The sequence below is a fragment of the Amphiura filiformis genome, chromosome 17, assembly GCF_039555335.1.
Source record: "Amphiura filiformis chromosome 17, Afil_fr2py, whole genome shotgun sequence".
NCBI lineage: Eukaryota > Metazoa > Echinodermata > Ophiuroidea > Amphilepidida > Amphiuridae > Amphiura > Amphiura filiformis.
Genome location: NC_092644.1, coordinates 24,587,860 through 24,659,948, shown reverse-complemented (window position 1 = coordinate 24,659,948; position 72,089 = coordinate 24,587,860). Strand labels below are relative to the sequence as shown.

The 72,089-nt window shown below is 37.4% G+C and overlaps 2 protein-coding genes across 2 annotated transcripts in view; one reads left to right on the top strand and one right to left on the bottom strand.

Annotated features, from left to right (window-relative positions):
* The window catches only part of LOC140137083 (NLR family CARD domain-containing protein 4-like), a 6,362-nt gene extending 2,591 nt beyond the window's left edge, over positions 1–3,771 (bottom strand). Inside the window, exons 1-3 of the mRNA XM_072158741.1 lie at positions 3,669–3,771; positions 865–1,239; positions 1–91 (exon numbers count right to left, since the gene is read on the bottom strand). The exon at positions 1–91 is cut by the window's left edge and continues 2,591 nt beyond it. Coding sequence (XP_072014842.1) covers positions 1–91; positions 865–1,239; positions 3,669–3,771 — 569 coding nt within the window. The remainder of the gene's footprint in view (positions 92–864; positions 1,240–3,668) is intronic.
* Positions 3,772–20,391: 16,620 nt separating this feature from the next.
* Positions 20,392–54,555, top strand: LOC140138349 (probable tubulin polyglutamylase ttll-15). The gene is made up of 12 exons (XM_072160255.1): positions 20,392–20,694; positions 30,136–30,321; positions 31,712–31,837; positions 34,638–34,719; positions 37,759–38,003; positions 38,240–38,318; positions 38,692–38,797; positions 39,582–39,651; positions 40,815–40,948; positions 51,996–52,080; positions 52,694–52,807; positions 53,940–54,555. The coding sequence occupies exons 1-12, from the start codon at positions 20,497–20,499 to the stop codon at positions 54,063–54,065; spliced, it is 1,551 nt and encodes a 516-aa protein (XP_072016356.1). The 5' UTR covers positions 20,392–20,496; the 3' UTR covers positions 54,066–54,555.
* Positions 54,556–72,089: the final 17,534 nt, after the last annotated feature.

Here is a 72,089-nt window from a genome sequence, read left to right as displayed (position 1 = left end):
AATCGTTCACGCCATGGAAATAGCACAAGATCTTCAAATCTGTCCATATATGATACACTCAAATCCTTTTTAAATCTGTCCACGTCAAACTCTGTTTCATCAAAAATATCATGATATTAAAATTATTATTATTATATTATTAGTGTACTATCATTTTTATTATTATTATTATTATTATTATTATTATTATTATTATTATTATTATTAATTATTATTAATTGTATTATTATAACAGTACTAGTCGTGAACTGTATTAGTCTCCTTCGCAGCCAGTTTGGTTACGCTCCCTCCACACAAACAGTCTGCCGATGGCCACTTATAACGCCGTTTCTGATTGGCTACACGTATGTAGCCGTAAAGCTGTACATACGGGAACTTGATTGACCTCAGTCAGCTATTTGAATTGAAGTGTTTAAGAATGAGAATAAAGGTATTGTTTTTAGTCGCTGTCGTGCATCTTTCGTCTCATATAACACGGGCGACATGTTATTTTTGGCGTATAACAACTCGGCTTCGCCTCGTTGTTTTACTTAAAATAATGATGTTGCTCGTGTTATGAGACGATAGATGCACTCCAATGGCTAAAACCAATACCTTTATTCCCTAATTTTTCATAAGACTTCTGTTCAAAGTATTAACGAGGAAATACAAAAGGACCTTGGTCTTCAGTAATATATAAATTGAATTTTTCATTGCTTCTGATCCGAATGGTCCTTTGCGCAAGATTAACCCTTCAGACCTTTTTATCACGATAACTACTTTTTTGATCTTTTTTCTCCGACACCATGGATGAATTAGGTCATTCAGATAATGTATTTGGTAAAGAAGTTGCTAGTTTTATATTATAATCAAATAAAGACATACCTCGTTCAACAGGAATCTGACATTGTGTGTTGTACCTTCCATCTGATGCTGTAGCTGTAAGGATGCCTTGCCATGTGTTGTCAATTCCTTCTAAGGTGTGTGGACGTTGTGAGTAAGGTTTGGTTATCTGAAGTGGGATCGATCTACCATTTTGGTTTTCGACGTCAGCATCAGTTTTGTCGCCTCCTAAAAGTGGTGTACGTCCTTTTTTATTTTCGATGTCAGCTTGGTCTGTGTTACTTTCTTGTCGTTTCCCGGATGTGTTGGTATTGTACGAATAGATAATGTTCACCTCGTTTAAGTCATCAAATTGTTGGACTTCAGGAGTTACAGATAAACCATCTGATGTCCATTTTGTTGTTAATGTGATGGAAACTTGGGTTTGAAGAAACAAAATATAATGATAACATTTATAATCAAAGGCGGAAAGCCGAGATTCGTCAATTTAACTGATAATAAGTCTATAATAGAAGGGCCGTCTTATCCCTTGATAATATAGTAATTTAAAACAAAGTCAATTGCTATTATTTTTAGAACACTATCAGTAATCTGCTAGGACCACTTTCTGTGCACCCCCACAGGACCAAACCAAACCAATTTTTTAGGTTCCTGAGATGACCCCAAAACATAATCAGGATGTTCCCAAGAATATAAACTGACCCCAAGGGGGGGGGGGGGCAAAGGTCATCAAACTTTGCATAGGGTCACAATTTTAAACTTGCTCAAATTGTGATAAAAACCATTCCAATGTATTCCCCTAGTCACAAGGATTCAGACAATGTATAGTTGGACGTATCTAGGACGTATTGTTCTTGAGTTATAACCAAAAAGGTCAAAGCTTACATTTTTGCCTTTATAGGGGTCGAAAACAACAAAGTGCTCCGATTTTTGCCAAAAGAGGTGTCAAATTGTTCGTTTTAGTTAAACAAATCAAATAAGGATAGGATTGTAATATCTTGGATGCTTCGTTACCTAGGTAACACAAGAAAATAGGTCAAGTAGGCCCTACCATTGAGGCCTATTGACCTTGACCTATTTTGCTGTGTTACCTAAGTAACGAAACATCCAAGATGGTGCAATCCTATCCTTATTTGATTTGTTTCATCAAAACGAACATTTTGACACCTCTTTTGGCAAAATCGGAGCACTTTGATGTTTTCGACCCCCATAGAGGCAAAAACGTGACCTTTGACCTTTTTGGTTATAACTCAAGAACGGTACATCCTAGATAGGTCAAACTATACATTTTCTGAATCCTTGTGACTAGGGAAATACATTGGAATGGTTTTCAACACAATTTGAGCAAGTTCGAAATTTTGACCCTATGCAAAGTTCGGTGACCTTTACCCCGCTTGGAGCCAGTTTATATTTTTGGGAACATCCTGATTATGTTTTAGGGTCATCTTAGAACCTAAAAAATTGGTTTGGTTTAGTTCCTGTGGGTACAGAAAGTGGTCCTAGCTTCTCCGAGTATTACTCGTCTGATGACAAGGATTAAAAATTTGTATAGTTTGTATTATTTACGATGTAAATTTATACTCGATCGCCGAGCGATTGCGATGAAACGCTTTTGGAAAGCGATGGGCAATCACCGAATTTTGCGATGCATCGCCCGGCGCTTTTGCATTTATACTTATCACGGCGATAGCGATTGTAGACGTTTATTAACATATTCTAAATATATTCTTAAAAACATCAGTTGCTGTGAAGAATTATTGTTTTGAATTAATTCATCACCAAAAGTTAATAATCGAGAAAGGTAAATTAATTAATTAGCAGAATAATAGATCCAGTTGGTTGTATTATGATTGGTTGACGCATTTACGTGTCAAGCGATATCGCTGGGAAGTTGAGATTTCTTCAACTTTCAACTTGGAAAAGCGACGTCGTTTTGCCTCAGCGATTTGAATCGATTGATCGGCTCGACGCTCTTGAAATGTAAGTAAACACTGAGCATGTGTGAGAATCGCTTTTCTGCAAAAGCGATCGAGTATACATTCAGCTTTATTGTTTTATTCTACAAAAACCTATTTTTTAAGCTAAATGACACGTTTTTGGTTTTACATGGATCGAAAACTAACTCCGATTTGGGCCTACCCTATCTACTGTGTGCACCTACTGAGATGGGGTGCAAACAAGGTCAAACGGTGGCTATTGGCCACTGTTGATCTCTGACTTCTTTTGAACATAACAAGTAAAGTAAACAGTTTAGAAGGTAAGTTCTATATCGTTGATTCTTATAATAATAAGCAATTTGCCACCATTTGTTGGCCTTAAAATGACGTTTTTGTAGGATAACTCAATAACGATAGGTCGTAGATAGCACAAACTATACATTTTGTTAATCCTTGAGTTTTTCCCCCTGTGTGGTGACCTTTCGTGACCTCTAGCGAAAAACGTATTTGAGTCCACTACCCACTAGCAGTGATCTAGAGGGTCTATCCTAAACCTAATGATATTAAACATTGGTTGATATGGGTGTTGAACTCAATCCTTAACTAAGGCCCGTATGAGATTTAGCTCCTAGACTACAGGAAAACTAAGACCCCACAGGACTATACAAAAGTAAATCTCTGATATTTAAATTTGTCTACACACTCGCTATGAAATGATCAATGCTCCAGTTCATTCTACAAATCATATACTACCATTCACAAGATACTGTTAACCACCAAATTGCAACAGTTTAAAATATATAGTTGCTAACCTTAAGTGATAGTCAAGATGCAATGCAAGAAAGTATTTTAATGTGTAGGCCTAAGTGTCATTTTGATTGAAATGTTTGTTTCGTGTGATCTACTCACTTGGATGCAGAAGAGCTCCAATACACCGCAGAAATCTGAGACATCGCCAACATCTTCTTTGTTTGAGATGATTTGAAACAAAAGATGATAAACACCAGCGCATCACGCTCCACAGAAAAACCAATATTGCAATAAATGCTGTAAATGTAGCAAGAAGGAAAGAGAATAAAACGTATAGTTTTATCTAAATTATAAACTTAAAAAAAAACTTACAATTCTAAGACTGGCCTGGAAGGGGTCTGCATAAACCGCACGGGCTAAAAATTCTTTGGAGTGTATGCCGGGAGATGCTGTAAAATAATTGTTTGATAGAAAATGTGCTTTCCATGAGTTTACATTATGGCGCTGATAATGTAGTGAATTAGCTTAAAATGGCGGATTTAAGGAGACTGAATTTAAGTTTTGTGGGGGTAAAATTTCCGAATTTTAGCAAAATTATTCTGATAATTTATTATCAAATTTATTGAGGTTTGAGATGATATTTACTGAACCTTAACACCAATAAGTGTTCGTCAGAAATGAAATGCACTTGTAATCTAACAGTTTTGAAAACGGGAGGAGCTTTAAAAATGTAAATTTGATAATAACAGAACAATGTTGCATAAAGTCTGAAATTGTGTCCCCCACAAATCTCAAATCCGCCATTTTAGGTAAATCACTACATAAATGAGCACCATAATATTATGCAAAATAATATTCGCAAAACAAAATCGTACCTGATATGGTTGCTACCACAGATCTCACTTGTGGAAGAGCTAGCAGAGAGCGTTGTTGAATACCTGGGGTTGTTAGCTCTGTAAATTAATTGAATTAATAATTATTAAGGGGGTTAAAAGAGTTTAAGTGGAGAGATTTATATGATGATGTATGATGATACTACTATTACTACTACTACTACTACTACTACTACTACTACTACTACTACTACTACTACTACTACTACTACTACTACTAACTACTACTACTACTACTACTACTACTACAACTACTACTACTACTACTACTACTACTACTACTACACTCCCAAATTTGGGACATGTGTAAAAATTACCAATATGGCAACAAATAAGATTTGAAAAAAAAAGTAACCAAGTTCATATTAAAAGATCGTATATTATGGCTTTAATGTACAAACCACATACAAACCTGGTGGTGTTTCCCCGCTAGAAATGGGATATCCTGATGATTCCATTGCATGTCCACCTAGTACTCTAGTTAGAAAGCACACAAATGTAGTTAGATAATATGCATAAAGTTTGTGCTTTGCATATTCTTTTTGTAGCCCATTGTTTCAATTAAGGTTTAACTCTACCATCCACAATCCTGTAATAGGGGAGGGGCTGTCGTTTTTCTGAGGGGGGGGGGGCGTGGAGTCGTGAATAGACTGGGGGTCATATTTTTACACCAAAAACAAAGGGGTTCATAATTTGTTTACACCAAAATAAGGAGACAATGAAGGGAATGTGATTATTAAAGTGTGGCTAAATTGCAGTTGTAATCAAAATTTCCGCTCACTATGGGTACATTTTTTTCTAAATAAACTAAGAAACAAGTCTATAGCACAATTAAAATGCTCGTTGTAGTTTCATGCCAAATAAACTAGGAAACAATATATATAACACTTCTTTGAACTTATGAGAATAATTTCTTTTGGGCCTATGAATGCGGATAGTCTAAGAGCTGAATCTCATACGGGCCTTAATTAAGGATTGAGTTCAACACCCATGTAAATCAATGTTTAATGCCAAAATGTGTTAGGATAAACCTTCTAGATCACTGCTAGGGGGGCAGTGGACTTAGCTGTCAGGTACGCTTTTCGCTAGTGGTCACAAAGGGGTAAAAAATGGAAAATGCTTTGATCTTGTTTCAAGATATATCAAATTACTCGTCTGATGATAAGGATTAAAAAGAATATTTTGCTTGCGATATGACCTATCGTTATTGGGTTATTCTACAAATAAGCCATTTTTAAGCCAAATTACATGTTTTTGGTTGAATGGGAGTCCAAATTTCAACCTTACTCCGATTTGGCAAAAATGGTGGCAAATTGCTCATCTTGATATATCAAGAAACTCTATAGACCTTACCTTCTAAACCGTTTACTTTACTTGCGATGTGCAATGGAAGTCAGAGATAGATCAACAGTGGCCTATGACCACCCAATGGCCTTTGATTTGTTTGCACTTTATCTCAGTAAGTGAACACAGTAGATAGGCTAAACTATTCTTTTTCTGATTACATGGGGCTACACAAACAATTTGCTACAAAAATTGAAGTATAAGTGTGCTGAGACTTGTGGATCAACGTCTAGGCGTCGTGCCTGTGCGTAGCGCACTATAAATCACTGCGCTTTTCTTTTTTTATAACAAAAAACGTGCCATTTAGCCTAAAAATGCGGTTTTTGAAAGATAACTCAATAACGATAGGTCGTAGATAGCACAAACTATACATTTGTAACCTTGTCATCGAACGAGGAATTTGATATATTTTTCAACAAGATCGAAGCATTTTCGTGTTGGACCTCTAGCGAAAAACGTACCCTATAATTGGATTGCACTACTACCCCTAGCAGTGATCTAGAGGGCATATACTAACACCCCATGGTATCATAGATTGGTTGATATGGGTGTTGAATTCGACCATTTCAAACCCCTTGCTCCTACACTAGGAAGGTAGCTCATAACAAATGTAACATAAGATAGGGGGTCATAAAATGTGTTTGACACGTGATAGGCGTTCATACAAAATGGACTTTGGTCACTGACATATTCCTGACCCTCTTCCAAAGAAAATGACAGTCCTTTCTGATTATCCATATTTCCATGATGTATATTTGATTATATAAACATATTTTCCTGTAGGTTGTATTATATTTACAGATATACAATGATCAGGTTGCTGAATGAAAATGATCGAGATAAAACAAATACATTTCACGTTATTTTTTTCATTTGATTTTATTGGGAATAGTAATTACGAGTATGTTATGAAGAATGACCGTGCACGACCTTTTGAGGAAATGTTTGGGTTAACAATCCTGTTTTGTATTTTGTTGTAACAGTCAATGTTTAGGAAAAATGATGGTTAAAATCATGGGCATGGGTGTTATGAACAAACAAAACATTTCCCCTGTGCTTCCGTGAGATTTGGAGAAGTTACCACAATTCGAACAATCCGGTATGTTATTTAAATTGCTACGTCACCACGGATTTAATATGTGGAATTTCAGCAGGGTTAATTTGGCCGTAACAAACAAGACTTGTGTACGGCATATATTACTGCTGTGTTACCTTGATAACGAGTAGGTAGTAGGAACTAGTTTTTATCCCGTTTGACTTGGTATGACAGATCGTGTAAACAAATTACAGGCGTGTTCAGAGGGCCTCCGCAGTGTAAAACTGTGTCATTTTTAAATCAAGTTGAATAATGATGGCGCTATTAATCTTGAATCTTGTTTGCATCTTTACAAGGGGTAGACACTTGTATAATGGTATTAGAGCATCAGTAAAAATACCAACAAATGGCAAGGAACTTTTGTAAAAAACTTTTACATGAAATGTAAGGAATAAGTCATGTTATTTTGCTAATTTAGATTTAAAATATATGTAAATAGCGCCCTTAAGCGCCACAAATGGACAGTTTATAGAATACAAATTACCACATAAAATAACTTGTGTAATTGTGTGATTAATGTGATAGCTGTTGGTATTGTCCTGGTCTAGAATTGATCAATATATATAATATTTTTTGTTAGAAAAATTAACAAATAGCCACATCAAACAACCGTGTAGGGTTGCTGGTTGTCAGTTTTATCACCATGATCATGGGTGAGGCATAACGGCACCATGTCGGCTTCTCCCTTTGTTTGGCCAAACCCTGGGGGAGGGGGTTCTTCGAAAAAAATTACGGGGATGTGCCACGCAGACTTTCGGATGCTGACTTTCTCTATACCTACTTTTTGCTGTTTTTGCCACCTATCAGTATACCAATTTGTCCCAAAAAGCATTGCTCTCCACTTAAAACCCACCCATCGATACACCAAAATTGCTGAAAAGGTACCCCAAAACCGTGGCACATCCCCGTATACCTTCAAACAGGGAGAACCCTTCCGGGGGCCAAACGGCTGTTGGTCACTTTATGACCGTATGCTGCGCTATAAATCCTAACGCCCTGAACGGGGTTGGTCAGAGGTGACCCATTGTATTACCCACGGCACCCCAACCAACCATTCAGAAATATCTTATGTTTTGTTTGTTGTTACTATAAATTCTATGGAAATATGTGTCAAAATAAAACCAGGACAGAAGTTAATGTTCCTGTGTTTCCTGATTTACTCGTGCAAAAGATCCTGTTTTGAAATTTCTTTATCAATTATAATACAGACTTGATATTTAATATGGAATATTTTTCGCAAAATTTCAAGACTGGTCTGGACGGAGTCTGCATAGACCGTACGGGCTAAATATTAATTGGGGGGTGTCGGGAGATGGTGTAAAATAATTGTTTGATAGAAAAAGTGCTTTCCATATATTTACATTATAATGGTGCTCATAATGTAGCGAATTTGCCTAAATTGGTGGATTTAGGGAGTCTGATTTTGAGCTTTGTGGTGGACACAATTTCGGACTTTATGCAACATGGTTCTGTTATTATCAAATTTATAGGAGTTTGAGGTGCTATTTCTTAAACTTCGTCAGCAACTGGCATTCATCACAGCTGAAATACACTTACAATGTACCAAATTGTTGAACATGGGAGGAGCTTAGAAATAGGGCTCTTAAAAGCTGTACGTACTCAGAAAGTTTGAATGGCCCCGTGGGGTCAAAAAATTAATGTTATAAACTTACAGTACAAAAACAATTGTGCGGATTCCTGGTTGTCCAATGAATTCACTGTTTCTTTGTGTACTGTAAGTTTATAACATCTGGCCCCATAAGACCATTCATATTTTTCTGAGTCCGTACCACTTTTAAGAGCCGTATTTTTTAAAGCATAATATCAGAATAATGTTGCTCAAATTAAGAAAATGTACTCCAACAAAAATCAAATTCATTCTCCTTAAATCCGCCATTTTAGGTTAATTCACTACATTATGAGCGCCATAATGTTTTATGGAAAACACATTTTCTGTCAAACAATTATTTTACACCATATCCCTACACACCCCAATTAATATTTAGCCCGTGCCGTTTATACAGACCTCTGCCACACCAGTCTTGGAATTTCGCGAAAAAGTATTCCATATTAAATGTCAAGTCTGTACCTACTGCCCTAAAAACCGTTCGGCCACTGGGCTTCAGTACATAGCCTACACATTTACATTTTACTGATATTAATCTAAACGACACGCGGCAGCCAGATTAATGGTACAAAGAGCAAATTCAAAATCATATAAATACGCTCGTATGTCACAAGATAATTTGAACAGAAATTTAGACCTAAGGCGACGAAAAAAAACCCTGTTCTACGGGCGGACGGACCTTTCAAGTAGGGTCGGTCGGTCGGGCTTTTTTTTTTGTTTTGAAAATGACCCAAAAAATCACCAAAATCTGTAAATATTTGCAATTTGGAAAATACAAAAAAAAAAACTTGTTCCTGAATTATTTTGTCGAAATTTGGGTCGGTATTCATTTATACAGGAATTTTTTTTCCCAATTTGTTCAAAATCTGGGCCGGTCGGGCCCGTACATTTCGACTTGGATTTGGAAGATACCTTCTCTTAAATAACAGTATTGCGAACCACCAGCATACATAACTCGATGTAGAGAGTCTTTCCTATTCAGAGGAAATATTGCAATTACACACCTTATTGCCTTTTAACAATAACCATTGACACTAGCACATATCAGAGAAGATGTAAGAAAAGGAGGAGAACAGAATTATATCCTTGAGATAATCCCGTAGGTAATCCTGTTGCACCTATTCATGGTCCTTTATTCTCAAGTGGTGGGTTAACCAACAATTAACAATGAGAGGACATTCCTGAACCTCGTTCAGTTGGGGATGATTTGAAGTGACCGCCAATTATGACCATTTGATATTTAATACCAGCAATGTGAAAAAAAGAAGAAATAATGTAGTGCCAAAATAATGTACCCTTTTACGGAAGGAGCAAAGTTTAACAAGTTATAACTCCGCTTCTGCAGTACGAATGTCAGCGGCGAATGTCAGGTTATTATTTCCCAGTCTTTAAAAAATTAGGCAGAGGTGGGAATCGATCTCGGTACCTCCCGGTTAAACAGCACTGTGCAAGACCACTAAGCCAACTAAATATCTGTTGTGAAATGTGTGACATTAATCTTTGATATTGCTTAATGGAACAATCGCGGAATTAAATCAGTAATAAAAGAAGTAGATTCTTATAATGTATAGCGGTCAAATTAGATAAAAGGGGAAATATTTGGGGGACTGCTCTATAATCCGAAGGTTCTATAATCCGAAGGTTCTTTAGTCCGAAGGTTCGCTAGTCCGAACACGTGTTCATAGCATTCGTTAGTCCGAATTTTAAAAGAGGTTCTCTAGTCCGAAAAAAAATTGAAAAGAGGTTCTTTATTCCGACGATTCTTTATTTCGAAGGTTCTATAGTCCGAATTTTAAAAACGGTTCTCTAGTCCGAATATGAAAATAGTCTCTATAGTCCGAATTTTAAAAAGGGTTCTATAGTCCGAATATGAAAATAGTCTCTATAGTCCGAATTTTAAAAAGGTTTCTATAGTCCGAATATAGAAATAGGCTCTATAATCCGAATTCAAAAAGGGTTCTCTAGTCCGAAATTGTAAAACGGTTCTATAGTCCGAAACGGATACCGTGTTCTTTAGTCCGAATCAGTAAAAGGTTCTATAGTCCGAATATTTAAAACATTAACATATACTGCGCCCTCTAGCTAGATAATACTAAAGCAGAGTCTATGGCAAACGGGATATGACGCTACTGCTATTAAAAGGGCGCACACCACCAAATCACGATGTAATGACGATGTAATGTAGATGGATTCCGGTAAAAACAAAAAAACTTTTTAGAGATATTTTGGCCTTTCTGTGGAAAAAAGAGAGGCATGTTATAGCTTAAATAAATATTTGAGATTTACACATGAACTTGGATCGCCCAACAAGTTGCATAACACAATTTTTTAATAAAGTAGGCCCTCGGATTGAAAAATGGCCAGAAACGGGTATTCAGGGTCTACCCTGAACGGGTCGAAAATGAAAAACGGATAAAAATGAAGAAAATATCACCAGAATAAAGTTGAACGTTAATGTATGCTACGAAAAATATCCAGAAGAAACCAACCATGTTAAACTTCAGCGGATTTATATTTAACAAGTGATGATTTGACACTGAAACAAATGATAAAAATAAAATTCGGACTATAGAACCCGTTTACCAATTCGGACTAAAGAACACGGTATCCGTTTCGGACTATAGAACCGTTTTGCAATTTCGGACTATAGAACCTTTTTTTAAAATTCGGACTATAGAGCCTATTTCCATATTCGGACTATAGAACCCTTTTTAAAATTCGGACTATAGAGCCTATTTTCATATTCGGACTAGAGAACCGCTTTTAAAATTCGGATTAAAGAACCTCTTTTATTATTCGGATTAGAGAACCTTTTTTGAAATTCGGACTATAGAACCTTCGAAATAAAGAACCGTCGGAATAAAGAACCTTCGTAATAAAGAACCGTCGGATTAAAGAACCTTCGGACTAAAGAACCGTCGGACTAAAGAACCTTCGGACTATAGAGCTTCCACCAATACTTGTCCCTGCTCTAAAGAAAATATAGGTTAGAAAATTATCAAATAAATTTAAATTACAAATTGAGATTTTATATTTATTTCTTTCACGAGGCGGCATTATCACAGACAAACACTGTATAAGCTAAAAACTCGACCCTCATCACTAGATTCTGTCATAGCTCAATGGTAGAGCATCAGACTGCTGATATCAATATCGTTGGTTCGAGTCCTCCTGCCAGCAATGGTTAAATTTATGATTTTAATGCTACGCTAAAATTTGTTAAATTTATTTATTTATTTATTTATTTGTTTTTGTTTATTTATGTAAATAATTTGATATATTTGAAAGAGGTATTTGAGCAATTCGAAATTTTGATTTTATAATCCTATGGGGTCATTATGAACCCCACCCCCTCCCAAATTGCCAAACGCACAACACCTATGAGTTTGCATCATGCATAATGATCAGTACGTCCATGTCATCATCATTTTAAAAAAACACCATTCTATGTAGGCCTATACCTGACGCCGGCAACTAGACTACTATAAAAAAAAAATAGTATCACATCTTTCCTGCTCAATCAAAATAATACTTGCAAATAGATCATAGTTTAGTAATCTAATCCTGTATTATATAGATCTGTAATATCACCTGTAATATAGGTGATCATTGTTTACATGGTTTGTTATGGTTGGGATTAGTGTCCGATCTCTGTAATGTAATGTAAATGAAGCATATTGATATGCAGGAAGAATCGATCAGGGCGCTAGCTTCATTGTCCTATGAGATGTAGGGCCTAGTGCGAACTGTCCAAGCTGATTGTTCATTTAGTATCATAATCTATTAGGGAAAGATAAACACTATTCAAAATATCAATAGATAAGACGAAAGGGATTTAGAGATTTGTAATTGAGTCATGCATGATTTAACAGAAGGTTCTTTCCAAAACCCAAACGTAATGTAGAACAGGGTTTTCTTTTTTCGTCGTCTAATCGTCATAATTTGTTTATCACTAATCATCGTCTAGGAAAAGTGAACTTTAATTGAACATTTTCCTTTCCCTTGATTTATTTCCCAGCGTAAATGTAAAAAAATACAATTGTTTATCAATTGCTTAAAAGTGAATGATAAGTCATTCAAATTGTCATTTGGCATTTTGAAATGAACAATTTTACAAAACACAAAGAAAATATCATTATTGACGAAGTTGAAGCCCCATTCAAATATATGTAGCAAATTTATATACTGTCAGTATATAAATTACAGATTCGTGTAAATGCCTTATTTTGTCTTAAATACACAACTTTCGGCTGAACCACTAGCAGGTTATGTTAGCACATCTATGGCAATGACACAGGTATCAAAATCTGAATTTTGATGATTTTTACGATCGGCAGGATGAGCAAATCACTGAATGGGCCTTTAAGTAAAATCTAGTATAGCGTTTGAACCTGAACTAGGAAAGAAACTAGAAAGAAACTAGACTTTTTTTCAATTAGCCAAGATGTAACTGATTATCCCATATACGCCATGACCCCTTTTATTATTTTCTGAAAAGCAAATATACAATAATCAAAACAGAGATGATGAAAGCGCCAAACTGAGATGAAGAAGGCACCAATCTAAGATTGGTATCTAATCCGTCAATTTTACGCGATGCAAGCTTGATATGCGCGAAAATGTCAAAAGTGGCCCGAACTCGTAAAGAAACCAAGTCATGATTTTCTGTTGGCCAAGATGTTACCATGGTTACAGATTCCTCTACATAACATAATTCGTTGCCAGCATCGCTTTTAAATTTTGACTGTTACGGTCTGTATGATTTTAATGTAGCAGTAGATGGCCCACTCAACAAATAGGTTGTTTTGGTTTATATCAAAAAGCAAACTTGCCACCAAAAGTGCTATGAATTTTTGACAAGGTCATATATATTGCGAATGATAACTTGGCAATGAGTTCCACATTCCACTATATTATACTTATACTATGTGATCTGACTATTTTGGACCCTAAAATGCTAATGTTTGTAATCATACGTTAAAAGCAGCGCAGGTGTTATTTTTTAATTTATAATACTAATAGTTATCTCCATTTTTTAAAAACATAATGGTGCTAATACCCCCTACTAATATGTACCATAACAAAGGCTCTTGTTAATTTGCTTTCTTGTCATTCTAAAGGTAAGCAAAAACCGCTAAACTGGGAAACATAATGTTTTGTAAATAAATGAAACGCACAATTCCGAGATATGCAGGAGTTTGCTTAGCTCCATTCTTGTCTACAAAAAGGTGCTGAACCGATCAGACGCTTTCTTGTTGTGGAACGGCGCAAAACTGATGATAAAGAAGGCGCCAAACTGAGATGAAGAAGGCGGCGCGGCGTCAAACTGACATAATCTAATCTTAATTGTATCTAACCCCTCATTGCTGCGCTTCCGTAATTTTAGGAAATGTAAGGAGCTTGAACTCAATATACGGCCTAAATGAAAAAAAAATAGAAAAAGAAAGAAAAAAAAATGAGAAAAAAATACAAATCTCAATAGTACTTACCTAGTTACCTATTAAGCAACTGCCAACTGTAAACAAATAACCAACTACAGTACTCTAGATAGAACATATCGAGTAAAAAAGCTTGATGTGTCTATAGAATTATCACTGTACAACATTATTCTCCGGCATACACGAGACACATCAATACTGGAATGATCAATCTGCACCGTAACGGTGCTGATATGAAATAGGAAATACCCATGGCTATTTTCCTCTTTATCTTCCTCTATTTTGACATTAATATGTGGATATGGCTTTTGCTCACACATGTTAAAGGTGAATATCTAACTTTCGTTTTGATCACAGCATATTGCTGAATAGCATTCATTTAATACTATTATTTAAAGGACCACTTCGGCAATCACAACATTATGCCTTATACAGGGTGTCCCAATAAAAACAGAACCCTCATTGAACCCTCGTTTTCTCCTATTTCTGAAAAGTTGAGCAAATATATTTTTAGCTTTAACTCATATTGACCATAAAAACGAATAAAAACAGCCAGCTCTCGCGCGATATTCCCCGGCACCGAAATTGCCCGTGGCGATGACGTCCCAGTAACACAATGAAGGCTGACGACAATTGAGCACAAATAACCATGACGTCATTGCCATAGGCAATTCCTACGCGGGAATTTTGAATATCGCGTGTTGAGAGCTGGCTGTTTTTATTCGTTTTCATGGTCAATATAAGTTTGTTTTAAATAAAACCATGTGATTCGTGCTTGATAATTGTTTTTCTAACATATAAGGCATAATGTTGTGATTGCCGGAGTGTTCCTTTAAACCATCTATAGGGGCGACGTTTACAGTGAGAAGCAGTTTTTGCCTCGATCGATACTCATAAAGGAACGGTTTATAGCATTTTTTTTTATTCTGCATTATGCAAAACAATCAGTATAATGGTGTTTTCTGTCCTACATGGAGGCCTATTACAAAAGTAATGTGATTCCAAGTTTTGAGTTGATTTTTTTCAGCGGTTTGGATATGCTAACACAAACACATCTCAGGCCTAGGGTTATGATAAAAAATATTAACTTTCTTTAAATGCAGGCTGACAATAGCAACAATAGCACAAAGGAGCACAAGTTAATGTGAAAGCGTGATTCTTGTCAAAGAGCACAGAATAGCCAGAGTAGCATAATGTAACGCAAATATGAGTAGGTAAATAGCAATAGTAGCACAAAGGAGCATAAGTTAATGTGAAAGTGTGATTCTTTTGACAATAGCAACAATGGCACAAAGGAGCACAAGTTAATGTGAAAGTGCGATTCTTGCCATAAGAGCACAGAATAGCCAGAATAGCATAATAATAACGCGAATATGATGAGTAGTAGGTAAATAACAATATATTAGCACAAAGGAGCATAAGTTAATGTGAAAGTGTGATTCTTTCAATAAGAGGACAGAATAGCCAGAATAGCATCATGTAACGCGAATATGATGAGTAGTAGGTAAATAGCAATAGTAGCACAAAGGAGCACGAGTTAATGTGAAAGTGTGATTCTTACGATAAGAGCACAGAATAGCATAATACAGCGCGAATGTGCTGTTTCAGTAGTACTTTGGTAAGCTATATCAAGCATACATGTGCTATTCACGCGATTTTGCGTTTTTATCTGTAGTGTGCACACCTACCTCAAGCTTGCGCTATTCACGCGATTTTGCGCTTTTTCTAAAACCGCCCCAAAACCAGTTGGTTTTTTTGTGTGTGACTATATAGGCCTACCCCTACATTACTGTTTTTTTCTCAAGCTTGTGCTATTCACGCGATTTTGCTCTTCTCGCTCATTCCACCGCCCCACCCCAAAATGTAAATTTCTCTTTGCCGAGAACCACTGTGTCTACATTTGCCATCCTCTGAAAGAGTTGCCAGGACGAGGATGTTTAGATATGTAGTACTCACCGACAAAATACCCCTTCCCGAAAACCGCCCGCCCTAAACAATTTTTTTAAACCGCCCATGTCATATTTCTATTTTCTCTTTCCAGAGAATTGCTGTGTTCACGACCCCTAAACATTTTTTTCCTGAAAACCGCCCCATGCCAGATCACCGCCTCTAAACATTATTTTTTGTTTTTTAGGTCTTTTCCTGTTCTCGCTCATTCCACCGCCCCACCCCAAAACCGTCCACATCAGATTTTAAATTTCTCTTTGCCGAGAACCGCTGAGTCTAAAGTCGCCATCCTCTGAAAGAGTTGTCAGGACGAGGATGTTTAGATATGTAGTACTCACCGACTAAATACCCCTTCCCGAAAACCTCCCAACCCCAAACATCACATTTCTTTGCCGAGAACCGCTGTGTCTAAAGTCGCCATCATCTGAAAGAGTTGTCAGGACGAGGATGTTTAGATATGTTGTACTCACCGACAAATTACCCCTTCCGAAAACCGCCCAACCAAACATCACTTCTCTTTGCCGAGAACCGCTGTATCTTAAGTCGCCATCCTCTGAAAAAGTTGCCCGCCCCACCTAAAACCGTCCACACCAGATTTTAAATTTCTCTTTGCCGAGAACCGCTGTGTCTAAACTCGTCATCCTCTGAAAGAGTTGTCAGGACGAGGATGTTTAGATATGTAGTACTCACCGACAAAATACCCCTTCCCGAAAACCGCCCAACTCCAAACATCACTTCTCTACTTCAAAAAGCATTCGCAATTTGAGCAACAGAACATGGTGTACCCCGGTATATTGCCTCGTTCTTACTTCGTCCACGAACACCGCCCCTAAACATTGTTTCTTATTCTGAAAACCGCCCCATAAAGTGTATATTGCCTCGTTCTACATTCATGCACGAAAACCGCCCGTAAACAATATTGTTTTCTTTTTCTTCTGAAAATCGCTCCATCAAATTAGGGGGCGGCTTCACTATACAGTACATTAGAACATATTAAAAACACTTTGACCAAGTTTCAAGGCAAAAGTATGCAAAATAAAAGTACCCTGAACATTTATACGCACGAATGGAAATACCCATCCGATCGTCTACCCAGGGTAAGGTTACCCAGGGTAGACTCTTTATTACTTTGCTAAAATCTGGATATACGTGTGCTGTTACTAACCATAAACACAGACAAGGTGTATATGACTTCTTGCCAACGTGTATATGTCTATGAAAATTATACGCCTATGAACATGATGAACATTATACATCTTTTGCAGTGTCAACCCAGGGTGACCGTTGAAGACATATTGTCAACTTCAGGTAGATAGTTTAGTGTGCTTGTCAACCTGGTGTAGTCACGATGTACACTTTAATACGCATATATTTATGTGAACTTGAAAGATGAACATAGTTGAAATGCTTCAAGTTGGGAAATTTCGATATGTGCAATTTATGTGTTCAATATATATTGTCAAAAATCTTACAGTTATATTACTCAACTTTCTATTTACCCGGTACTGGTATATATTTACTTTATTCTTCCTTTATCTTTTTAGTTTCTTTATCTTTCTAACATCCAAACACCGGCCAATCCCCATCTCTTCTGACTCTTCATTCTGAACTTACACGTGTTATCATGGTTACGGATTAATAGATATTGTACATATTAAATTATAAATACCGACTTGGACTACCGGTACATGTTCCACGGCCATTGGAACTGGGAACGCTGCTAATGTCATACTCATGAACTGGTCATGCTGGTCGCGGGTTTACACACACCAATGCTTTGACCCCTGAGCGGCATTGCAACCAACGGGCGTGTCACGCTGCATGCATCAATGATAATATTGTATGTTCTTTTAATACTCAGACCCCAGTGTCCCATCACTCTGTTATAGAACATGAGTGCCGCATACCGGTATTACTTGGAAGCCAATTGATGTTCTAGTTGACATTGTCGTTATTTATTAATGTGCAAACTTGAATGAAGATGTAGGCCTGCACACATTGTACACATGTCCTTATTTAACGGGAATTAAATGTATAAGAACAGCTCTAGGGTGTACATGCATCGTAACTCTATATCAAAGTCCCTATCACATTGTCTACCCAGGGTAAGGTTACCCTGGGTAAGGTTACCCTGGGTAGACAATCGGATGGGTATTTCCATTCGTGCACATTTATACATGGATTTGTAGCAAAATATTGGTAAAAATTATATGTTAATAATTAGCTTCTCCAATCATTTTAGCTGATTAACTTTATTGATTATCGATAAAACAATTAGATACAAAGAAAATAAAAATTGATATATTTTGAAAACCGTATGTCCGATTTGCTTCAAACAAAAGGCATATTGATAAGTGTGCTTTGCTCTACTCAATTAATTTGTTTAAAACATGCTTGGAGAACTTCCATAATGCTCCGATACCAACTTAATATGGCATACCGGTATCACCTATCATTTTGTAAAATTATATTATTTAAGTGTGCAAAATGTGAGTGTAATTGAAGATGGTCCTTTGTAATAATAATAATTATTATTATAATAATGTTTAATTTTTTGTGTCATTTCCTTCTTGTGTCATGCACTACTTCGTACTTTCTAATGGGAAAGTTCACAATGGACCAAAGTATAAAAACGCAAAATAGCGCGAATAGCGCACCCCTATATAGATCTATCAATCAACCACCAAAATCGCAAAATCGCGCGAATAGCACTACTTCTTAAGTACTTAGGGGAAAATAGCATAATCGCGCGAATAGCGCTTCAGTGCTAAGGCATTTTTCCCATCAGAATGGACCAAAGTACAAAATCGCAAAATAGCGCGAATAGCGCAACCCCTATATAGATCTATCAATCAACCACCAAAATCGCAAAATCGCGCGAATAGTGCTACTTCTTAAGTACTTAGGGAAAAATAGCATAATCGCGCTAATAGCGCTTCAGTGCTAAGGCATTTTTCCCATCATAATGGACCAAAGTACAAAATCGTAAAATAGCGCGAATAGCGCACCATAGATCTATCAATCAACCACCAAAATATAAGTGTTAATAGCACAAATACTCAAATAGCAATTCTTCAAAATCGCGGTGCGATTATTGCGATTATACATACAAAGTAATGGCAGAAACGCGCGATCGCAAGACATGTTAATAACAGCGGTATTATTGCTATTGGCAGTTATAGCGCCTTTCTCCGTACTATTACGCTAACTTTCGTATTCGCCGAGGAGGACAATTTCGACCTCCTCGTTTGTTTACAAACAGAGAGGTAGACAAAAGGCCTGTCAAAACTGTTCCGCTTGTCCAAATACTCAAGTATCAAAATGATGGTCCACAATAGAGTGATTCACGCAACATGAATAGGGGATTAAAAAACTGTGAAGTAGGACCATGTGCTTCTTTTGTCCAATTTGCCATTAGATTTCGAATGGAAACAGTTCAGACCCAGAGCACGATCATGTCAGAAATTAATATTTTGTTCTGGGTCTGATTATTCGGACTAGTATATACCTTAGGCTGCGATCACATAGAGGTATAATATTCGGGTATACGGTGCACGTTTTGCAGGTGCACGCGTATAGCTTAAATCGGGCAAGGCAATTCTATAGTACCGGGTCACATAAGGCTACGATCACATAGAAGTATACTATTCGGGTATACGGTGCACGTTATGCAGGTGCACGCGTATAGCTTAAATCGGGCAAGGTAATTTCATAGTACCGGGTCACATAAGGCACTATTCGAAAAGCCGTATACCTGCGTATAGTATAGTATAGTGGGAATCGTGCGTGCTCGATTTTAGTGCAGCGTATACCGTCCTAATTTTAAAACTAAGCCATATGTGGGTAAATTCATTTTTTGTAATAGATGCACTATCTAATTCTGCATATTATGACACCTCATTCAATGCAATGTGACCTCAAGAAGCAAAGTTACAAGCATTTGATTAGACGAAGAAAATTGGTAAACTGACCTACAAATGTATACTCGCTATTAGCTATACGAAATACGCTCATTTGACCAGGCTGAGTTCACATAGTATACTCCTATATGAACTCAGCCTGATCGAATGAGCGTATTTCGTATAGCGAATACCGTATACCGTATACTTCTATGTGAACTCAGCCTTATGTCAAAAACTTCAGTTGTCAAAACCAAAACTTGTAATAAATTATAATGACTAATATTTTGCATCTTCAATGTGCAGTCCATATGCACAATCGAATTCTGATCTTTATGATATAATAGGTTTTATACAACTCATATAACATGTTACTAAGCAGGTCGTATGGGTTGGCCTTCTCCTATTGTATTTGTTCATCTGTGTATGAAGAGCCAAAACTCCATCGCTTTCAGGGCGTAGTTCAGTGAACACACTGGACAGGTATTGCAAGTAGTTTCATCGACGTGATTGTAATGCATTAGAATACCTAATAAATTATTCATAACAGTTACGTAATCAATCGATAGTGTGGACACTCTTCACTTGCATAGAGTGAATAGAGTGCCCTCTCAAGGATGTGTACTCTGTGATGTATCTCGAGTCTTGATAGTCATCAAAATTAATGGCCAACAGATTAATCCACGGAGTTCCGCAGTATAGCCTAACATCCATGTTTCATACTAGGGTCTGTGTTTCATACCATGGCGAGTTACACAATTTTTCGTCTGATCATCTGTATACAGATAATTATTACTATCTCAGTGAAATTTCTCTTGTATCAATATACATGTCATCACATACATTTTCCAGATTTATCCATTGACAGCCCTGGCTACAAAACTGACCAACCGACTTTTAGTTGGCGACGCATTCTGACAGATAAAAGTGGCATGCAAGTTGTGAGTATACATAATCTAAAGCTGATTTTAATTTTTTAAGCCTGTTATTTCAAGACACAGTTGAGAGTGATTTTACTATCTATGACATGTTCTCACTGTATTTTTCCCAGAGCAAAAAAAAAAGCTCGAGATACCGTAGCTAAAATACAGGCAGGGGATGACACTCTTATTCACATGTTTATTTACAACGCAAACCTATATCGAATCCCGGTGGTTTGCGAATAATGAAATGTCCGCATCCCAGGATCAATTAAACCCTGGTATGAATTATTTATTAGCTTTCGCCACGATCCGTTTTGCAATAACATAAAAGCACTTCAAATAACAGCCCGTTGAGTTCAATGAACTACGCCCTGAAACCGATGGTGTTGTGTCTTGTAAAGAAACTCTCCCATTGACCTCTATTCAGGTCAGTGAGCTCTCCATACACAAATGAACAAGTACAATAGGACAAGGCCAGCACCTATGACCTGCTTAGTGAGATGTTATTTAAGTCTTCTAAAGCTTAAATATCTTGAAGATTAGTATTCGTTTGTGCATATGGACTGCGCATTTACGAGATGCAAAATATTAGTTCTTATATAAAATTACAAATATTGGAATTATGACACACGGTATAGGTGATATATAAAACGACTAATAAAATCATGGCGTCATGTCAAAGGTTCATTATATCCCGTATGTTTGTCTAAATTGATTAATATTTTGAGAACAATTTCTACACCCATTTAATATGTACTCAGGTGGAACCCGACTTTTTTTAATTTTAATTTCCTTTTATGTAGCAAATTCAGGTTTTTCCATTGCGCGGGGCCGCCGGGCAATACAAATTTAGGCTAACATTGAATAAACGCGGAATTAAGAATAGGTGTTTCTAGTACATACAGCGTCTGACTCTACCTGAGGACCTAGCCTGAGTCCCATGGGCTCCAAGAATGGCTCTCCATACACAAATGAACAAATACAATGAAGGGTCGCCATTGCTCTCCATACACAAATGAACAAATACAATGGAGAGTCCGACTGCCATGCAAATGAGCCAAGTGTCCTCTCAAGGTATGCTCTGTGATACAGGTTTACATGGGGTTGGCACTAAATTCACGGCTTTTATTTTGCCCATGCACTAATTTTAATGCTATATGTGACCCCTCGGCACAACTGAGCCCTGAAGTCGCCAATCATCATTTTTGAGATATTCAACCAAATTATTCTGCTTGAAATTAGCTTTAAAATGATGTATATCATGTCTATAGCACTTGACATTTAAGTAGTGAAAAATCAATAAAACAGTCAATAAATCCTTTGTTTCCTATTGTTTATTGTTAAGTTCGATGGAGCATATCTCAATAGTGGCACTGGCGACATCCGGGCTCAGTTGTGCCGAGGGTCACATATTTTCAAAACGAATACGTGTTCCCGGTTGGCTCTATAGCGATTTAAGAGAAAAGGTATTTCTAGTACAATGCAGCGTCTGACTCTAGCTTAGTCATTATAGACTCCAATAATGGCTCTCCATACACAAATGAACAAACACAAAGGAGGGTAGTCTCCTCCGTGACCAGCTTGATTTCGATGGAGCGAAACCAAATTGGCTGCGGAGGAGACGGGTAATTTTGCCATGCAAATGAGTTGAGTGTCGTAGCCCTGCTACTATCAACTACGGAAACGCTTTAATATGCAAATTTTCCTGCTCCCTGCGCTCGCAACATATATCTAGACCATTTTATAAGGATTGCAACTTGGGATCCCAAAAATGTGGCATGCGTAAAGGGGGGGGCAAAGATTTTTTGGCGGGCGGGGGGGGGGGGGAAGCAATTTTTGGCAGGCCGAGAGGGGGGAAAGAAATTTTTGGCGGGCTGCTCGGAAATTTTACCCCCCGAGCTTATTATTATTGCACAGCCCCTAATGGGCCCATCAAGATCTGGTACAATGAAAAAACCGCCCATCCGCCCGCGCTTTAATGTTTAATTCCGTTAGTTTAGTAGTCAATATAATTGACAATACGTACACGGCACTAAATTAGAGCACATGCTTAAGGGATGGGTATGAACGTTTGCACATTATTTATTGTGGGACATTAGAGCACATCAGACATATCGAATTGCATTCTAAATACGGAGAATGTCCTTCTGATTTTTTTGAAATTCGCAATGTAATACACATTTTATGGCAGATGATTTGATGATTTTGATATTTAACAGTACTCGAAGTAAACTTTATAAATCTGATGATTTATACTTAAAGTGTATGTAGGTGGAATGAAAAGCCGACGATCAATTGAAAATTTTGACCTTTCGTATTGAAGATATGGATTTAACACCAAAAAAAGTTAATCTTTTTGGAGAAAAAATCCATATCTTAAATATGAAAGGTCAACATTTTCAATTGATCGTCGGCTTTTCCTCCCAGCTACATACACTATAAGAATATATCCTTAGATTTATAAAATTTACTTCGAGGACTGATATTATATAAAAAATGTGAAAAATATCAAATTTTAATTATTTGTCGTAAAATTTGTATTATATCGTGAATTTCAAAAAATGAAAATTATTTGATATCAGAAAGACATTCTTCGTATTCAAAATGCAATTCGATATGTCTGATGTGCTCTCATGTCCCACAATACTGTCGAAACGCTCAACACGCTCATTCCAGGTCTCTTAAGGTGGTACTACTACACCCCCTGATAAATTTTGTGACAAAAAGTAACTACACACTGGCAACATAAAGTTATGTATATTATAGGGGCAAGGAATCCAATTACTTCACTGAAATTTTGGTGATTCAAGACAAGGGGTTCATTATATACACTGGCCTCAAAAATTGCACACAGGATTACTTAAATACTCTATTCTAAACACATGTCAGTAACCAAGCAGTTTACAAAAGAAATCTGTTGGGATGTGAATTTTGGTCCAGAAAGGTGTTCCATGTCAGTGCATTTTGCTGTTGTGTCAGTTGGACAACTGCTTGGTTGCTGACATGTGTTTAGAGTAGAGTATCTGTGGTGCAATTTTTGTTCATTAGGATTTTAAGATATGACCTTGTGAAAAATTGTAAGTTTCTTTTAGAGTCCAGTTTATGTTAAGAAATGAGGTACATTCTAGCGGTACCTCATTTCTTATCATAAATAACATACCGCTTGTCTTGAGTCACTGAAATTCCAGTGTAGTAACTGAATTCTTTGCCCCTATAATATACATAACATTTGTTACCAGTGTGTTATTTTTTTTGAGAAAAATGCAAAAATAATCACAAATTTATCAAGGAGTGTATAAAAAGTACCACCTTAAAGTATGGTAATTGTCATAATTTCAGTCATCAAGGCTCTACTGTCATTAACATCTGAACCTGAAGCCCAAGTATAATCATTAAGCCAGGGCCCCACGCTAATAGAATACGTGGTCTTCTTTCTTTCGTTCTTACTCTTTTCCCTCTTATTTCATTTTCGCTCAGTTTGCTCGGGGCCCCTGAACCCTCGGAGCCCATGGACTTGTCCACCCTGTCCTCCCGCTTGCTACGCCCCTGGGCTAACCTTAAATGACTGAGTGAGCCTTGTATAACAATAGCCATCGAGTGACTAACATTTTGAGTGCAGATATTACAGTAAAAATAGCCACCTATCGAGCCACACCGACATCGCCTGGCTAATAATTATTTGGTGCAGCAGAGATACTAAAATAAATACACGGGATCGATACACGTGAATTGCTATGCACGGTTTTGATATCAGACGAAAATCTTCGGATTCCGGGGTAGAAAATGATGAATATCTCCCGTAAATGATTTCGTCTCAAGAAACCAGATTTGATCTCATACACTTGAAAATACGTGTTGAACAGATATGATAGTCGTTAGCTTGCGTCTTGAAAAAAGGTCGTGCGTCTTGAACTCAAATCTGACCAAAATTCTAATTTTATATTGATTTTCTCGGTCAAATAAAAAACAACACTTTATTTTCAGTAATGTCAGATAAAAACATAGTGCATAGTTTTGAAAAATCCTGGTGTTATTAAAGTAGGCATGAAATTGTGCCTTTTACGGTAAGATTTTGGATTCTTACACCTAAACTCTGTCCATGAGCTTTTTTGTGGTTTAAATTTTTAGCGTTTTAAAATAATATAGTTCGCTATAGAAAGATTTTTCCCACCTCTATATTTTAAAGTCTTTTTTTTTTTTTTCCAGAATATCCGTTTTGATTTCACCATTTTTCACTTGCAACTCAGTGCCAAAATGTCCAACTTAGTACTTCTTTTCGAATACAACCAGCAGTAATAATCGATATCCACCAAAAAAACGTTGACAACGTAAAGAAAGCAGCAAGTTTAAAAAGCCCCCACCTCGGCTCATTTTTTGAAACTTCAGTCCTAGAGAACGCCAAATATGGATCAGGAGTATTACATAATAATACCCTGCTATGACAATAGCTGCACTAGGTTAATCGTATAATCTCCTTATGTGGTTAGCATGGCTGGGCCAGGAAATCCACAAGGTCAGCCAATGTATGTACATGTATTCGGTACATGTGCCATATCTTTACAATGGGTGATAAATTTCTGGTTTGTTTTATTTCAAAACGCAACATTCGATATTCTAAAGCTTGGTCCAAATCCAAGAGAAGAACCAACTCTAGTAATTTATGTGGTTTCAAATTATATCAGACGTTGCCTTTTGATAGAAATGGTGTTTGTTGATGTGCACAGTTTCCCATTAGATCATAACATGCTGTTGTACATCCAAGGTCAAAGGTCTTTTAATCCATATTTGGCGTTGTTCTGGGACTGAACTTAGTCCCATTTGTAAAAGATACTGATTTAAACTTTGTCATAATTATCAACTTTTCCAGAAGTGTTATGTATCTTTAACGTGCCGATGCGATATAAAGTTGTTAGCATTCTGGAACGATCAGAAAGGTTATATTAAGTTATGTTGCTCTTGGCCAATATCCTATATATGTTTTGTTTTATAATATTAAGTTCATGATCAATGATTGAATTAAACGAATAACAAGTAGGCATGTAAATGGCAATGATGCTATTGTTAAAACGTTAAAAAACACCGATTTGCTGTTGATGTTCAAAATGGGACCAAGTTTCAAAAAGTGAGCCGAGGTGGGTGCTTTTAAACTTGCTGCTTTCTTTACGTTGTCAACGTTTTTGGGTGGATTTCCTTTCTTTTTATGAATGTAATGTAATGTAAAAATGTAGCCAAGCAGCTCCAAGCTTGGAAAGTAATCGGGTTACGAAGTAGGCCTACTCCATAAAACGAATAAAACGAAAAATAGATGTTTGAAATTATGTTATCCTTGATTTACGGCAGTAAATAATTTAATAAAACTTTATCAGCCGTTTATTTTTAAAACTTACTGGTCACAGCTACCGCGTGACTGTAATGTTAATAGGGATACATAATATGATCAATATACATTTTAATATACTTTAATTATTCAAGGCAACTAAGAAAATGTAAATATGAACAACACGTACCCAATGTTAACGATGCCAGCGAGACACAGAGTCAGTCCGATTTACTTCAAATTGAAATTGAGAAATGCGCGTATATGTAGCAAGGCCTATACTACGGAAGCGTCTAAGTGCCACGACTTAGCAAGATAATTATGTTTTAATGATTGTGGTTAATTTATAGTTTAAACTTGTTGGATAACTATACTTCGCGGTGTGTGGTTCTTTGTAGCCCTACGGGGGCAATCTAGTTGGATATCCAAATTTCGCGGTTGATAGTTATTTAGATTTAGATCCAGTTGGATTTCCCTATTAAGCGGCGGTTGTTGACGGTCTTTCGTGGTTTGTGGTTTTAATATCCATCATTGTGATTCTTCATGCCCTACCCTCTATCGGGGGTTAATTTATTTTTGAAGCCCTGCGGGGCAAGCTAGCTGGATGTCTCTATTGAGCGGCGGTTGTTGGTGATCTAAACTAAGTTTAGTTTAATACCTTTATTGCACAAAATATCAAAATGCGGTGTGTGGTGCAAAAGGGCAACCCCGAACAGGCACGCAGGCCCACTGGATGGGGGCCCTTATACACACACCAAAATAAAAGAACTAAAATTACACAGTACATAATTATAAGCATATTTTTAAAAAACACTATAAAAAACATTAAAAATACAATATAATACTAAAATTGAGTTGCCAAATATAGGGTAAAGACATCGCATAATTCAATGAACATAAGTGAAATTGCACAAGGTAGGTAAACTGATAAGTTCACAATTTGCAAATGTTCCCCACACAAATCCAAGAACACCTCGGCACAAAGATCCCCTAACACCCAAATGACGCTCCGCACCACACCGTAGCACCATATCAAATTGACAGATAGACACTCACACTCCTCGTCCTCGTTCCTGCTGGAACTTGACGTTGGTGGCGTCAATTTGAGAAAGTACCACAGTGCAGCACGAAACGCCACTGAGGCATGCCTAAGACCTCCATACCGAAGCATTTCCGGACACTTACAGAAGAAACATTTGAAAATTGTGAATTATGAACAATCCCGATAAAATTATTTATGGATACTGACAGGTGAATTCGAGATGTATTAATTAAGGAGCTCGGATTTGAAATATTTGAAAATTTGAACGCTCCTAACGTCAGCAGGGAGGTTGTTCCAGGAGTTGTACACACGGTTAAAAAATGTCTGCTTGAAAATATTGGTATTGCACTTATTTGGGATAATTGTAGGTGAGTCAGAAGATCTTAAAGAAATGGATTCAGTGCCACAGAAATTCACTCTATCTTGCAATGAGATAAAAGACATGCCATGTAAACCCTTGAAGAGCAGGATGTTATCTTTAAAATTGCGATGGTCCTCAAGACTAGAAAGGTTGAGTTCTGTAAGACGCTCTTCATAGGGGGCAGGCGTATTATCATGCGAATCGCCCCGTGGTAGAACAGAACTTTATTTAAATGAGAAAAATATTAAATGAGAAAAATATTGGTAACCTGATCTAGTTTCTTGTGTTATTCAGATTTAAATAAAGAAAGAAATAAATAAAGAGATTTCTTTTATCATTTGTTCTGCTAGCGGCTAGCTGTACTAATTAGTAGGCCCTTAATATAATTACTAATATCCCTGAGAATCAAACATCTTGCTTTGATGAAAAAAAATAATATCACAATAGCACTGGATGATTAAAGTTGTGTTATCCTTGATTTAATTAACAATAAAATTTGTGTTTAATAAAATATTGAAAAAATCAGTTGGACATCGGATTTCGAACTCGGATCCGCGTATCCGGAGTCGAACGCCGTAACCATTGAGCCACGGGACTCTGGTGTAAATTGCTGTGTCGAAGTACAGCATTTATTATATTAATCGATGCATCGTCCGGAAAGAACAAAAGAATTATGAAAAACATGATTTTTTGGCGAATGGGGTTCAGAATTTGTATGCAGGGTATCTCAGAAAAAGCTAGGGTATAATTGGAAGTAAATCTGAAAAAGTAGTGTGTAGGTGATTGCCAGCTAGTGCTGTAGCCCCGGGTCAGCATTAATTCTGGGTCAGCATTATTTTCCACTAATTTTCGCTATGAAATACCGCGTGAAATGAAGCAAAAATATTTGTTTATTTTGAATTAATGAGTTGTCAAGATATTACATTTGGGACTCTAAATAACATTAAACATGGTTTTTGATACAATTTGTACTCAGCGAAAAATATCATAGAACAATACAAGTGTTTTAATGTTACGTGTAAATATAGTTTCGCGGGAGCATCTGTCTTCTTTATCAGTCTTTTTTTTTAAAAAAAAACTTGCTGGTCACGGCTACCGCGTGACTCTAATTTCTATTGTTGCATGCAAAATCATCCATCCATGGGTATATTCACGTGTTGATTTTGGGGGAAAATGGCTGTCGGAACTGAAAAATGGTAAAATCAAAACTGAAATTCTGACAAAACATATGATGGGCTTTAAAAAGTTGGGAACAATCTCTCATATTGCGAACTATATTACTTTGAAAAGCTAAAAAGTTGACACCAAAAAAAAAAGCTCACGAGTTAAGGCCTGTCAAAATCGAAAATCTTACAATAGATAGACTCTGAAACAAGGCCATAGCAAGACATATTTGAACTCTTTGAACCCCCAATGGGCTGTAGAGGTCTGGTAAATGTTTTAAAGGTCAAAAATGACTCCATATTGGGAGTCACCTGACTCCCTTGAAGAGTTATAAATTTCTTGACTCCGCGGAAGAGTCACCATTGATGACTCTACACAGGAGTCATTTGACTCCCAATATGGAGTCATTTTAGACATAGAGTCGTGTAATGGTTGGCTTCTAGAGTCACCCTGACTCCATTACCGTATCACTTCGACAGTTCGAAAATAGCATAAAATGATACACATAATTATATAGATGTATTAGTACATCAAGATAAAAAAATTCAAGGTGTATACCTACCGGAATAGGAGACTTTACTTTGAGGTTCACGCCATAATTATAGGCGATCGTCAGACGACAGGATGAAGAAATTTAGGCTGAACCACCATCCCTTAGGAATGGGAGAATATTCATTCCATGGTGTCAACAGCCAAACTATTCCAGAGTCTGACTCTCGATCTTGAAGAGTCGTATATTTCTTGACTCCGTCGACGACTCTGAATGTAGAGTCAATTGACTCCACGGGTAGAGTCAACTGACTCTCTTGTGACAGTCCGGAGAATCTGTGCTAGTTTACTCCACTTAGAGGGTCACTTGACTCTATTCTGGCTATCAGAGTGTAGCTCACAATTTTGCTCATTCAAAACCAAATTCAATCGGTTCCAGTGCCTAATTAAATGACTGAGTGAGATTTGTATAACAATAGGCATCGATGGACTAACGTTCAGAGTGTCCAGTGTATAATTTTGTAGTTTGAAAAAGTTACATTTTACAGAACCAAAGTTTTATAAGAGCGCAGGTAGACTTCGTATACGACGATCTAAACACGGCTCTGATAAAGGATAAGCTAAGGGGCTGTGCAATAATTATGAGCCCTAGGGAGGGTAAAATGGGGGGGCAAGAAAATTTTGGCACGCATTTATGGGGCGCCTTTTAAATAACCTTCTAAAAAGGCTGACAGAGGAAAATAGTACGAAAACGATTAAATATGTAAATTTTCCTGCTCGCTGCGTTCACAACATACATATATCTAGATCATTTAGGGTTTTCAAACATTTGGCATGTGTAAAGGGGAGTGGGGGGGGGGGGGGGCAAAGATTTTGGCAGAACGTGGGGGGGAGCGATTTTTGGCAGGCCGAGAGGGGTCAAGAGATTTTTGGCGGGCCGTTCGGAAATTTTATTACACAGCCCCTAATCAGATTGCCAAGTTTAGCTTTTTAAGAATTCGCTTGATTTGAATTCTCTGGACATAGGTGGATATTAAATAATAATAAATTAATCAAGTCATCTTTGCTTGTGTTTAATTTGTTAAGATTACACCTTGGGAAGAATACAACACTGTTTCTCATCGTCTTGGATATAAGACTAAAGTATCAAATGAGTCCTTTTCATGTATCAACGAGACGGAGAATATGACGACTGAGGTGTTTCAAATGTGTCAAATATACCGACAATTTGTAATCTACAGACTCAGTAATTATGAAGATGCGGAGGTCAAAGTAAGTAGACATATATATCTAGGGGGTTTGGGGTAGGGGTTTGGGTAGAATAAAAGCCTGAATAAGGGTCATGTGGAGAGAAGATAGGGACGTTCCGTGTCGGATGTAAATCTGCCGAAATTGTGTGACACTACAGCTACCAGACACGCACATGTACGCGCACCCCGTTCACGCTTTATTAAATAGTGAAAGTTGTCTACGTTTTATTGAATAGCGAAAGCCCGGGGGGGCACTTCAATTTGAAATGGATATAGGTGTAGGGCTGGCGCTGTCGCACTAAGGGGCATTCGGTGAGAGCAACATGTAAAAAATATGGGGTCATTGGGTGAGAGCATGATTTTTGGCATTGGGTGAGAGCAAAATGTAAAAAATATGGGGTCATTGGGTGAGAACATGACCTTTTTTTTAATGGAATCTTTGGGTGAGAACCAAAACAGCGCCACAAAAACCTCGAAAATCGAATTTCTAGTTCTAAATGGCTTCAAATTTCTTTATTTTTTCAAAATAAGTAACAAAATCAGTGATAAATGAAAATTGCTGTTCAAATTGAACTTATAAGGGTCTTTGGGTGACAGATCAAATGGAAAAATAGGGGGTCTTCGGGTGACAGAGCGCGGAGCGAGCATGTGTTCGTAAAAAATATGGGGTCTTTGGGTGACAGCGATGCTGAAAAGGGGTCTTAACAGCCCTACATACGCGTCACCTCCAAAGTTGGAGTGCCCCCCGGGAGCGAAAGGTGACCACGCTTTATTGAATAGCGAAAGGTGACCACGCTTTATTGAATAGCGAAAGGTGATCACGCCTTATTGAATAGCGAAAGGTGCCCACGCTTTATTGAATAGCGAAAGGTGACAACGCTTTATTGAATAGCGAAAGGTGACCAACCACGCTTTATTGAATAGCGAAAGGTGACCACGCTTTATTGAATAACAAAAGGTGACCACGCTTTATTGAATAGCGAAAGGTGACCACGCTTTAATGAATAGCGAAAGGTGACCACGCTTTATTGAATAGCGAAAGGTGACCACGCTTTATTGAATAACGAAAGGTGACCACGCTTTATTGAATAGCGAAAGGTGACCACGCTTTATTGAATAGCGAAAGGTGACCACGCTTTATGAATAGCGAAAGGTGACCACGCTTTATTGAATAGCGAAAGGTGCCCACGCTTTATTGAATAACGAAAGGTGCCCACGCTTTATTGAATAGCGAAAGGTGACCACGCTTTATTAAATAGCGAAAGGTGACCACGCTTTATTGAATAGCGAAAGGTGACCACGCTTTATTGAATAGTGAAAGGTGATCACGCTTTACTGCACATATAATGATATAAAATGTCATTTCCATGCTTAATACCCAGCAAAGTTTGTATTGATACTATTTGATACAGTTTACAGATTATATACCCGGACTAGTCAAGTACTTAGATTATAAAGCAAATTTGGTATCGCTGGGTGGAAAATACATACCAAGAGCATTTCATATACCATATCATATCAAGGAGTTTTTGCAATATGTAAGTATTATCATTGCTCATTCTTTTGCTCTACTTTACTCTCAGACCGGCAGGGGCGTAGCCAGCTTTCTTGGTTAGCCCGTGGGGCAAAATAAAAGTTTCGGGAGCAAAGACGAAAGAAACAAAATACCGGTTGCATCATTTTGACCCGGCATTTCGGTGGGACTTAATTTGGGACAATGTGCGCGCGAAGCGCGAAAAAATCGGGGTGAACTGTTTTGAAAAACAAGCTCTTTGCATTTCTTTTCATTTGCCTTTGTGATTTTCTCTTATTTTTCGTCAGAGGGGCACTTTTTTTGGCGGAGGGGCGGGGACCTGCCCCACCGATGGCAACGCTGCTGTAGACCGGGTATATTTATTCGCATGTTTCTTTTAGGGGATGTGCAATAAAGATTTTTTGGCAAGCCGGGGGGCAAGCAATTTTTGCAGGCCGAGAGGGGACAAGTAATTTTTGGCACACATTTACAGGGCATCTTTTAAATAACACGCTCTAAAAAGGCTTAGGAAAAACACTACAGAAACGTTATATGCAAAATTAGCTGCTCGATACGCTCGCTTCATGCATCATATATGTAGACCATTAAAGTTTGCAAATTGGGAACCCAAAATTTGGAATGCACAAAGGGGGATGGGGGTTTTAGCGGGCCAAGAGGGGGGAAGCAATTTTGGCGGGCCGAGAGGGGAGGGGAGAGCAATTTTTGGCGAGCAATTTGAAAATTTTACCCGGGGGGCTAGTAATTATTGCACAACCCTTTAGATGGGAGCATATATATATATATTAGCTTCTATTTGTGTACATGGTATCTATTAATCCGCGATGAAGAATGATGGGAATTGACCCAGTAATGTTAAGTAAATTCTGTTGTTATAAGGACATTTTGTACAGCTCGAATTTGTTTTGTTCTGTGAGCCTATCAACTGGAGGAAACAAGCGCTTAGGTGGGTACCGCTTTAACTACAACATTTATTTTAGCTGAGGACTAAGTCACCTCCTCATGAGAACTAACTGCCGATTGGCCAAAAAGAAGTTTTCATTATCAATTGGCTCAATCAGCAACATTGTTAGAATAATTTCACCACGCAAAAAAAAATTGGGGTGAATTATTTGCAAAGCTCCATTCTGATTGGTGATTAAAGTGAAAATATCATGTAATTGACCAACCAGAGGCAATGTTAGTTCGGTAAGTAGTGCTCAGGGGTTAGTGCTGATTGCACGTTTTACACACCGTTCGGCTTACTGTGCTGCTTTCTCAAAATCAAGTTGAAAAAGTCGTAAATGCATTTTATTGCAGGTATTTTTGAGATCGTGATACTTGGGGGTAAAGATACGGGGTAAAAATACTAAATAAATCCTAACAGCATTGTAAAAAAACATAGCTTTGAGAGTCGGTCAGTATAATGATAGTTGACTGGTAACCCCATATGAGGATTGTTTTCATGGCATTTCTCTGTGATCACATACACTGTACCTTTGTCTTTCAAACAACACATGTAAAAGTTGTATCACACACTTGATTACCAAACAGCATTAGCATAAAATCAATGGTCTACAGTCGCTGACTGAAAATGAGTCGTTTTTGTTAAGAGAAATAAGAGGCTGAAATGAGGTATTGGTGTATATTTTGGATTTTCTCGGGAATTAAAGTATGGAGTGTACTGTCTTGTGGAATATTAGTATATAGAATACAAACTACCAGCTCATAAAACCATCTTTGTTGGGCTGGAAAAGTTGTTAGTTTATTTATAATGTGTGGTCAAATATGTGCTATTTTTTACAAAAACAAGGCTTTTCTGTTTAGAAACATTTTGATATTGCCAACAACAGCAAACGTGGACATTTTATTTTTGGCCAGTTCTGTTGGTTAATCGCCAAACATTTAAACGGGAGTCTCGCTAGAAAATATTTGAAACCGTGATTAAAATATAACTGGTTTACTAAAAAAATAGTGTTAAAGAGAGAGAGAGGTCATCGTTTGAGTAAGAAATTTATTTATTCATTTATTTTTTAGTTTTCTGTTCATTTGAGGTTAAGATCATCCATAAAAATCAAATGAATTATTAAATGTCTATTTACATAGCATTTTATAATATTTTAAGCCTTTTATACATTTCTAGCATATTGTATCGGTCATCTCACCTACGCATGCGCAGATTGTTGTTTGATTTACATCAGATATCATCGTACTGAGTACTAGCTCTCACATGTGACCAGTCATTATATTTTAACCTGTTTCATTTTGGAGATAATTAAGGTCATATGTAACTGCTTTTTCATTTTTGCTATTTTTGCAGAATAATGTTGCTTAAGTCCTAAAGTTGCTGAAGTTCAAAGACATCCCATTTCTATCCAAGTTTAATGGCAAGTCTCATATAATATTCTACCAAATGTAGACCCAGGACCTAGTTTTTATTTCTACCCAAAACTAGCCATATGCACTATGTACCTTTGCTGTTCTTGGATGTTTTAAACACATGCCTTTGCCGTTATTTAAAAGGCCCGCCTTTTTTTATAATTTGACAGTGTGCCTGGTCTATTAATTTTATGCTAATGCTATTACGTAATCAAGTATGTGATAAATGTTTTTTGAAAGACAAAAGTATAGTATTTATGTTATCAAAGAGAAATGCCATGAAAATAATCCTTATATCATTACACACTGACCGACCTTCGTATAATGCGAAAAACATGCACTTCTAATAGTAATAGTTGAGTATTTGGGAGAGAGAGGGTGGGTCTCTTTGATCCCCAATTTCAATAGCAGGTTTGTAACTGTGAAAGTGGCTATGATTTCTATTGCAGTCACGATTGTCGGAAAACCAGAACAAAATGTGGGTTCAAAAAAACCCATGGCATCGCGGAAACATGGTAAAGGAATATTATGGTAAGTTACATAAAGGATTGTGTGATACTCCACCCACTTGTACCACCCCTGTGGTTTTACTGCCTAGTACCACTCTGTCTAGAGTGGAGTGAAAACCCATGTCCCACTCCCATGACCCACTCCAAAGGTAACGAATCACATGGGAGATCACTTGTCCCACCCTTTTATAAACAGACATGCCCAGAGAGTGGTCCTACTCTAGACATAACATGTGACATGAGAGACTACTTGTACCATCCTCATAACAGGTGTGCCCAGAGAGTGGTCCTTTTTTTCAATTAAAATTATATAATGTAACCCCACAAGGGTTCAAAAGACAGCATTATGTAACCTCACAGTAAGGGTTCCATGTGAATGTGTACTTTTAGGACACAACCATGACCTCAGTATGTTTGAAACATAGAGTACCGAAGTGATGACGTCACAGAAAACTTTTTTTTTGCATTTCAGCGTTTTGAATATCATGTATCGGTGGAGCATGATGAAAAACATCCACAGTCCAAATTTGGTGGGAATCGGATCGTGAGGGCCCGAGATATGGCCGCATGAATAAATAATTAGCCCAATTGAAATCAGTGTAAATTGGCCTGGTTCACAACTGTTTGGACTGAGAAGGGTCGTTATGTGACGATGAGTAATCAATATGACCAATACGATGAGTCGTTATTTGTGACAATGAGAAATATCGGACTAATGACATGGATCGTTATTTGTGACGATGAGTAATATGACCAATGAGATGGGTCGTTATTTGTGACGATGAGTAATGACCAATGAGAAGGATCGTTATTTGTGACGATAAGTAATCAATATAACCAATGAGATGGGGCGTTATTTGTGACGATGAGTAAGATGACCAATGAGATCATTCGTTATTTGTGACGATGAGTAATGACCAATGAGATGGGACGTTATTTGTGACGATAAGTAATATGCCCAATGAGATGGAGCGTTATTTGTGATCATTTACCAATTATTTTACTAAACGTTCTGACCTACATGACTACAAGACAAGATCTGTAGATGACCTAAATCTAATAGTCCAGTCAAAGTGGGTTTTGACTCGCCACTAATTTCAACAGAATTTTTTTCACTGCTATGAATGTCAGAGATATCCCCTGAACAGCATAAAAAAAGTATACTAAAATATACTGGGTGGAAAGGTAGTTTTGGGCGGAAAAGGTCACACAGGGCCAAATTTCAAAATTGCTCCAATAATTTTAAAAATATGGTTTGCCTTATCTGTGACGTACAGTTCTTGAGTTATAACTGAAAAGGTCAAAGGTCAAATGTTGGGTTCCACAGAGGTCAAAAAACTAAAAATTGTCCGATCTTAACCAAAATGGTCTCAAATTGTTCGGCTTGCAAACATAATTCATTTAAAGCATATTTGCACTGTTTAAGTTGTTTAATTACATGTGTAACATCGTAAAGTAGGTCGGGGTCAATAGAGTTCAATGGTCAATGACCTCTTTTATCCTGCTACCTAAGTAACGAAACATCCAAGATACGGCAAACTATTCTTATTTTGGAGAGTACGAACACATTGAGACCATTTTGAAGGAAATCAGAGCATTTTTTCGAAGTTGACCCATGTGGAGCCCAAAATTTGACCTTTGTGCTTATAACTTGAGAATGGTACATCACAGATATGACAAACTATATTTTTTCTGAATCCTTAAGACTAGAGGAATGCTTTGGTATAGTTTTTTTAAAAGATTTAAGCAATTTTGAAATTTGACCCATGTATGACCTTTTCCCGCCAAAAACTACCTTTCCACCAAGTATTTTTTAGTATATTTTTCGAGTGGTGTTCAGGGGACATCTCTTGAATGTATAAAAGTGAAAAAAATTCTGTTGCAATTAGTGGTGGGTGACACCACTAATTTGTTTAGATTGACTGGACTATAACCCAAAATAAGAAAGTCGTCTTTTCTGATCATCCCATACGTACAAGAATTCTCATTCTTTGGAATTCTTTATATAAAAGTCTGAAAGCTTTAAAATCAAACATTTCCGCAATCAATTCAAAATAAAACTTATCTCTAAATATAATCAATCTTTTCCGCGAGCACGTCCCGTTCCTTTGTCTTGTCTTTTGGTTATGTTTTGTGAAGTTACTTTATTTTGCTAATTTCATTTCATTGTAGGGAAAGGCTAACTTTCAGGCCTTTTGGTCTTCCAGCCTTTTCCTCCATATTTATCGTGTTTGTATATTTTGTGATGTATTGTAATGTTCTTGATTTTTATGGAAATAAAATATTAACTAGATATGTTGCAGCCCTACAAGGCTACGAAGTCCAGCCGTGAACTTGAAATGACCTCTGATGACCTTGAAATTACTTTGGAAAAAATTATCTTTTCATGGAAATATGAAAAATAGAAGCACTAAGGTTAATAACAATCTATCTAATACAAACAAACATTTGACCTTTGGTTGACCGCCTATGACCTTGAAATGACCTCCATCATATCAATATCACATAATACTAATTAAATTCAAATTTAACAAACTTTGGAATTGTGCCCCTTCTTTTGACCTCTGGTTGACCTCTGGTGACCTTGAAATGACCCCATCATATTTTCAATCATATCAAGATCACATATACTAATTTTAATTCAAATTGGACAAACTTTAGAATTTTACCCCTTTTGACCCCAAAAAGACCCGTCCTCCATGTTAAAGCCAAGTCTGATTACAGTCGTATACATACACATATTGCTAGTCAGGGCCTTTGGGGCATTATTCGGATGATCAACAGCACTTTATAGGCAGCAAATATTGAATTTTATAGTGATTTTCAGTAATCAACCCTTTTTTTTTTTTTTTTTTTCTTTATCTTAACTCTGTGAGGACCCCACACTGTAAAGCTCAGTTATGAATTTGACGATGAGTAATATGACAATTGAGATGGTTCGGTATCACTTTGTATAGTATGACACACCATTTTGACCAGAAATCATTCACCGAGAGACTGCTGACTTCTTAAGTCAAATATATTCGATTTCACTTTATTTTATTTTTAACAATTATTTCAGAACTAAATTTTACCCAAGAAAGTGTGATCCAAGAATTCATTGAGAATCCTTTCCTTGTCGACGGCCGAAAATTCAGCATTGGTATTTATGTCGCCTTTTCATCAGCCAAACCTCTAAGGGCATATGTACTTAACTCTACCGCGACATTACGGTTTTGCCCCCAAGAATACGATCCTCATAATTTTACGGATATGAAAACGCATATAACTGATGGACTGGAATTTGGTGCCCAATTAGTCAGAGAAGTAAGTAAACAAAGAATCACAGAACCGTGTTTTACATTATGGGGGCTAAAGTGGAGGAAGATGCGGATGAAGAGGAAGAGGAGGAACAGGAAGAGGAAGGGGTGCACTGGCGGAAGAAGAAATACAGAAAAAAGAGGATTGCTATAACTATATTTTTATACATAAAATTTTTATTTAAGTTCAAACAATTTTTTTTAAAATATTGTTAAAATACCTGTTTCATATTTTGGTTTCAGGTGGATTCTTTAAAAGACTACAGTTGGAAACACCAATATTCACCCCTACAATCTCTTGATGCACACGTTGATTTAGTCGGTAATTTATATTTCAAATTCCAACGCTCATAATTATAAAGCTCAATCGCTATTGTAACTTCAGGTTTTTGAGAGCAGTTTTGGGACACTCTGATATATCGGGGTTTTTACCACGATTTTTTTTCGGGGGCATGGGGAGGGGGCAAAGTGAATTTAAGGGGGGGGCAAAATCGGCAAATTTTTGCGCAAAATTGCCGCAAGTAGTGGAAATTTACGTAATTTTAGGGGTTTGAGCTCAAAAGTGGGGGGGGGGCAAGAAAAATATTGGGGTGCAAATGCCCCCCCGTAGCGCCGCCACTGGATTAATGTAAGTGTGATAACTTGGTGCAGTTGTTTTACATGTATATCTATTTTGTTATTCCAACCTGTTATAGGTTACGACCCATCTGCAATACACCTGCAGATAAATGATGCCATACGAGATGTGTTATCCACGAGAGAAGATCTGATTACCAAGATTACACGAAAAATTGATGCAAGGTATAGCATTTTGCTGAATTATATTCAAACAAACTAAAATAGTGCGTCAACATATATTGTAATAATAATGATGTTGAATAAAGTTGTAATAATGTTTTAGGAAATCTTTAAGCTTTCAATCAAATTCCTATCAAATTAGAATTATTTTTAAACATTCCCCTTTCTATTATTGTTCAAGGGCTCTGGTATAAACGTTTCGACAGTATTTCTGTGGGACATTAGAGCACATCAGACATATCGAATTGAATTCTGAATACGAGGAATGTCCTTCTGATATCAAATAATTTTGATTTTTTTTTTGAAATTCGCGATATAATACAAATTTTAAGACAAATTGTTAAAATTTGATATTTCTTAAATTTTGGATATTTAACAGTCCTCGAAGTACACTTTCTAAATCTGACATGTACATAAAGTGTATGTAGCCGGGATGAAAATCCGACGATCAATTGAAAATTTTGACCTTTCATATTGAAGACGAAAGGTCAAAATTATCAATTGATCATCGGCTTTTCATCCAAGCTACATACACTTTAAGTAAATATCATTAGATTTATCAAGTTTACTTCGAGGACTGTTAATATAAAAAAATGTCAATTTTTAATCATTTGTAATAAAATGTGTATTGTATCGCGAATTTCAAAAAATCAAAATTATTTGATATCAGAAGGGCATTCTTCGTATGCAGAATGCAATTCGATATGTCTGATGTGCTCTCATATCCTACAAAAATACTGTCCAAACGTTCATACCCCACCCCTTAATTCTATTTGCTTTCCTTCAGGTCCAGACATTTTATGTTGACAAGATGGGACTTTATACTTGACAGTGATATGAAAATTCATCTTATCGAGGTAATTGTAGATTATTGTATTATCATCTATCATTTCATATCATATCGCTCATCACTAGATCACTTAACACATAATGTATCATGCCCATGACTAACCTTCCCATCATTCATCTAATATCTGAACTATGACCTTATATCACGATGTAAACAATCTACCATTACAAGTGTGTTATGTGTGTAATAAAACCCCTGATTATCAAGCTGAATCTATCGTTTATCTTAACCATCCATTATTCAACAGTAATGAGTCGGCGTGAAAAGGTTGCACCACCAAGTATGAGAACCATGCTACACATTATAAAAACGTTAAAAGGGAGAATGTTGTGTATGGGTAATTTAGAAGTTACTTGCATGTTGTCTAGACCATAATTATTTACCGTTTTAGTTGGGCTTCTTTAAAGGGATTTTTTTGGGCGTGCGGTGAAATAAATTCCAAGTTTATATTTCGAACTTATCATTTAAATAGCTAAAGAGACCTTACATGAACGAGGGCAACTAATTAGAGAATAAAAGATAGGATTTTGTCTTTTGCTATCCAATATCGTGTCATAATGGATGGGCTGGCCAATATTCTTATTCAGTTTAAGTATAATTTTTATAAGTAAAACTGCTTTTTTCCAGAAAAATAAAGTTACTTTTGTGAGGACATCCCCGTTGTGTTAAATGAACTAAACTGTCACGAACATCTAAGCCGCCAAATCGCGTTGTTAATTCTCGCACGTGTATTACGCGAACGCATTATCGCGCGATCATTGAGGATCTACAAGCGTGCCGCCGTTGCGTCTTGGCGCGCTTGCTGTCTTATATCACTATCCACTATCGTGTCATAATGTATAGGTGAAAACCAATCAAATTGCGTGTATTCTTGAGGACAAGACGCGGCAACTGAATTAGAATGCTTTATCTTGACCAGATTGAGAGTTTGATTTACCATGCTTACCATTGCCATTTACTCTATTCTTATTATTTATGTTTTGTCTACATTTGTCTACACTCTATTCTTATTATTTATGTTTTGTCTACATTTGTTAGGCCCATGTGGCTCGGTATCCACACAAGTTTGTATTGTGCATGTGTAGCCTACTGCATGACTTGAACTAGGTCCGACATGTCATGTAATGTTTTACAATCTTGGTTTATTTTGGTTCTTGTATACATTTACAGGTCAACTCGAACCCTGCAATGAGTTGTACAACTTTACCTACTGACAAACTTGACCCCCTATTTTGTAATAACGTAATATACAATTTATACCGCGTAATGGGTATCGCCAGTTTTTATGACTTCCACAAGACGAGGTAAGCTACGTTACGAATAATAGCCACGATTTTCCGCTCCATCCAAACTCAATCACTTAAAACAAAACTCTATGTGTCTCTCCTGATTCGGACAGCAAATAATTAATAGGGGTAGGAGCATGCATAATGGCCAACAAGTGACCGACAGTGCTGTAGTTGAGTCCTCAATGTCCCGAGTCCGAGTCCTTGGTGTTCGAGTCAGAGTCCCTGCCAATTTTTGATGTCCGAGTCCAAGTCCTCAATGTCCGAGTCCGAGTCCATTTGTATCCCGGATTTTGTATCAAATTCAAACCCTAGGTTTTTTACCAATATATCAACGTATAGTCCCACCTAGTATGATGTTATAAAAATAAATAAGAGTGGCTCAGTATAAAAACGGCGTATGACACATTTGAGATTTTGAGAAAAAAGTGACTTTTGCAATCTTGCATTCATAGGGAGATATCAGAAAAGGTGTTTTCTTTTACTTCTAGCGGTAATAGGGGACTGTTTACTACACCTTAGTAACTTCTTTGACTGATCAATAGAGGTCAGTAGGAAACTTTCACCCGAAAATCTAAATTTTATCAAAAATGTGCCATACGCCGTTTTTATACTGAGCCACTCGTTTATGTCCCGGTTTAGGTAACATCCGGAGGAGCGAGTATGGAAGTGCGGTACCGGTACCTGTGACTACCGGAGTAGATCACTAGGGTCCGTATGCACAAGAGAGTTAGACCGGGTCTAAAGTACGTTAGACCTGGTCTAAGTGGAATTTAGTCCCAGGAAAAGGACATTTCCCCTTACATTTGCTTATTTTGTATTATTTTTTAACTTTGCATTTAAATCTTTAGAATTTACTAGCTACTTTAGCAAGGAAATAAGAGTACAGGACCATTCCTGATGGAACTAAATTCCACTTAAACCAGATTTAACTTTAGTCCCGATCTAACTCTTTTGTTCATACGGACCTAGGGGTCTATCGACATTGCAGATTAAAAAATTTTGTGAAGCTCCAAGAAAAAGGGGGTCACTATGTGTGGAACCGCTACAAATTGGGTATCATGCATTGACCGTGAAAAAAAACCCATTCTGGCCAAAAATTTGCAAAATTTTGCAAACATTGCCATTTTGAAGCTAAAAGGGTGTTAGATTTGCCAGACACATGACGTGTGCCAATAGGTATATGCCCCACCCCCGGGTAGCCTTGGAATCAGAGTAGAATCATAGTAACCTCGTGTTTCAGTTCAATTCAGTTCAATTTATTTCACCGAAAATACATAACATGATAAATGTACAAAACAGTTCATTGGTAGGAAAACCAAAAGAGAGCAAAGCTCGTTAAAATTGGCCACCTTGACATTTCATAAATATGCAAAGTAACATGAAAAACTGGCTACAAACAGTGGACAGGACAAAGTGCAGACAAACAGGACGAGACAGGTGCAAACAGAGTGTTGTTGGCTTATGCGATGGCAATATAATTCGCATATTAATGATCAACTGGAAAAATATAATATTAACATGATCCCGGGGGCCACTGTAATGGTGAAGGGGGTATCAGGCGCGTCCGTAAATTCACGTAAAAAGGGTAATTTTTTCAGGCTAGGGTACGTTACGTGCGTAACGTGAATAGGGTATCAAATTCATGTAAAATTGGGGTAAAAGGGTATGTTTTTGGAGCTCTTATGTACTTAGGGTAGTTTTGCCAAGTTTGGGATTTTGTGCTCTCTCCTTCATTCATGAAAAGTGAAAGGAAAGTGTCTTCTTCCTACACCCCAAAAGCAGTTAAAAGCAATCTTTTAGCTGTCAGAGATGACAGATCCCTATACTGGCCCAGCTAGCATACTAAACATGAGGTCCCCGGACGAGGTCACAACTTGTTCAGAATATACAACCAATCAGCATGCCGGTGGAGTCAATAAATTATGAGGAAAAATATAAGAGGATTTCCGATTGGCCGAACCTCTTTAAACTCATTAATATTCATAGTCTTGGTGGCTTCCAGCCCAGAAAATTTGGTTGATCGGAACATGGTCTAAAGGAGCAACAAAGCAACCACGAACTTCTAGGTTTGTAAACAAGCTGTGTCAATGAACTTTTGACATGTGTGAAATTTTACCGGGGTATTTACAAATTAACACAACGATTGAATAATTTGGAACTATTTTGGCTTTCTTAAAATATAAATCAATGAGTTAAACCAAGCTAAACTTGCCGTGTTTGTCGTCTTCTTCCAACTTCAGTGTGTGGTTTGCAATTAGTACAGGGAACCCATACCGTAGTAGGGCATCACCAATAACGAAAATGTCATACCGATAAATGATGTGTCTGTTTGCCCATTTTTTTAAGTTTGCCTTGCGAACTAGTTTGCAATCGCCATGGTCGTAATTTGCGTTTGACTTGCAGTTCAAAATTCTCTTGGATATGTGGAGAAATGGGTACATCCCAATCCCAAAGAATAAATTCTACAATATTTCAATAAAAAGGGTTGGACCTGTGATCCAAAAAGGGGAAATTATTGGCCCAAAAATCTTGAAAATATTGGACATACTGCATGAACTTTGAGGTAAGCTTTAGCACCACGTAAACTTGTATGGCTCAAAATTCAGACGCGACGGCTTGCCACAAATTGCTTGCTCCATCATGCCACTCGCCGCCTGGGTTCTGTGTGTTTACTTGTTTAGGGGTAATAATTACTTGTTTAGGGTTGGGGAAAAGACAACTACTTGTTTAGGGTAGCAAATCGTGCAACTTATACTTGTTTAGGGGGGAAAATTTCAGTCTCGGAAATACTTGTTTAGGGTGCTTTTTGAGAGTCCTCGGACGCGCCTGATACCCCCTCTTGACACTATAGTGCCCCCCCCCGGAATATGATTAATACCGAGACAATAAATGTAACTTAAACCGTTTCTTAAAAACATGTATTGACTTAATATTTTTCAACTCCTGATCAATCGAATTCCAATGCAGAAGACCCTGTCTTCTGATAGTATTCCTTGCTAAATCATATTTAAAACAAGATATACATTTGGTGCATACGCACCAATATGAACCTCGCGCCAATCGATCCGTGTTCAACGTATAAGTGACGTATATTTCATTGCTTAAGCATTGGAGAAATAGGTAACCTTGAAAATAGGGACCCAAATTTTATGATTTTTCTTATAACTTTAATACTGTTAGGTGTACGACCCCCAGGTTTGTTTTATTGTATTTGAGCCCGATCGGACAAAGTTTGAAATTTGAACCCTCTGTGATGACCTTTGACCTCGGTTGACCTCAATTTTATTTCGGGCATGTATTTCCCTCGTATCAAGGATTCCACCTACCAAGTTTGGGCCTGATCGGACAAAGTTTGAAATTTGACCCTCCATAATGACCTTTGACCACGGTTGACCTCAATTGTATCTCGGGCATATATTCCCCTCGTATCAAGGATTCCACCCGCCAAGTTGAGCCCGATCGGACAAAGTTTGAAATTTGACCCCTCCGTAATGACCTTTGACCTTGGTTGACCTCGATTTTATTTCGGGCATGTAATCCCCTCGTATCAAGGATTCCACCCACCAAGTTTGAGCCCGATCGGACAAAGTTTGAAATTTGACCCTTCCGTAATGACCTTTGACCTCGCTTGACCTCAATTTTATTTCGGGCATATATTCCCCTCGTATCAAGGATTCCACTCACCAAATTTGAGCCCGATCGGACAAAGTTTTGAATTTGACCTCTCCGTAATGACCTTTGACCTCGCTTGACCTCAATTTTATTTCGGGCATATATTCCCCTCGTATCAAGGATTCCACCCACCAAATTTGAGCCCGATCGGACAAAGTTTGAAATTTGACCCTCCGTAATGACTTTTGACCTCGCTTGACCTCAATTTTATTTCGGGCATATATTCCCTCGTATCAAGGATTCCACCCACCAAATTTGAGCCCGATCGGACAAAGTTAGTGACGTATTATGTTGCTTAAGCTTTCCAGGAAGCTTTCCCTTTAAAGGGAATTTTATCAAACACCCCAATCAATTTGCCCATGACGATCTCTTCTCTTATCACTGACGTGCAATTCAGCCTCTACACAGCAAACAAAAGTCATAGAACGTCTAAAATATACAAAAACTCTGAAAATACTAAAATTTCACGTTTATTATATTACACATTATCATCGTTTGAATATTTGTTTTGACGTACGTGTCATAAATATTTAAATGAAGGTAAATGTAATTTACTATATTCAGGCTTTCCCCATGTTCCCACGTTCGCTACCGGCGCGAGCAATTATAAGGAGGATATAGTATAGAATTGCGAGTAGGATAATTGTGAATGGATCTGTTCGGGATCTGTTTTGAACAAAGTAATCTGAAAAGTACCAGGAGGAAGTTTGCAGTGAGAGTAATTATACATATACCAAGCGTTAATTCGTGGATGTCATGAATAGTCAAAGCATTGAACTTCTTAAATAATGGCGGGTGTGTTCAAGCCAGTGGGAATTTGAGCAATTCGTTTTTGTTTTAGGTGAACAGTGTTAAGATGGCTGTTGTTTTGATCTGCCCAAATCAAATTACAATACAAAATATGAGGTAACACTAAAGTGTTATATAAAGAAAATAACGTTTTGCAAGGAAGAAACTCTTTGAAACGGTATAAAATGCCACAGTATTTTGAAAGAATATTAACAATGTTAGAAGTATGCTTAGACCAAGTTAATGATTCGTCTAGGATAACGCCAAGGAATTTAGTATTGGCAACTCTGGAAACCTTAATACCATTTATACAAATATCAAGTTGATCATCATCATACCTTCTATTACTGTGTCTATTTTTGAACATGATGAAATTAGTCTTATCGATGTTAAGTGATAACTTATTGCATTTAAACCATACAGAAAAGTTTTCCAACTCAATGTTTACAATAGTAATTAGATCAGAAAGATTTGGATGTGAGACGATGACATTGGTATCATCTGCAAAAGTTACAAAATTGAATTTGTCAGAGGAGAATACAATATCATGTAAGAAAATAATAAAAAGCAGTGGACCTAACACTGAGCCTTGTGGCACACCACATGATACAGAACGAAAAGATGATTTATGATTTTTGACGACAACATACTGAGTTCTGTTCAAAAGGTAATTCTTGAACCACTCGAAGGCACTTCCTCTGACCCCATAGTGATTAAGTTTGGACAGGAGAATGTTATGGTCAATGGTGTCGAATGCCTTCGAGAGGTCCAAAAAGATTCCCATGGAATGAACATTCTTATCTAGGTCAGAAACAATTTTATCATATGCAGTGTTAAGTGCCATGTAAGAAGAGTGGTTATGTTTAAATCCAAATTGACAATTTTGAAGTAAATTGTGACAATCGAGAAATCAAAATAATCTTTTGTGAATAATTTTTTCTAAAATTTTAGAAAATATGGGCAAAACAGATATTGAACGATAATTGTTACATCAAGTAGAATCACCAGATTTGTAAATGGGAACAACACGGGCACAACACCTGAACTTATTGATAAGTTAAAAACATGGCTTAACGGTGTCTTAATTAAGTGAATAATATTCTTAAATATGTCAGGCTTAATATCATCATAACCACAACCTGTACCAGACTTGAACGATGAACAAATATCAACAATTTGTCAATTTCCTCCTCATCTGTTGGCTCAAGGTTAGCCGAGAGTTTATTAAAACGCTTGATTTCAGAGGGGCGTAAGTTCATAACAGAAACAGACATGCAGAAAATGAACAAGCGTACCGGGACGTAGGCCTACTTACAATAGAATATCGATCCACGGTCAAGACATGAAAAGGCTATGAAACTTGACTTAGCTCGTGCCCGGAGCTCGTGAGTCGCGGGGGGTCATGAGGGGCGGCATGCCGGGGAGGCACAAACCGTTTTCGGCAATTTTCATAAGGTTTTTATAAATTTTGAAATTGATTGGGGGCACTTCGTCAAGCTACGCCCTGGAAAATGTGTTGATGTTGAATGTATAGCCTTGATATCTTTGCCGGGTATCTTTGATAAAACCAATGCTGCTATTCCCCTGATTACAATGTAATAGGGTACAACAATAACATCAACAACAATATCAACAAGCCATTATTTGCAAATCGAATTTGGGGAGAATATCAACAAGACAGACTTAGCAGGCCTACAAATTTCTGAATTATAAAAGGTGAAAAACAATCAATCACGATTCACTGCAGTCAGCGAATCAATCAAATAAAACTAAAAAGAAAGGAGCAAGAAAGAATAAAGAAATAGTGAAAAGAGAAAGAAAGAGAGAGAAAGAAAAAGAACGAAAAAGAAAGAAAGAAATGAAAAAATAAGAAATGAAAAAAAAGAAAGGGAGAAAGAAAAGAGGAAAGAAAGGAAGTAAAAATTGGAAAAGAGAAAAAAAAGAAAACTCAGCCACACGGGGACTCGAACCCACAAATATGGTTCATAACAGATTCCCAGTCCAACGCTCAATCCACTCGGCCATACATCAGCTTACGCAATTGACTGTTCTCGAAGCAGGTATATAACTATAATTGGATGCAATTACGTGATTACAATCGCGTCCGCACAATGGCTCTTAGAATAAACACGCATGTCGGCGCTCAAATTTTGAACGAACTGATGGAGGAAAAACCTCGTTTTTTGCAATACTAGCTTCAATTTGGAGTGAAAATCAAATGGGATAGCAATTGGCAGAATGTTGAGAAATAATGTAGGTATTCAGATGTCTAAATTAACGTCCCGTAATCAAGATATCGACAATTTCACAAAACAGTTTTTTCTCAGGCAAGATTCTCGAAAATGTTCCCCAAAAACGGGCTTTTAAAATTTAATCGGTACTGTATTTGGTTCTTCCCCATGGCAACATTATTGCTTTAATCGATTTGTAGTACAATACAAAAAAGAAGAAAACAATAACTCGGCGTGGTTTTATACGAGGCGCACATTTGAAAAAAACGTCATGGAACGTGTTTTTGATCTTGTGAACATGGTGCGAAAAACGGCTTTAAACGAAGGATTTTCACATTTATTCTAAAAATTTGTATAAATACACAAGCAAAATGTTATACTACATCCAATGCACCAACATTTCACTTGCTGCGATATTTGATTACTGAGAAAACTCTGTTTTAGAGAACAACTTTATACGTCTTTTATACGTTTTTATACGTTTCTTTGAAGATCAAGTTCATTGGTGAAGGAGCAGATGTGAGAAAATCAGTGAAATTTGTTTGAACATCAGGAATTTTACTGGGCACTGGGCCTGATTGGGGCACAAGCCGTTTTTTCTGCAATGTTCCTGTTGGATTTACTAAATATTTAAATCGATTGGGGGATGCCCCAATGACGCTACGCCACCGTCTAACAAAGGCAGTTGTGTCAAAACAAACGATCATTATGATTAAAACCCATTTAACCAATTAAAGACATAGGTCTAACTGAAAGCAATCTTGCTTTGTGGTTGTGCTTTTATTTTTGAATTACTTGAATTACATTACTTGAATTATTCATCAAGCTAAAGAAGTAGTTTATTGTTATTGCTAATGATTTCAGATAAAAGCCAGGATACAATTTAACATGCTGTGCAAATGATTAAAATGACCGAAAATCAAAGACCTAAAAAGCCCCAATTGCCGGACTCGATGAGGACTCGGCTGGACTTGAGTCCTTGGGGTTCGAGTCCGAGTTCGAGTCCGAGTCTTTAGCTTCCGAGTCCGAGTCCTTGAAAAAAGGACTCGAGTCCGAGTCCAGGACCCGAGTTCTCCAGCACTGGTGACCGATCGTCCAGAAAACACTATGGCAAGTCCCGGTGAAAAGTACAAGGTGTTTTTAATCCTCGGCTGGATTTTGGTTTTAAATGGCAAGGATGGGCTTCTCTAAAGGTGTTCTAGTTTCCAGAATGTTGCCCATGCTAGTGCTTTTCTTCTCCACTACTAGAGATCATCTTGGAACCCAAGTATGTGACATTGTTGATGGTACAACCAGAGTTTGCTGTCTTAGGTGCACTGATGACAAGACCCAAATCTGCTGCTGCAGTTGAAGTTGTGACTGAGCCCGGGCTATGGAAGATTCCAACAGGGCAATATCGTCAGCGAAATCTAGGTCATTCAGCATCCTAGCAGGATACCTCTTTGACCGACGTGATTAGGTAATAAAATATTCCAGTGTCAAAATCAAGAAATGGATTTCTTCAGAAGATAGTCTACCAGGACAATGAACAGGAATGGCACCAACACATCACCCTGACGCACTCCAGTTGTTACTTGGAAAGGCTCGGAGATACTTCCATCTACCATGACGGTAGTCCGTGATGCGCAGCACTGGCTACACGACGGACCTGTTGATGGAGTCAAAGGCTTTTTGAAGTCCACAAAACGGAAATTGGTACTCCATGAAGCCTTCCATGATCCTCCTCAAGGTGTATTTGTAACACGGCTGCTTCCTGATCTAAAGCCAAGGTAGTTGCTTCTTAATATAAGGATCAATGTGATATCGAAACCTTGTTGTACACTTGTGCAGCAATAGATATAAGGGAAATACCATGGTAGTTTGTCATGAGTGAGATGTCGCCTTTCTTTGGTAGAGGAATGATTACATTCTGTAGCCCATTTATGTAGCGGCCGGGGGTGGGGTCCTTCGAAATTTTGTGTACCGGGATGTGCTACGCAGACTTTCGGATGCTGAAAAGGCACCCATGTTTGCCCTAATTATACGCTTTTTGGCGTATAGTAAGAAAATTGTACAAAAAGGAGAAAAGGGCAGCATATAGTGGCGTATTTATACTTTTACGAAAAAGTGTTTCACATTTATTAGTGGCGTATCTTGATCACATGCATGATCACGATACGTCGCTATATGGTATACTTCTTTCGTAAAAAGTGTATCACATAGTGGCGTATCGTGAACACATGATCACGATACGCTACTATATGATGGACCTTTTTGAAAACTGTATCACATAGTGGCGTTTAAGTACGCCACTACGTGGTGCACCTTTTTCCTATGTTTACGGCATGTTTCCGTTTCACATACTGACGTACGTATAACTTTGGAATCATTTTTACCCATTTAAAAGCTATTTGTAAATATAGTACAAGAAGGCGCTTTGAACACTTGGGAACAGTTTTTATACAGTGAATTCGAAATCAGTGCAAAGCACAACAACACAAGCTTGTTACAAATCAGCTTTTTTTAAACTCGTTTTTCTCCGAAATGCACTTTACAGTTTTCCTTACGATACGCCACTAACGTGATGAACCCGACGACCTATCAGAAATGGGAGCATGAGGTGTCATCCATGCTCAATAGCTCCAGTTGAAACTCCTCCTTTGTATATCAGGGTCTTGCAACTTCTTCCAGTGGAATTTGGTCTCTTGCAAGGTTTTCATTTGCTTGTTCGCAGACTGGTAGCTAGATGGACGCTCACAATACGATGATCGGAGTCCGCTTCTACTGTGTTGTATGTTTGACTTTTGCGGAGAGATTTACCCACTTGCTGTTTATTAGAATGTGATCTAACTAAGCATGGGTTGATGATCCAGCTAGATCCACTCCAGAAATGGTTCATGAGTTATTGGGGGAATCTCATTTGGGCCGGTCTGTGAGATTGTATTCATGGCAAGTGTTGACCAGACGCTTACCATTGTCATTGGTTGAGTCACGGTAGCAGTATGGACCAATGACCCAAGGATGGGAAAGATGACTATCTGTTCCAATTCTGGTATTAAAATCGCAGAGGATGAAATAGATGTGGTGCCTTTTCATACCATACAGGTGGTCAGATAAGATAGAGATGAATATAATTCCTCCTTCAGTGGGTGATGATCGAGGGTTAATTATCATGGAATGTTATAGTACCCTCTCGGTAGAGTATATGAAATCGACGGAAAAACAAAGAAAAGCACAGTCTGGCAGCGCTGGTCCTTGCCTATGAGAGAACTAAAGACCAACAACCGTGTCCTGGGTCTAATCGCTCTGCACTCTCTTTTGTGTAAATGTCCCATCATATTGCACTCGGATAAACATGATAAAATGACAAAGGTAAGTCTATTTGCGTGTAATTTTCACGTTAATTCCAGACATTGCTGATTCGGGAAAACTGGACTTTCGGATCACGGCCTTGTTTTGTTCAGGGCTGTTTTTCTCCTCCTTCTCCGACATTTTCTGCTGCTGAAAGGTCAGACCGACGTCTTGAGATTTTCCGATAGACGCATATGCCAATTTGCTGCAGCGAGGGTGGCACATAACTTGACTGGAAACGTGTTACAACTTGCAAACCAACATAAACAGTCATTTGAAAGACCGTTTTCAGACAGAAATTCATCTTGATCACGTTGATTATAACCAAATTAGGGCCCCTTATTTATGCAAATTTTTGAGCGCTCCACGCGCAATTGTTAGCTATTGTTTCAGGACTGTAGGCGGCACTATTAAGGCGATTTTGTATCCTTGATTATCCCCGGACGCCACAACACTTATAGTCTAGTCAAAAATGTCTCCATATGAGTGGTTGCCTAATTTTTTGCTACAGTCAGTAATTTTTGGATATGTTGTACAATATACACCAGAGAAGCAAAAAAGTATTTGCCACATTTTTTATTTCATGTGGGCGGGGCCAAACCAGCCAATTTCAAAATGGCCGCCATTTTCCAGATTTTTTTACTACAGGGTGTCCCAAAAACAGAGGCCCCTCATTGCGTCCTCTTTTTCGCCTATTTCTGAAACGTTGATTAAATATATTTTGGTATGTAAAGAAATCTTTAATTGTTAGCTTTAATAAACCAAAACAATTATTTCAATCGGCTCACAACTTTGAAGTTATCAACAAAGGCAAGTGACTGGTATATCGATACGCTTGAGCGGACTGCATACAACCACTACACTGTTCATTATCTTTATTGTGTTGTGGCGGGAGTTTTAAAACCACAGGCCCTGAACAAAATATGATGCGTGCGCATACTGCCAGGCAAAAAACAATGGAAATTGTGATCTATTGCCTATTTTATTTACTTTGCAAATGATGTTCTTCATATCTACCCTGGCACTCTCTTCATTTTCAGCATTGAGTACGTAATACGGGATAGTGATATACACGTGAAGAATGCCATATGCTACACGACCGTTTGTACTTTATGTGAAGCGAAGGTAATGTATAATGAAAGACAAAGATAAAAACAATTTATCGCGTCTGATGTCACTGTCAATTACGATCCTTGATTGGTTTACACAGGTTAATCAGCGCGTAAAAGGAACACCGATCTATCTGGTGCTGATCGGAGAAGGCATTGTGGACATGGTGCCTTCGGTTAAGAAAGTATCCTACTATAAAGACCTAACTTTTTGTTTGCATGTCGAAAGGTGCAAAATTAACAATAAGGCGCCCGGTTATAAATCCGCGTTCCGCAAGTCATCATCACGACACTTGTAAACAAACCATGCTCGAATTTGATTGACAGATGACGTCAGACGCGATCAATTGTTTTTATCTTCGTCTTTCATTATAGTCATACCCAAAGTCTTATGTACATGTAGAAGGAAACTAAAACAAGACATTAGCAGACATGAATTGCGCTTATAAATGGTAAAGAGAGGTCATTTTAATCCAAACTAAATAAGAAAATGAAATTTATTTATCCGTTTGTTTTTGTTTATTATTTCACATGTCACCGTCACTGGCAATTTTGCGAGAAGTTTGTTTTTGTCGATGAGTAGAATATAATAATATTAAAAATGCGAATTCGTTTTATTCATTTCATAGGAATGTCAACTTTGTTCGAAATGTTTGTCAGACACTCAAAGAGAAATCTTAAAGTCAGTGCTTTGGGAGCATTTAAGACGAGGGGAAACAAGACTAGTGTACCCTTTTGCAAAAGTAAGTATCATAATATTAAAACGAAAACAGTGTGTAAATAGTCTAATAATATAAATAATGAATTTGGTAAAGGTCGAGATAATGTAGGTCTCAAAACGACCTACATGCTTTAGCAGCTTAGAACATTTGAATTACACTTGAAGAAATACTGTAGACGTTTTTACGGTATATAACAACATAAAATAATGGTTTTGATACGGACTTCGGTGTTTTACGGCAATCACTGGTAATTTTCCACTATTACTGGTAATAGTCCAATATCTATATGGAAAAATAATACAAAGGTGTTTTTATCATAATATCTGATGTACTGTACCATCTTGACATACGTTTCATATGAAAAGGTTTCTATACAAAAACGATTCTCTTATAAACCATCTACGCACAGTTTACACCTCGATACACTTGAGCACACATTTTCGTCCAAAAGCTCTCAAGCAACCAGTGAATTGTCTTCACACAGTCTTTGCGCTAGACATGCTAGAAATTTCCACACACGGAAAACAGCTAGCCCCTCTTTTGATGTTTACTGAAGTATGAAGAGTTTTGCCTTCAGCGCCTAAAATTGGGAAAGCTTACACGGTTGAGTGCATAGCATCGTAAGAGCTGTGGAGATTCTAGCTGGAAATTGGTCCTCTGTGATTGGTTTTTGTCGAAACATCAAGTGTTCCCTTTATCCAATCAGAATTTTTTATATCAAACGAAAGCTAACACTTCCCCCTAAGTACTCTTTTGGTCATTAGGTCAACAGATAACGCAATTCAATGTTATAGCAAGGCGAATGTAGTAAATCTGTTGAAAACTACCTATCCAAGCACATTTTTTGACCAAAATGTAGGTTTTAAAATTCAAAACCTCAAGTGTTCCTTACAATAGTTTTCAAATTTTATGTCATTAAATGAAAAAGCGCACTTATATTGTCCATATACTAGCGTCATTAGAATGAGCAATGGCTTATTCTCTTTAAATTGCAAATCTTGTGCAAAAAGTTACTATTTTCACCTGTTTTGTCATACGGTTGTAAATTCAATGAACTATGACTTTGCTTAAGAGCGCTTACAAATTAATATGTTTCCCACCCGTTTGTAGGATCAAATTACAGTTTATTCTATTTTGTTCCATATTCCTATAGACTGAACCTATGAAGCCTAATTACACCTCTCGGTCATCGAGGGCAAATACTATTGATGATGATGAACTTACGACGGAGTGGCTACGATTCAAGTGCAATACAGATATCCAATGGTGCAGTGTATAGTGCGAGACTAGACGTAAATCCGTAGGACTTGGATATTTATTTTTCCAGGAATGTGTTCAGATAGTGATGTGATTCAACAAAAATTATTGTATAAATTTTTCTCATGGGGTTAAAGGCTGGCTCACACTATGACGGCAGATAATAAACGAAAGGTGACGAACGTGAAAATCACAAAATGTTGGCGGCAGAGCGACGGCAAAAGCGGAAAAGCAAGATTCGCTGACGAGTGGGAACGACCATCAGCGACAATACGACGGCAAGGGACGAAAGGCTGCGGAAGGAAACGGAGACTAGCGACCAAAATCGGACGTTGTCTGGGCGGCGAGTGACGATGTCCCGCCGGAGCCCGACAACAAGCAACGAGGTCAGACGGCTGACAGCGGATTTGCTGGCGGCAAGGAACGGCAGCTGACGGTAGATTGCGGTGACGATGACGTGACTCAGCGGCCGACATCAAAGCCCGTGTGTGCGTTCCCACTCTTCACAACGTTCTGGCCATCCACTCAAAAATATTAATATCAATTATAATAATGATATATACATATCAGTGCGCCAGTATGCAGGCTGCCTATTTTTGAGCTCCTACTTTTTTCATTTGGTTTTACTGTTCTAGATATCGGATTTACACCAGATTGACACTGAGGGTCTCTGTTAATGTATAGTTTTCGGTGACTGAAAGTGCAATTACCTGACTTATCTCATTTTTGAGTGATTTTTATATTATTTCTGACTGTGTAACTGTATAATGATGCATGTGAATTCTGCAGACTTGTCATCATCTCTATGTACAGCCTTGCCTGAAATAAATCAATTGGATTTCTATTGACTCAACAATTGGATATTTATCTGAACCAAGGACCATGCTGTTCACTGTAGTTTTGTGTGTGGTAGCCTTGCTAGGCCCATGCATCAGTGACCACCATGGTTTTCTATTGTAATCTACTAGCACTAGTCATTTCTATGGACCTACTGTATTGAAACATTGCCGATTCCTGAAAACAAGAGTACCTTATTACTCTAATACATCCGCAACCTATCAAGAGGAGATCATACTCAAATCAGGTGATGTTTGTCCAAACCCCGGCCCTGAGCCTTCATATCATTTGGACTCTACACTAGTGGAAATTAAGGATGAGAATTCTTTCAAAACGATGAGAATTGGACAAAAGTATGAGAATTGAAAATTTTCTCATTTCTATGAAATTTTCTCATCCAAATGAATGAGAAATGTTAATTAACGTGTCAACTGTCACATTGTTTTAAATGAGGAATTCATTTCTATAAAACTTTCTCATCCAAATGAATGAGAAATACTAATTAACCTGTCAACAACCGGGATTCCAAATTACAGTGTGAATGCCCTTGTTTCAATTGGTCTACGAAATTGTTTGCATTTTTCCTCATTTGCACTAAATTTGGGCGTTACGGCTTGCATGCATTTTCCATGATTTCAACTTATTTTCTATTCCATATGATTTACCTCATTATGTTTTGTGCAATGAATTTGAGTAAATCAGTTCACCATGTTCTATACAAGTGGTTGAGTTTTACAGTGTATTATATTGATCTTCAGTTTATACCGCTTAACAGTCTTCAAATTTGTCTTCTTTTGAGAGTGCCATAATTTATGAGATTTTGATAAACTTGTTTGTTGCGTACTTTGCCCAATAGCATGTATTCATTATTCGATGTGATAACGCATTATTTTGTTGATCGTGGTTTTTTGTAAACATAGCCCTATTATCGGCACTCGATAATATACCAGTATCTGCATCAGCCATCTATATACATCGATAATTTCAAGATGTATTTGTCAATTCGTTTTATATTGCTATTTAGTTGTTTTCATCGATGGTCATGGTCAACCAGTTAAACGATTTTGCTTCATTTATATTTTCATAAAATGTTGGTATATTTAGTTTAAAATCATATGAATTACTGTCTCAGGTGCAAGACAAATTTTTACTGTGTTGATTTGCTCAGTTCCTTTAATTGATTGCTTAGACATGTTTTTAAAATTTTCATTTTGGTCGAGAGAAAAGGTGCTGCAAAAAAATAATTTTGCAGGTATATATATTGTTTGTTTGTGTAAATTTGTCTTATTATTTATCTTACTAGTTAGCTTAAATTACTTTCAAATGCTGAATGCACACATCTGTATTATTTGTTCCAAATATGTTAATGAAATTGATAACAACTAGATAATTACTGCATTGTATGTCATGGTTATGCTCACAATGATTGCATCCTTGTAAACAGGAATGAAATACCTTCAAATCGTTGGAGTTGTTCTGAATGTACCACAAGAATAGTTAATTTTCCTTTTAATCATTATAGTGATGATGATGATTTCACTGATGCTATTGAAGGATCAGATGCAGACTTTCATGTTAATGCTGAAAATATTCATTGTTATGATCACTTGTGTTTTAATCCTCTAAGAGATGATGATGATCTCAATTCAAATGAAAGCGAGCAAAACACAAACTGTAACAGCACTTATTTCACCTATGATAGCTTTAACAGTCATGTTAACAACTCGAGCTCAATCAGTGAAGGTACATCTGGTCTTTCAATTTTCCATCTTAATATAGACAGTATGAACAAGCATTTTGATGAACTGAAGTTATTGTTGCAATCCATCAACCAACAGTTCTCGATCATTGCCGTCACCGAAACTTACTTTAAATGTACACCACCTGATTATTTTCAGCTACCAGGTTACCAATTTGTGTATAAAAACAGAGTAGATAGACCGAAAGGTGGTGTTGGCATTTTTGTTCACAATGACATAAATTTCAAAATTAGATCTGACTTAAGGGGTACTACACCCATCACATTTTTTGCGGGTTTTTGCATTTTGTGAAGAAATGAGAAAAAAAATGGTCAAAGTGGTATGCAAAATTAAGGGGCAAATCTTCTCGTTCTATTGGTGGCATTGATATAAATGTAGCTTGCATGCTTTTAATGCTACAAGCCAAAGACAGGTACATCATGACCCCGTTACAAATTTGAGGATATCTACAATTTCAGAACTGCCACCGTGAATCCACTTACACACACATATTTATCATTAATGGCAGACTCTAAAAGTACCAAAATATTTTTTTGGGGGAAATGCATTAATTATGTACAGCTTTGAAAACACAAATATGCATCAATTTCATGTTATCAATGAAATTAAACTTATTTTTTTCCCCTTCCAGATGACAATGATATGCACAATTTGTGTTCGCAAGGCAGCATATTTATTTCAGGTTTGATAAGGTTGAAATTAAAGAACAGTCAATGCCTTGGTTTTCAGTATTAGGAGAATTTTTGCTCAGTTTTCTGAGGAAATACGGGAAGCTTACGAAATATGATTTATAATGCATTGTAATGTGAATCGCTATGTTCACAATGATAACAGTTCAATGGAACAGGCCCCTGCTTCACGTTTAGTAACAGTTTCGTCACTTACCTGTAGCGCATGCTGATATCCTTCCAATTAAAAAAAATCCTATATAAATCCACGAAAAAAGCATGAAATTCACTGCTTTCGCTTGCCGAACACTTCCGCCATTGATTTAAATGATTTTGGTCTTTTCTAGCGTTGGGCGATTCGATACCATTTTGGTATCGGCTATTTTCCGATAAAATACTTTTATTTTTATGGAAAGTAGGCCTATTGAAAACAAAAATAATCATTCGAAAATTGAAAACAAATATTAAAAAAACAAATCTTTCATTCTCTACATAAGCTTAGGAACCGGGGGGGCTTGAGGGGGCTCAATAATTTTGGTGCGGGGGCTGGACAGCCCCCCCCCCCCAATAATCCTAGGTGAACTTAAAAAGTTGTGATAAAATAGAGGGAAAGGGGGTCTTTGTGATCTATATTTTGCAAAATTTTCCGAATGCAAGGGGGGGGGAACCCCCCTCCCGCACCCCGGTCTGGCCCCACAAAATTTTGTTCAAGTTTCAGCCCCCCCCCTCATGTTGAAAATCTTCCTAAGCCTATGCACTAGCGACTTCAGGTAGCGAATAAATTGTGTGGTAGGCCTAGGGACCGTTCACACACAAACACTTGTTAGGGGGGCTGAAGCAAAAAATTTCACCCCCTTTACAGACCTCAAAAATTTCAGCCCCCCCCCTTTGGGTCAACCCCATAGAAAAGCATATAAACTCAATTTTCCCAGGGGAATTTATTTTGTGGTCATTATTTTAGCCCCCCCTTAGGAGGGTCAAAACTTTTCAGCCCCCCCATCCTTTGCATCCACCCCCTCATAACAAGTGTTTAATCATTCCAGTGGATTGTCTATGGGATATGCGCTCTAGCGGCACACCATGGCGGACATTGGTGGCGCATGTACATGATGAAACAAAATTTAAGATTTTGTCAAAACTACAGCCGGTCCGTATTTCAGGGTGTGTTTGTTATGTTATATTCATTACAATTAGGTAAAAATTTCGATTTTGAAAATGTTACTTTAAATAACAATTAATTGTTTTCCTAATGTAACGTCACAAAATAGCGATCTATCATTGACATTTAAAAGTGTATAGAAACTAGTTTACGCTAGGGATCTTCATTTCATACAATTTTTAACAACGCCCGAAGTTTTCGTGTTCTTGAGCATTGTAAAGTTGCAATGTTCGATTCCAAAATTGCAAATCTTTTACAAAATATTTTACAAACACCACGGTTATATGTTAAGAAAGATTTGAAACTATAGCCAATGTATTGGTTTTGTTTAATGTTTACAATTGATTTCAACACAAAAATTGTGTTAATAATGTTTAAAACTTAAATTGTCAACAGAAAGAGTCAGCTGATCATCGGGTTTTATGTTTTCTATTAACAAGAGTGGAAACAAAGGAACCCAAAGAATGTGCAAATTTATAAATTGACTTCGGCCAGCATCTTAAAATTTAAACTCTGAGTCAAGCTTTGTTAAAATTAAAAAGAAAGTTGTAACGTTGTTGCATCATGATCTTGTTGATTAAAAGTGGTGCTTGCTATACTGGTTTTATTATCACATGTGTTTGTGTTACGATTCGTAATCCCACGAAGAGTAAGTTAAGTTCGTTAATGTGGTAGGCCTATTATAGTACAGCCACACGTACCCCCATCCCCTCCCCCAACAAACACATTGACTCATTTTAGGCGCGGATGACTGGCGGGCCCGTCCCCTCCCAAAAAAGAGAAGAGAAGAGAAAGGGAAGAACGGAGAAAAAGAAGAGCATGTGAAAATTACCGCGGGTCCGCCGATGCACCCAAAGTCAGTATTAAGACGGACTCCATACCGACTTCATCGATTTATGCATGCTTTAGTAATTGCGAATCTCAAGTTTTGCAAATTGAGTTCCTGCCCTTACCGCAATTGATTCAAATAGTGTAAAAACGATGCACCAAATAGCTTCAATTGGACCTTCATTTTGCAAAATTTTAAACTTCTCAGGCGGGAACATCCCCATCAGACCTTCATTTTGCAAAATTTTTTAACTTCTCAGGCGGGAACATCCCCCTCAGACACCCCCTTTTGTAGTCGATAATCATTTTCGCTCTTCTTCCGACATTACCAAATTTAAGCCCTATGTTAACACAATTTATAGGCTTACAGGGAAAACTTGTCCACGGAAGGTTTCATGGACCGTCATTTAACAAATTTGCGGCTTTTTCAAACTAAAATTTTATACACTAATCACTGCTCAGTGCCAAAATGGTCCACAATCACTTCAATAAAGTTTTCATTTTGCACAAGTTTTTTACTTCTGAGGGGGCCACAGCCCCCTCAGACATCCCCTGTGTCGCGCAAGCGCGACGCGATGGCCATTTTTTTCAATGTTATTTTATTTTTTCTAAAAATTGCCCCCCCCTCTGGCTGCTCTAGATCGACAACTGATACAAAAAGCTGGTATCACCCATCCCTACACAGGATGACACAGATTACTCAACACACGACTTCTACTTTTACCACGGTCATTTCACACGCGTATGAATAGAAATTGTTTTGCGTAATTTTTAAATATTTTTAGAGCACGTTTTTTCAATATTTTGACAAGTTGACGTCGAATTTTCTATTCTATATTGTTTGGCAATAATGTATGTTGCCATAATAGTTTATCCAAAGTTGTAGTTTTGTGTTTTTGATCGCATTTTTTATTACGAATTCGAATTTTGTGAACGCCAACATGGTCAGGAGGATTCGCCAGAGTGCACATATGGGCCTTGAGTAACGCAAACTTTTAGACTAGAATCTACTCATTTGTCGCCATTTGAGGGACACGCTTGACCAACTTCAACGCAAACCTTATCACTCTTAGAAGTGCCAATATTGATTAAAAGCTATGAAAGTCAACATACTGAAGTGCGTACGCAAACATGCACCTGAAATCTCAATGGGATTACACGACCCTGGGAACTCGCGACTTTCCTTGCTGTTTATCTAGCATGACTATATTTACTTGGGATAGTATAATCATGGAGGTATATAAATAAATGGAGAATGATCGCCAGAATTCTAATCTCCTAAGTGGAGATTATCCCGTTACCTCTATTCAATGAGTCACCAAACTTGAATTGACCAGCCACTCCAGCCAAGCTATTGATCTCCACGATGGTTATGAGCCTCTACCATGGTTCATTGATTGTCACTCCCAAAATTTCCTCATAGGAATTGACCCTACATTGACCCGTACCGGAAGCCTTGTAAAAGAGACTGTATAATGACGTCAGCTAGTCAATCAGATGTTCAAAGTCACCAGTTTTGATAGCTTATAGTTTCAATGTATGATCGTGCGAAAACCCGAAAAAATTTGGATGTTCTGTTCTCAAGTTATGAAACTGTTTTCTACACTAGTTGTGCCGTAACTTGACAAATATACTTAGTTTTCATGTTCATATATTAAGCTTTTAAGGGGGTCTGAGGGAGTTCAAATATAGTGCAAATGAAAGCAAAACGTTTTTACCTTCCGATTGTGAAAAGATTATGTTGGGCCAATTTGGGCCATTTGAGTTACGAGCGGGCAAAATTTACCGGAAGTACTTCGGAATTCAAGCAAAAGTGATGATCAGACAATCTTTTCTAGAGCGAAATTGATAGGCCCTATACGGAATGTATAGGCCCTACAAACTTTGTTTAAACAGTTTCTCATAGTTTAGTGTATGATAACCGTGATTTGGGTTGAAGCTTCGGGTCAAATTGATTGAGTGCCATGACGGATATGTCATATTATTGCTTTTAAACTTTTAAATCTGTATTGTCATGAAATCGTATAGGCCGCCTAAATCATCATCATTAAACTTCTCATTTTATAATAAATAATTATCAGTACTTAGGCCTAAATGATTATATTAATATTATTAGGGGGCTACCATTTTCTTTGGAGGGAGGGGTTCCAAATATACGGGGGGGTCATAACTTTTTGGGGGAAAAAAGTCATAATTCAATTTTTCATGACCAAAATGTAGGAAGTCACAAGATGACAACAGATAAGGTGTTTCTTTTATCAAAAAGACTAATTTCTTGATGCAATTTAACTGAGACTAGTATACCTAAACCTAGGTATAGGCCTACTAGTCTCAGAATTTAAGCACTCAATTTTTGGCGAAAATGAGATTTTGATATCAAAATTTTATGAAACATGAGCACTTTCCAATAAGTATAAACTTCATTTTACCCCATTGAAATCAATGGCCAGTGAAACAGACTTCACAATGTAATCAGCTTAGCATAATCAATATAAACCTGAAAATGCCCATTCAACAATAATTGGTCATAACCAACGTAGTACAAAAGAGGCTTGGCTGGATCATTCTCCATTTATTTATATACCTCCATGGTATAATTGCATGTATTTATCCATCAATATGTAATTCATTCACTGACCACTTTAGCGTGGTATCGGTAATTGAAATAAAACGAGGTTTCATAGCCAAGTAAACAAACACCTTTCAGGTTTAACCTCTCATGTCATGTCGTTATAAGTATAAATGTTATCATCCTAATGTTTTTATAAATATTTTTATAATTTGTGATTAAGATGTATTTATGTAACTTGAGTTGAAGCGAATAATTTTATTACGCCTATCCCCAGCGCTTTCAAAAAGGGAAAAAAATAACAAAATAGGCCTAACTGATAACTAAGGGCGCTCAAAATGGGGCTCTGTTCGGAGTGTTCAGTCACTCGGCAAAAATGTCCAAATTAATATTCTCAGAAATTTGTAGAGCTATACATTTTAAAGTATTCGTTGGGACATTTTTAGCCAAATTTACCGTGATGAAATTCACTAAAACGGGTCTCTTGAACGGGAAACTCATTGAAAAATTGGATCTTGCGGCACCCTGCCCTGATACTATTTGCAGTGCGCGGCGAGTTCCCGAGGCGAGTTCGTCGAGCCAGCTCCCCGAGCTCTTTACGCTAGCCGCAGCTCAGCAGCGGGTCCGCGAGATGGCGACCCGGTGATGGCGGCTGACACTAAACATGTATATACCGGGGTAACTTTAATAGCCTTCCCAAGCCGACCAACAGCAGGGCATCGCCGTTCAAGCATACATAGGTATTTGAGGAAATAAAACAAACATACCTATGGTTCAAGTTTTAAAATACTGAAAATTCAAACATTTGTTGCACCCGCCCGCCCGATACATGTAGCAATGCAGAGTAAAATAAACTTGCCATGAAAGCAGTTTAGGTATTCTTTTTTTCTTGTCAAAATGGCCGGCCTCGAATTAGGAAGTAAAAACAAAATAATTTGCAACAAAACGGTCCTTGGTCATGTTCAGTGGTGTAAATTATTATCCCGGGAAATATTTCCGATTTTATTTTAATTAAGCACGTAGCTACAGCCTAATCGAACGAATGCGGATATCTAAAATCAGTAAGGGCCGCAGCAAGCGGGTCAGCCGGGATCCCATCGCGGAGGCAACGACCGCCTCACTTTTTGAGAAATATAGGTTTTCTTTATCATGTTTATCATATATAAATAATCTATCGTCAATTTGGGTATTTATTGCATTTTGATGGCCGATCCACATTTTTCAACCTTGCTACGAGCTACGACCCTGATTTATCAATGGTTTTCTTTACCAGATAAATGCTCAAAATGAACCAAACTTGAACAGAAGAGATGGCGAAAATTCACAAAATAAATTTGTGACGATTCAACCTTGCTACGACCCTGATAATTTATCAGTGGTTTCTTACCAGATAAATGCTCAAAATGAACCAAACAGAAGAGATGACGAAAATTCACAAAATAAATTTGTGACGATTCTCATAAATTTAATGAGTGCTGAGATACGAGCTTTTAAAAGTCCGTGGTCTAAAAATTCACATTCATGATCAGTGATGATCGACGGGGTGTATCGAGGTCTGTACCATTCAGGGTTGCCAAACATTTTTCAACCCGAATCGCGGATGGATCAAATCAAAAAGTCACCTAATCGTCCTCTTTTAGTCTTTACCATTTGTAGCACCAACTTCACGAACTTCGTGGGAGCCAATAATTCTGCAATGTCAAAAATTAAAAAATCCCCGAATATTTTCTTAGTCCATCAGGACTAGAGAAACAGTCAAATTTCGACGGAAATCATTAAAAAATCACCAATTGGGCTACCAATTCGCTAGTATGGCAACTCTGAACTCTGATGTGCACTTGAGATCTTGCAGCATCATAATGCACAAGCTTGTAAAGGAATTCGCTGAACACAATGGTTGTTATGGGAACGTATAGCAACAACACAATGTACTTGACAATGCTGATCAATAGAATACTTTCAAAGCGTCACTTGCATACGCCAGACTACCACAGACGGTTCATGATCTCTGGTTTACATAACATTTTTGCATTGCCGGACACTTGATATTTACTGTGCAGGAAGGTGAGTAAAACTTTTTGATATGATATTAAATATTTATATGTTATACTATTTGCTGTAGGCCTACATGTACCGGTACTTGTTTGTTTTCGTTGTTATTGTAATATCTTGGGCCATTTATATTTAAAAAGTCATTAACTTCACCGGCTCGCGGCTATGCCAGATCCCGGTGCAGATGTAACTTGAATGCTAGAGTTCTTTGGCAAACTACGAAAGTGTTTTTGAATTCAAATTTAATTCAATTCTTCATTGCTCACAATTATTCAATTCATGCCCAAGCTAATTTTTTTTTTATAATTCAAATGCATTGAAATGAAGACTGAAATACGAGGGCCGAAGATTTTTTCCTTAGATTATTAGGGGGGGGGGGGCTAAGGTAGTGGTTTAAAATTCCGAAAATCGGGCGGCCGGCGCGGCGGGGTTTGAACCAGAAGAAAGGGGAGCAAAACATAATTAGCGTACGTCATGTACGTGTGTGTGTGGTACAGCTAATAGCTATGCGGTCCACAAAAATGTATTGAAGCAAGTGACGATTTTTAAATTGTAGAATTCCAAACATGAGATTTTTTTTTTGCTTTTTACTCAAAATTTCCGCTTTCCACAACTTTATTTAAATGCCTGGTAATTCGTATGGTATAATGTCACCTCTATTTTTAGAATCGACATTTCTATCATTTTGCCGACATTCCTCCTCGTGCACTGAATACAGCATGCGATTCAGGATGTCAGCCATGTGTTGATGTCCGAACGAAACAAGAGGAAATGGCGATACAGCATGCAGAGTCATGACCATGATGACCTTTCGTTGTCATGGACTTTTTAATAAACAATCATGCAAGTTAGAAAATGTGAAACAATTTAGTGTTGGTAGCTTACATCATAGACTCTGAATTCAGAGTCTATGCTTACATGCCAAAGAGGTAAGGTTGCTGGTCAGTCTTGCTGTGCGTAGTACAGCCTCAGGATCTAAATTGTGGGATTTCATTCTCATTCTGGCCGGGATTTATACGCTTTCAGTTTCCCACACGTTTGAATGGGCATTGGATTGCGTACTTTTCCAATGTTTGGTGAACATATATTTTTCTCCAATATTTTGCGAAGTTGACGTCAAGTAGGTATGCTAGGTGAATTTAAATTTGCCATCAAACTGCATCATTTTATATATTAAATTAAAGCCCCTTGAGTAAACAAAGCCAAAACTGAAAACCATTTTTTCATAGCACTTTCCGTAGCAAAGTTACATCTTGTCAAAGATTGACTTTCATCAAAAAGTTTCAGCTAGCAAAATTCCCCTAAACGGCATTTCGGGGGTGTTTCTAGATCTTAGTCTCATTATGGCTCAGCTTTTTTTAATGGAAATGCTATCCAAATCCCTCTAAAATTCCATGTGCGGGTGACTTATCACCATAAAAAATCATATATTTGGGTCAAGTGAAGTATAGAAAACATATTTATGTAGGTTTCTTTCTTCGGGCACTTGTTTTAAATTTCTATGTAAAAATGCATTGACATTGACTGTCGGCGAATTTGACTGACTAGCAAATGTGTTAACTAAGGTTTGCCTGGGTTACCTACGTCAAGTGTTATAATAAAACATGTTCGATTCTACTAGACTATAGTAGGAATTCCAATTGAATGAACGCAGCTTTCAGCAGCTGTGCTCGATCCAACCGCGATCGTATATCGCGTATTTCAAATTACAACACGAACGCACGACCTTGGATACAATGCTAACCAATCACGAGTACGTTGCCATGGTTGGATTCACTTCTGCGTTACTCACGCACAGTCGCACACGCTAGCGTACATCGCGCAGTGTACGCAAAAATTCGTCACGCTATTGAAAGCTGCGTTCATTCAATTGGAATTCCCACTATACTATATTGTTTGGCAATTTTAGGCTGGGAATTTTAGCAGGACCGTGACACTCCGGCACTTGTCATGCTTGTTGGAAGACATCTAGTAGTAGTACAGCAGACAGTACATGTACAATGTGATTCTCTTCTTCTTCTTCTTCTTCCTATAAGTGCCTCCCTCATATACATGAGTATTATCGCACTGCGTACAGACAAGCTGTACTTATTTTTACTCTGGAACCTAGAGTAGATGAGTGTATTTTGAAGTACAGTCAACAGTACCGGGATGATCCCCTGCTCTTTTCGAATATCCTGTGACGTTCTTTAACGTGCACACTACATTAATGTGAGAAAATATGCACGTACACGGGACCGACAGCTTAAAGTGCCCTCCGAAGCACTAAGCAAGTGGAGTGAAGTGTCTTGCTCAAGGACACAAAGAGCCGGCAGAACCTTGACATAATTTTGCCTTTTTGGACACTAAAATGCAATATTAACAATTTTAGGCCAAGTAAAATAAATAACATGTATATCATCCCTGCCCTCACCAATTTTTAGAGATTTTCAAATATTTTTGTTGTTTTTCTTCATTGCTCCTTTACTTTGTTTCTAAATTTGTTTTAATGAAAAGACATGAAGAAGTTCTTGGTTATCATTTATAAACACATCGCAAATACTTCAATTTATGGGTAGGGCCCCGGGTAGGGCTTTGGAGAAATAACAAAAAATATTAGGAGGCTCCCCATTTTTATGATGGGTTGACAAAGCCTTTGCAATTGCAAAAAAAATAACTGAAAAAGTCTGGACGATATACGTGTTATTTTTACTACTTTGCCTTACTGTTGAAAATCATGTTTTACCAGAACTTGTGAATGTCTACCAATTTGAAAAGAAAACTCAAATTTGAATGTACCATATTTCCTCGAATAGTCGCCCCCTCAAATAAACACCCGCCACTTTTTTTCAAAAATGCAGATTTTCCCATGCTATCTTGTGTCGTGAGCTTACCAAGTTGCTCATCTGGTCGATTAAATAGCAGCAATAATTCGCGAAAATCTGCATCGGAAACCCGGAAGTGAACCAAAAGTCATCAGTATAATTTTGAGTTTAACGAAATGGGTTCATCATGACTAATAATAACATATTTTTAATAAAATTCGACTATGGCATAGTCTACTTGTCTTGAGTCACTGAAATTTCAGTGTAGTAATTGGGTGAACATTTTTCAAAATTGGGGGTGAGACTATACTCGAATTTCAAAAAAAAAATTTTATTTTTTTATTTTTTCGGCTTTGGAGTGTAGACCTAAATGCTAGGATCATTCATGATTGAAATTTCTGAACTTTTCGATAATTTGTGGGTGGGACTTTACTCGAAGGTGGGACTTTACTCGCGTCAGTACGGAACATGGACAATGTATCCCGTTACTACACTGGAATTTCAGTGACTCGAGACATCTTCAGGGTATGCAAAATACAAATTGGATAAGGAGTTTATAACTGCATTAAATCTTTGACAAATCCCATATGTTCCCAATACAGATTTCCATTAAAACCATCTGTATTTATGTATGAATGATAATACAACATCATTAATGCAAGAAAAAATTACGTTTTGGTGTAATTTTTTTGTTTTGGCTGTAGTTCGATGAACATGTCCATATTATGTCGCGTAGCTAATATGAGAAGTTTATAATGACCTATGTCACCTAATTTTGCCATCACCAAATTCCCCGATAGCCGTAGTGCTGAGAAACAAGGGGTGGGCGAACCTGCCCCTAGGGCGAACACTCCCCGCTCTCCCCTATTTAATTTATTTTAATTTCATTTGTTTTTACATGTAACACCATTTTACTTATTTTTGCATGCGAAAGAATTCTCAAAGTGTCTATAATGCATGACTGCTTTTTACCATGCACACACCATTGTTATTATATTCAAAGGGATCTGTGAGTGAGTTCTAGGAAAAAAGGTCAGAGGGCAGTAAACCTCGACCATTATATTACCTGACACAGGGAGAACAGAATTAATATCTAGGTATCAAACTCTTCTTTTACATATTTACATGTACAGAATTTCACAAGCCCCTCTACAGTGTTTCTAGATGGATTTTGTACTTATCTTGCTAGGCCAATTTTAGGCAATTATGACCTTTTACAGGAATTAGGAAATGCTGCCCTCAACTAATAATAATAGGGCATAATGAAAGACAAAGATAAAAAGACTAGTTTGCGTCTGACGTCATCTGTCAATCAAACTCCGAGCACGGTTTGTTTACAAGTGTCGTGATGATATGAGTTGCTGAACACGGCGGTAAAACCGGGCGCCTTATTGTTAATTTTGCACCTTTAAACATACAAACCATCTCAAAAGTTAGGTCTTTATACTAGGAAACTTTCTTTGGTGAAGGCACCATGTCCACAGTGCCTAGAAAAGTTGCTTTTTGCCTTGTAAGAGTACGTAATTTTTCGAATTTTTCGCCATTCACTGCTATTCCTTTTCTCCGATCGGCACCAGTCAGATGAAGCGACCTTCCTTATACGCGCTATTAGCCAATCAAGGATCGTAGAGAATTTGATTGACAGTGACGTCAGACGCAAACTAGTCTTTTTATCTTTGTCTTTCATTATACCCGGTTGTACACTCCAGAATTCGGGTAAGTGTGACGGTAATTTTGCCGTTTTGGACACTAAAAGGCATTCGATCCTTGATTTTATTGATATGAACAATGTTCATTTGCAAGCATAATGACACGGGTACCAATTGTATATGTTTATTAAATTTTAAAGAAATTTTTGCCCATGTTTGACCTACGCAAATCGTTAAGCGTGTATTGACAAAACGGTGTGTGTCAGCCCTGTTGTGAAGAAGACTACGTGGATCGCTAAAAAATAAGCGTCCTTAACAACCAGTCAACTTTAAGACAAATAGGTGAAAAATTACACTTTAACGACGTTTTTCATATTTTTTTATTTCACATGATCCGTGCATATATCGCCTAGCTATAAATGAAAAAATATTTTTTTAGACCAATCAAACCAATATATGGGTGTAGTACGCCCTTAACTGAAATAACATCTCAAACATTTGAATCAGTGTTGGTCGAAATTGAAAGAGAAAATTGCAAGAATATTATTGTAGGAGCTATCTACAGACCTCCGGGAAATGATAACCCCATTGCCCATTTCAACTCTGAGTTTGATTATACTTTGAATAAAATTTCGAATGAGAATAAAATGAGCTACTTACTCGGTGATTATAACATAGACCTGCTGAAGGAAGAGATTCATAGACCAATAGGCGATTTTCTGAACATGGTATATTCTTATACATTTCATCCAATAATTAATAAGCCAACCAGAATCACCAAAACTTCTGCTACTATTATTGACAACATAATTACGAATAACAACACTCAGTATCATTCTGGTATATTTGTAGCAGATATCAGTGATCATCTTCCAATCTTTGCCAGGACTAATATTGATTTAAATAGTAAAAAAAATAATCTATGCAAAGAAAATAAAAGTAACTATAAAAGGCCGTCGAAGGTGTTATCTGAAATTTCAAAAAGGGATAATTGAAAGTCAGTATAATATTTATAATATGTATAACAAGTATGACGCAATAACGGTCTACCACATAATATAACTTAAAAGGTAATATATATTTATGTTACATAAATGGTAGACCGTGGCAATTTGGCTTAAATTGAGGAATAATAACCTATAAACATATCGCACACAAAAAGGTGTGTAAAGTGACCGTGTATAATCAAGATATATTTTAGATAAATTGCCGTATACGATTAAAATGAATGAATTCATTCCGATCGAAGATCAATAGCACAATGTAGTAGCAATAAATACGCTAAAATCAAGAGTGATTGTTAACTTCTCCGAGTAGCATGTCGTTAGAGACTTCGCTTCTTGCCCCTAAGATTTTATGTTCGAATCCATGTAAAATTTCGTGTTTTTTTCTTTTTTCTTTCTTTCTTTCTTTCTTTCTTTCTTTCTTTCTTTTTTCCTCTCTTTCTTTTTCTAAATATTGACAATTTACATTTCTTCTGTATAGAGTGCTTGCACGAAAGGTCATTCGTTCAAATTATCCTCCAGACACGCTCCAGAAGATATGCAAATGCATGGAGTACAAAATATTACCAGGGCAGCGACACTACCTAATTTGCATATCCAAATGACCCGTCTCCTCCGCAGCCAATTTGGTTCCGCTCCATCGAAAGCAAGCTGGTCACGGAGGAGACTACCCTCCTTTGTGTTTGTTCATTTGTGTATGGAGAGCCCTTTTTGGAGTCCGACGCTGCATTGCACTAGAAATACCTTTTCTGTGAAATCGCTATAGAGCCAACCGGGAACACGTATTCGTTTTGAAAATATAGCATTAAAATTAGTATCACCCTTGTGGCCCCCGTGCAGTGGAAAACCTTAATTCTTTCATTAAAAGGAAATGAAAATTAAAAAAACACGGATCTACCTGTGCACCAATAAAATTGGCACAGCAATTTGTCTCAAATATGAATGAATTTTAAGAAACATACGGGGTATGATGAACATTGACCTGACGCCATGATAGTAGGATCTATTAGTCGTATACCGTATTGTCATAATACCAATATTTGTCATTATATATAATGAGTAATATTTAGCAACATAAATGTGCAGTTCATATGCACAAACGAATACTGATCTTTATGATATTCAGGTTTTTGTACATCACATATAACATGTCACATAGGAGGTCACTTCCATGACACCTTATAATTACACCACACAGTGTCATCGACCCTATATCTTCATGGCAGAAATCGCCATGGTAGGTTGAATCCATAGCCACGATTGGCCATTTGGTTCAGACCTTTGAAGCTCTTTGAGACGATTAATTAGTCGAGGGACATGACTAAGGCTACTCACAATAGCCGAGTAATTGATCTTGGTTGTGCGTCAATAAGCTTGTATACCCCATTGAGGTCAATGGTCATCGACTTTTATACTGCCTAGTGTACTACACGATGTAGTCCGCACAGGACCAACGCAATATAACTTGCCTATACAACTCAGATCTGCAGATTCCATCAATCATTTCAAGAGTATTTTAAAAACTCACCTTTTTTACCAATGCATTTAGTGATGTTTCTTAAACTTTTAAATTTGTTTACCTTTTAACCTAGTCTCATCTCAGCTGGTTCTGAGTTTTTTCTGGGTATCAGTTGTATATTTTTGATATAGTTGAAATGTATTTGTGCAATTAATCTTTGTAGTTTTGGTGTTTTTAATATATTGTAAAGCGCATTGAGATTTTGTATGTAATGGGCTATATAAGAAATAAATATTATTATTATTATTATTATATAAAATTAGAGTTTTGGTCCGATTTTGAGTTCAAAGCGCACGGCCAATTTTCAAAGCGCATTCTAGCGACTATCATATCTGTTCAACACGTATTTTCAAGTGTATGAGACCACATCTGGTTTCTTGAAAAAAATTCATTTACGGGAGATATTCATCATTTTCTAACCCGGTATCCGAAGATTTTCGTCTGATATCAAAATCGTGCATAGCAATTCACGTGTATCGATCCCGTGTATTCATTTTAGTGTCTCTGCTGCACCAAATAATTATTAGCCAGGCGGCGCGGTGTCGGTGTGCACCACACCCGAGTTCTATATACGAGGCCTACATGTAGAAATCATGTGCATATATTGAGGGGGTGGGGGTGTTTTGTTTATTTGTCTGAAATATAAACGATGCATGATGATAGATGATTTGATTATGAATTAGATTATTCCCCGGAAAGCACAACCCATACCTCTTACCTATGTTCCCTCCGCCACCTATATATAACCTCCTCCCTCCCCCCTCCCCACACTCGATATCGACTCTTCCCTATTATTCCACTCCACTCTTGAGCTCCCTCTCCCCTCCTTCCCATCCCACTTCCAATGCTCTCCCCCTCTGTTTCTCTTTCTCCTTACCCTTACCCCCCCCACACACACACAAAACTCTTTCCCTGGCGATCTCTTTTCTCTCTCTCTCCCTTCTCCAATAAATAAATTGAATAAAAGTCAGTTTAAACCAGCTTTCTATGATATTGATCTTCCGTCATGCGACATGCACATAAATAGAGTTGTGTATAATTTATATCACTGAAGTCATAATCTGTCAAGTGTCTATTGTAATGTCTGTGGAAATATTTCGATGGTCTATATATTTTCACAGTGAAATCAGCTTAGGCTATTTCGTAGTCTCTTGTCAAACTAAATCAATGCTTTCAAATGTAGACTGCTTTGTTCGA

Excerpts from the sequence above, each read along its gene's own strand:
- LOC140138349 (XM_072160255.1), top strand. The coding sequence starts at position 20,497 with ATGGCGAGTTACACAATTTTTCGTCTGATCATCTGTATACAGATAATT. Across the intron at positions 20,695-30,135 it reads ATAAAAGTGGCATGCAAGTT|ATTACACCTTGGGAAGAATA; the intron begins GTGAGTATACAT and ends TAATTTGTTAAG. Across the intron at positions 38,319-38,691 it reads TGCACACGTTGATTTAGTCG|GTTACGACCCATCTGCAATA; the intron begins GTAATTTATATT and ends AACCTGTTATAG.